Below are 60948 nucleotides of genomic sequence, written 5' to 3'. Positions count from 1 at the left end.
GGTGACAGCGGAGGAAGCCGTTCGACGGGGAACCGGGCGGAGGCGGCTCCCGATTATGGAAGTGCACGGGCGCGGTGCGCGTCCAACAGACCGGCGGCGTCGGGGGCGGGTGCGCCGTGTGTCCGACGCGTGTGGTTTCTTTTCCTCTGCGGTCCCGGCGGCCAGCTGCGTGTGGCAGCACACGTACGCGCGGCTCGGCCATACCTCGAATAAATTACATTAGGCGGGCGATTAGCGCCCTACTGTTTATACAATTCAATATAAGTAAAAATCAAAGATAATAAATATGCAATTAAATAAGTATAAATTGAAGGTAATGAAATGTTACAAATGACATACTTGGTATAGGATAAATTCAACACAAAATTACAGCATATAGGAATAGATACATCATTAATACGCTAGCATTGAGCACTGTGCGATTGTGGGTACACTATCGTCATAGGTGTCTCATATCCGGCTTGCTGGCCGGTGCTCGTTGCTGTGCTTGAGCTTGAGGTCGTGCTGGAGCTCGAGCTCGACCCGGAATATGTTGCTAGTACCTGATAACCTTAAATGTGTAATCGGCAACATTTTCATCCATCAAAATTTGAAGTGAGTGTTAAATTTCATATTATAATACATACATGAAATTAGCAATAATAATTGTATCATATCAAAAGTAATATCACCCAAACAAAAAGGTTTTATTCATACCTTGTCCTGACCACTCACATCCCAAACACTGAAGCTAATGTTCTTAATCTTTGGAGGTGGATCTGCCCGTGAAGCTTCCGAGTCACCAGGTCAAATTCTTTAACACTCAAACTTAAGATCACAAACTCATCATTATCTGTGACATGTAACAGCATATGAGGATACATTTTCTAGTAAAAAACTAACATTCAGTCTTAAGACAAAAATAAATTGATTAACAGTTTGCTGCTATTGTCTAAAATGTGATAAAACAGGATGAGTAAGGCACAAACATACACTACGAAAACAAATAATTACTCATAGTTGGATGAGAACCTGATATTGACAAAATATTTTGCAATGATTCAAACTCAGAAGCAACTCTAGAGCACATGTGACACATGTACTCACAACTTGGATGAGACATAACATTCAACCTTAGAGTAAGCCCCTTGCCTAGGTAGCCAACTACTATATAAACAGCAGGACATGTAGAAAGGCCAGGAGCACCCAAATCAGAAATCTTTTTGCAAGGCTAACTTAACTAATGCACATGCAGAACAAATACTTGAGGCGCAATAATTCAAGAGTTAGTGAAAGGGCAATCTGAAACGACCGCTGCAAACAGTCAAACACAACCCACCCAATCCAAACTTGCAGCTTCAGAGCACAAGGAAGAAATGGACATACATCAGTTAACATTATTACCTCTATAGTATGCCCATCAACACAACAGCCTCCATGATAAGTGTTTTATTCAATCTGCAAAGCACAGAAACCATAAGTTAGCTCATGAAGATATGGGATCATTTTTTAGAGTTTTAGGAGATGAAACACCACGTCTTAATGCAAAGCAAAAGACTGTCATCGTTTACAGCAAATGAATGGACAAGCCATTCTACAGCTTGTAGACAGGGCCAAACAAAACAAGAAAGTTCTACCCAAACAGAATGACACCCTCGGGACAAGATCAATTTCTCCTTTATTACTGATTCTTTAAAGAATTATTGACGATTTGAATTCTTTCCCATATGTTCCTTCTATTTTAAGCAAAGCACCATCAGCGGTCAAGAAAATAATTCAGGTTTAGATTGAGGAGCCCTGCTTGCTAGTATGGCTTTGAGCCTACAAAAATAGCAATTCTGTTTTTCTTTACAATGGTGGATAAGCCACCATCAAGAGAATCCTTTGTGGAAGTTGAGTATTTAGCAATTTTCACAACAGCAGAGCATCATAATACTTGGATCACACATTTGCTTCAAATTCATCAAATCAAAACAAAATAAAAAATGATATGTTTGGTGACCATGCATCCTTACAGTGATAAGTTGCTCATCATGCCAAAAAACGATGAGGATCAATACAAGATGATTATCAAGTAGTCATGACATATCTCATTTGTTCTTCATAATGTTTAGTGAATCATGACCTGCATAATTAGAAAATGCACCCTGCTAATAATAAACCATAATCCTAAACCAGATGTTTCTGAATATAATGGCCTGGCTATACTATTCTTCTCAGATGAAATGTATCTACGCCTTATTAGCCTCGCATAATTTTTTGCTGCACTGTCGTCGATTGTTTTTTATGTTTAGAATGCATTAGCCATTATATGGATCTTAATTATGTCAGATAGACTATATGGGTCATGGTAAGGTCTTGTTAGCGGCTAAAATTCCAACTTTGCATGACACAGGCCCTGGCCGATGATGTTTCAAAGAAAAAACACAAAGTTCATATTCCTAATGTAAAGATCCACACAAGAAAAATTATCATCTGTGTTCGAGAAAAAGAAAAATTATCATCTAGAACTGTCTTACTCTGTTTCATATATTTTGTCAGCCTCTATATGTTAGCAGAACCAAAAAGAACAGTTGATTAATGAACCATTTCAACCAAATTTAGCGAGCAAACAGACAATATGTTATAAGCAAGCTCACCTCTTCTAGCATGAGTGGACACAAACCAGCCATCTTCCTAGACACTGAATCAACTGTTAGCCGTTCCTTTACCGTTCCCCGTTTGATCATCTGATTCCTTCTAGACTAAATAAGCTCTGTTTGAATATCCTAGAAACGATCAAAATTAACCAGTCAAAGGAAGTCCAACATATAGATGCTGGAAGCAAGGCTATCCAGATTCCATATTGAACACAAGAATTCTAAGCAGTAGTCTCCAAAAGGTTGCAGTATTACTTCAAAAGAAAAGGTTGTAGTATGATATGAAATCCAATATTTATCTATGATAGGAATGCTTATTCAGATTGTATTACCATCCTACTTTATTAGTATTCCCCCCCCCCCTTTGATCAGAGGCAAGCCAGCTCTCGCAAATCAGGACAGGCATATGGAAGTAGCTGGCACTACCAAATGATGCTGTGTTTGACTTGTATGTTACCTCAGTTGATGACAAACCGAAGTACCTACATATGCATCCATGTCAAGATGAGAATTTTGCTAATCTGCTAAAAGAACATACTGCTGCATCAGTAAGTCAGGCGTGAATGCCTTACTTATCCCTCGTAGCAGCAGCCTTCTCCCTGACTTGGAACTGCATCAGTAAGTTTCTCCCACCCACAATGGCAAGAACTGTTTCAGACTTCTTTCGCACGCTGAGCCCAACATCTTTTCCATTACACTCCACATACTCGAAACTCGAAAATTTCTTTCCCAGAAAAAAAAGCAGATATCAGACGAGGTCGGTTTAGATAATAATCAACGAAATTTCAAAGAAAGCAAGCTAATGGCACATACCGCAATCTGTGAGCTATTGCCAGGAACACGCGGCAGGTGGCGGCGAAGGTGAGCACGGCGTGGCGATCAGCCGTTGTTCTGGAAGTTTTTCATATAAACAGACGAAAAGAAGTAAAAATTAGTTCATTAGTCAAAGCTTTCAAACATCTTGCATGCTAATGAACTTGCAGGTGATTTCTTCTTTGCATTAGCCGGCGTGGCTTTCACTGTGGCATTCATCTGTTGTTCAGGGCTTTCATTGTCTAATATTTACTTCTTTTCGTCTGTTTATATGGTAGGGCGCGCAAGTTCATTAGCATGCAAGATGTTTGAAAGCTTTGACTGCCCATATACTCCTCCAAATCTACCTGGAGACCACGAGGTTTGGATATCAATAGTCAATAAATTCATTTCTTGCAAACTAATGCTTCGGCTCATTAAGATTATCTATGCCTAGTTTGGGTGTTGAACTTATTATCAAGCATACTAAATTCAAGCTCATCAGGAAAGTATACCCCCTTTTAATGGAAGAGAATTACCAAGCACAGACCAAAAGGCAGCAACAATATTACCATGGGAAATTACACAGCTTTATTGGATTAAAAAAAAGGAAGCGCATGCAAGCAGTAGATGGCCTGCTGGGTAAAGAAATTACACTAAGGCTAATATACACAATGAATAAAAATTCAGATGACATTATGACAAAAGAAACATTTCACACCAATAAAAGAAAAATAACCGGCGCACAGGAAGGCTGGCAGCCATTTCTTTTAAACACGTGACTAACCCATTTCGACAACAAATAAGTTTTCAGTGGCCTATCCAAAATTAAGAAACTTTTTATATGATAGAACTTCAGAGGAAAAAGAGGAGGCTGAGCAAGCAAGCAGTGGAGAGCTGTTTTCCCAGATCACGTCGTCATGATAACTTGCTGCTGATTTCTGAACGCAAATATGACATAGCCTCACAGGATGGTGATAGAAATAATGAATATTGGATCCGGTTGTTTATATTGGTAATGAATCAGAGGGGTGGAAGTCTCACTCACCAATTCTGTACCTCTCGCTCTGAGGATTCGCTGAATTATCCGGAGATTTTGGGGCACCGGGTGTTCTCCTCCACAAAACGCAAGGGGTGTTCTCCTGCACAAAACATTTTCTACTACAGTTAAAACCTTGTTTTATTTCTATTGATGATTGATGATTCAGTAAGAAAAAAAGGGCAATTGCACATACATCTGGTCTTACGTCTAGAACTGGTGCAGAGTGTTTTAATTCTTTAGATGATTGATGATTCAGTAAGAAAAAAAAAGGCAATTGCACATACCTCTGGTCTTACCTCTAGAACTGGTGCAGAGTGTTTTAATTCTATAGATGATTGATGATTCAGTAAGAAAAAAAAGGGCAATTGCACATACCTCTGGTCTTACCTCTAGAACTGGTGCAGAGTCTAATACATCCTCCTATTATCTCAGTATAGACACAACAATAGTTCAGGTTAGCAAAACAACCCAAATAGAAAATCTCCCTGCTAAATGTATGGAGAACCTTGGAACATTTTGTACTAACAGTAGCTTATTTTAATTCTATACACAATTGATGAGCAAGAGAAAAAGGACAGGTTCACAAACCTACTGGTGCAATGTACGAAGCTAAAGGAAGGAGGAAGGGGAGCACTACCTTAATTCACGCAAGGATATGGCTAAGCTGATTGGCACGAGCAGTTCTTCCTTCTTCAGCATAGCAGCGTGTCCATCCTTCCTATCCAGATCAGCGAGGAGCCGAGGAGGCGTGGAGGTTAGAACCATCAAATCTGGAGGGGAGAGGCTGGCAGGCCGCTGCCCCGCCGCTGCACCAGCGCCAGCGGAGGAGGGGGTGAGGGAGAGAAGGGGCACCTGCACCGGAAGGAAAGGTGGGGGTGCCACGCCGGCCCTGCAGCCGCGGCCCCCGCTGCCCGCCCAGCCGCGGCTCTCGCCGGATCCGGAGGGGAGGAGCCGCCGCTCCACGAGGCAGCCCGGCCGGCACCGCCGGTGCTGCGAGCCGCGCCCTCGCCGGACCCCGGAGGGGAGGAGACGCCGCTCCACGAGGCAGCCCGGCCGGCGCTGCCGGTGCTGCGAGCCTCGCCCTTGCCGGATCCCGGAGGGGAGGAGCGCCACGGTGAGGGGGGCGGGGAGGGGCGGCGCCCGCGGTGAGAGCGGGGCTGTCCTGCTCGCCCAAGCACCGGCATCGTCCGGCCAGCGCTGCCGGATCTGGACCCCCCCCCCCTTCCTCCAAGCCACACCCCACCGCCAGATCCGGAGCTTCCAGGAGCGGGCGGCGGCAGGGAGGGACGACGGAGGCAGGCGGAGAGGGAGAAGGGGAGGAGAGGCGGCGGCGTGGACGCAGAGAGGGAGAGAGAGAAGGCGGAGGTGGGGAGCAGGAGATGGGAGTCGGGAGGAGAGCGTGGAGGTTCAGCCGTTCGGGGCTGCGGGAGGGCGTTTTCGCAAAGGTGCATTGCGGGGATGTTTGTAAAATTAAAATTTTCAAGGAGGACCTATATGAACAATATTAGAACATGATTTCCGATCATTTTGAATGTGTTGCACTGAGTTGCGATTTATAAAAAATCAGAGGGTATTTTTGCAAAATAACCAGAACGCGCGCGGGTCGACACACGTCCAGATTCGCCCGTCGAATGCGGGGAGAAGAGTGCAGAGCAGTAGATTTTAACTATTCTGACTAGAACATTAGGCGCACAATGCGCGCCCAACCGTTTAAAAAATCAAATAGAAGTAAATCAAAGGTAATAAAAAGTACATTTAAACATAAGTAAACCAAAGGTAATGAATGTGCCAAATGGCATAGATCGATGCATAAGAAATCGAATAGATATAACTTTTAAAGGCATAGGGACTCCAGTCACAGTCAATGCTTTAAAATGAACACATAGATGCTGGTTACTGTAGTACGTGGTCCATTGTCCTCACACAAAGAAGTCAACAATAACTGGTTCAAAAAATTCAAATAATCACCCATAGAATATACATTTATTTACATATACTTCCGATGTCATAATCCTTTCCTGAGTTTTCTTTGAAATAAAATATCCTTAATCCTTTCCTGAGTTATCTTTGAAATAAAATATCCTTTCTTGAGTATCAATTGGAGATCCTTTTTGTCTCTGTAGATTTTAGCTTGTACCGAAGCTGCAGCTTTGTATGCAAGGTAAACCATCATCCCTGGAAGAAGCTGCATAAATTAAAGCCAATTATTTAAGGATTCAAGATGACCAACTCTTACTTTAATATTAAAATAGTCAACTGGAGAAGAGAGCACTGAAATACATGTCTATTCATGGGTTAAAGATAACTGTAACATAATTTGCCAGTAAAATAAGATCTAGTACAATAGCATAGTGGTGTTCACCTGAAAACTAAAAATATTGCTTTAGAAGTGAACTGAGAAAACCGATAGTCCAAAAATCACAACAGGAATCACACATACCTTGGGGATAAAAGGGCCACTCCAGCACCACCCAATGTCTTCTCTATTGTGTTCTTCAAATCTTCACTTGCCAAGCCAATTCTAGCATTAGAATGAATTGTAATAATTGCCAGAAAGGCAGAAACCATAATATGAGGAATAAAATAATAGTGTACAGAATGTAGTTGAGAACATCTTAGAATCCTGAAAACCTACTTCTTAACTTTCTTCTTTCAAAAAATATTTAAAAATCCTCCTTTAACATGTTACTGTGTGCCGATGTGAAGTTGGAGATACAGATTGCTAACCAACATAGATGTAGCTCATTTCAGAATAGTTGAAACACTTGTCACAGCCTTCTCAAATACTATGAGACAGCAGCAACAGCACTAAAACCTATCATGATCGTAGAAATAGAAATTGTGGTACTGCAACATGAGATATTTCTATACTTAATTCAACATTTTTCAGGTTGGGTACATATCAATTCCCAGAGCCGGGTACATTCAGCATACATAGATACAGGTCGAGATTGACTCATCTTGTGCAGGCTTCATGAGTGTTTTTTTTTTGAAAAGAACTTCATGAGTGTAATTTACTGGCTTCATAACATGCATGATTGTCAATGGGCATAATGCATCAACATTTGCTACAAAGAATAAGAGTAACATAAGAGTAATTCAAGTGCCACTTAGTTATAGATATTCAGAAGTTTAGTTTGCTTCTATGTAATAAGAAAATACTTATCATAAACCAAGTATACTGCAAATAATTATTGTTTGCTGTGGCTAGTTAAAGGCTTAGTAGATCTCAGCATAGATGAATCTGAGATCACACAAAACTAAATTTGACATGCTGCTTATTTCATTGAAACAGTTGCAGGCAAGGACTTCATTAACATCCTAAAACATGAGTGATCTGAATCATAAATGCAGGTTAGCAATTACCAATGATAGAAATAGTATTTATCTAAGCAGTGTATATATGAGGGTAGAAGGTTACATGTATTTTATCAGAGTAATGCTCTCTGATCAGAAAAGGTTCAGAATGCTTCTTTCCTGTAAAATAAGAGCATGTTGGAAATCAGAGTCTTTAAATGCTATCTGCTTCTTAAGGAGAAGAAAAATTATAATCAATCTTTGGCCACTGAATCATGGAACAGTCGAATTCTATTTCTACCCATGGAACAAAAAAGTTTTGACTGGCATAATTAATCTTGCCACTATTTTGAAACAAAGAACAGAAATCAAATTTAGTCAAAACTTATGAAGTTGATGTAACAGTCATGGAACAGTCGAATAATCAATCTTTGGCCACTGAATCATGGAACAGTCGAATTCTATTTCTACCCATGGAACAAAAAAGTTTTGACTGGCATAATTAATCTTGCCACTATTTTGAAACAAAGAACAGAAATCAAATTTAGTCAAAACTTATGAAGTTGACTCTAATGAATTATTGGGAACAATATGAAATGAGACATGATGAAATGAAATAGTAACCGAAACCAAATAAAGGAAAAATTTTAGAGAAGCCTTGTTGATTCCCCACGGTACAATGTACAACAAGTAGGAGTTTGCCTGCATAATCAAAGAATTCACAGTTACATAATCAGAGGCAAAACCAACTTTCAGTCCTCCCTGCCTTTGATATTTGTAGGCATCTAGCAGTACACGTACACGAGCGGCAATAGGAACACCGTTTCTTTCATCTGCAGAAACATGTGAGAAGCATATTACTGACTGAATAAGTATCTAGTCACAGTTGACAGCAGCACAAGAAACTGGAAAGTGGTATACGTTCCAAGAATTTGGTGTTGTGTAGTGAGAACTTACAGACAAAACCAACATGCCCATCATCCTGGTAGCTGACTGGCATCAGGTTCCATGTCCCAGGGTCCTTCATATAGTAAGAAGTGTAGTGGTTGATGCCAACGTAGTCTATGGAGCATTTCACCATCCTGGACTCTTCATCGCTGAACAATGGCAGCCTATCCTTGACAATCTCTTGCATCGAGTATGGGTACCGTCCATTTATAATGGGGTCAAGGAACCTGTAAGAAGATTTAATTAGTTTTCTCTTTAAAATGAGCTGTGTTAGCTTGCTTCCCTCCAAAAGAATGTAGCAACATTTTGTGGCTAGCTGCCAACACTGTAACAATGTCGCTGATACGATGAACTTCTACGGTGAGCAATGAGCCAATGATGTTTGATCCAGAATCGAGTACTTTTCAGGTTTTTACCAGCCGCGGTGGGAGTTCCTGGCTCGCTGTGCCGCAGCTCGATCTGCACTGCCGCCGCCGCCGCCATGAATATTGGCCACACGCCACGGATCTTGGAGCCGGCTTCCAGTTCCCTTCAACCTTGCGACGCACCCCTTGGAGCTTCCCGCGCCGGACGCCGCGGCTCCTGCACGCCTGCCACCGCTCCCCCGCGCCAGCCGCCGCGACTCCCGCAAGCTAGGCACGGGTCGCCGCCTCGCTCCTCCCAGCGCCGAGCATGGCGAGCCTCTTGAGGCGCGACAGGCGGATGTCTTCTATCATGAAATGGGAGTCGCGGATGCGCGGGTCCTCGAGCAGCGGCCACCAGGAGGCGGCGGCGGCGGCGGCTACAGGGAACGGCGCAGGGACGGGAGGGGCGGCCACTCGCGGATCTCTGCGGAGCCGAGGGATAGCTCCCACAGGAAGGCGGCGCCTGGCCCGACGACGGCCGGCGAGGACTGTAGGTAGATCCAAGACATGAGCGGCTCCTCGACCTCGTCGACACCGCTGAAGCCGGCTTCGATGCGTGGGCGGCGCTTGGGCGCAAGCACCGCGCGGAGGGACGCACGAATGCGGGGGCTGTAGAGGCGGATGTAGAGCACGGCGGTGGCCGCGGCGAGGGGCCGCGCGGCTCCCAAACTGCCAGGCCATCGCGGATCTCGCACAGACCGCCTCCTCTCCCTCCGACTGGGAGCGGGCGACGGCGGCGGAGAGCAGGAGGAGCACCGCCGGGGAGGGGCAACGGAGGCGAGCGGAGAGGGAGAAGGGGAGGGGAGGCGGCGGGGGGGAGGGAGAGAGCACAGAGGGGGAGGGTGGCGGCTCGGAGCAGGAGCGTGAGGGAGAGGCTGTCGGGGAGACGGGAAGGAGAGTGAGCGGGCTAGGGTTCGGGATTGCGGGAGGGAGTAAACGAAAAAGTGTCTCGAGGGGTTTTTTGAACACGATAATATTATCGATTTTTCTCTTCTTTGGATAGAAATAAATAATAGTTAGAAGGTTTGAGTGAAAAATTTACAAACATGAATACTGTGCAGTCTAGGCGGGCTGGGTTCAGCTGAGATTTTTAGTAAACCGAGGGACTTTTTTGTAAAATGTTCAAAGCAACGGCTGAGCGCCACGCGTCCACTTTTTGGCGTCGGATGCGGGCGTGTGAGCACCAGGCAGCAGCTGTTAACTATTCTGACTAGAACATTAGGCGCGCGATGCGCGCCCTACCCTTTAAACAATCAAATATAAGTAAAATGAAGGTATAAAGATGTGATAAATACATGCATGTTATAATGCTTTAGGATAAATCCAACACAAAATCACAGCTTATGGTAATAAATACATTGTTAATATGTTAAAATTTGAGCAACTTGGGTCCACTATCCGTCATAGGTGTCTACCCAGCATTGTAGTGGTTGTATCTTACCTTCAACATTATGCACTGCTTAACTCAAACACAAGTTTTACATATCACATCATGTTTTTTTGAGTGGCATATCACATCATGTTGAATTGCAGGAACCATCATGGGTTCCCGACTAAGTGCTGCGGAAGATGAATAGAAATCGTGCCATCACAATGTTTACTCTGTTTTTAGTCACTACCTAGTACTATTTGCTTCCATAAATGCAATACGATAGCACCACAAAAAGGTAACTATCACCCATATAGGATCAAAATGATGAACTGGGTAGCAGGTTCATGAGCATATCCGAGGGTGCCGGCTGGCAGTGACGGAGCTAGCATTGAAACCGGGGGGGGGGGGGGGGGGGGGGGGGGGGGTAGTGCTACAGTGATCATGGTAACGCTGGACTAATTGGAACACTTGCTGGACCATTGGTTGTAGTACGTGTAGATGTGTAATGTGATTTTGTGTCGGCCTCAGCCCTGTGAATGACAGGCCGTTGTGTTGTTGGGTCAGTGTCTACCAACTCCTCATTGTTTTTCCTGGACCAAGGGGGGGCCATGGCCCAGTTTCGCCTCCACAGCGCTCCGCCACTGCCGGCCGGCGCACGTCAATGTGCTTGAGCATGAGCTCAATCAGGAGCATGTTGTCGCGCCGCCCTCTTGCCACCAGCTGGGACCGACCCACGGCAACACATCCCCGTGGCCGCCACTCCAGGCTGCAGCGGCCCGTGCTGCGTTTGGGCTGGGCTGTCACGTCTGCCCAAGCACCGACTCTTTTTCTTCACACACACATGGATGTCACGTAGACCATTCAAATTTTGAAATGGCAGACAAATTGAGGGTAAAGGTGCTTGAATCCAATTCCTAAGTAGAATAAACAATACGAAAAATGGCAGGCACTCGCAAGAAAGGAGTTAATTCAACTACCTGTGAATATAATATAAGAAAAATAACAATGGCGCATGAATCCTCCTGCGCTGTTCGAGAAAAAAAACAATGGCGCATGAAAAAGACTGGCAAATGCAGGACAACAAAGAACCCAAGTACATGCTATCTACTATCAATTGAAGGGTACTTGGCCTATTTAAATCATTAGATGTAAGCAAGCTAGGATCCAGCACAATACATTAATAGATACTTGATTTCATCAATCTTTTATGCCATGTACAACTTAATATAATGCATATTGATGATAGAGGAAAGCAAAGAGCTAAGTAAAAGAAAATTAAAGAATCATGCATTTTTAGAACGTACACGGTGCTCAGAAAATTCAAATTTATCATACTGAAATGCATATACTATCAGTAACTCTGGTCACTGAACTTTCTATTTTGAAAATGTTACAGAGATAGTGTTTGGAGTGAAGAATACAGCTAACTCATTTCTCTATAAGTTCACTGTAAAGATATATAGTAAAAATCATTAGCAATGCTGGCAAAAAAAGAAACCATCTGTTCATCACCAAGTCAAGTGAATGGTTTTCAAATTGCTTGTTGTGCACACATATTTCCTCAAGAGTAAATCCACATTTTGAGAATAAGTCAATCAGATATTCATCTGAAAATAGATGCATCAAAGATTTTTTTAATGAATGTATGATTACCCAAGGGAAGGCATAGGTTACACGAAGGGGGAGAAAGAAAACCAAAATAAAAGAGGCAGGCTGCATATAACGGACACTTTGGTAGGATTATAGGAAATGGGGACATAGAATGAGAATTCAATTATAGGGGCATGGTTTTAAATAAAAAGTAAGCTAGCTCCTGTGTTTTAAGCATGTTAATAACAAGTCCATCTGAAAATAACATAGCAATAAGCAGGCTTATACTTTTGACTATTTCCAAACATTCTCCTTCAATACGTGATTCTGAATGCTATACAAATATACACAGCCAAGAGCAAAAGAAGAATAGGATTTTTCGAAGTCACAAAATTCTAATATCAAGATCTCAAGAAACACATAAGAGAATAAACCTGTGCAAGGTCCCCAAAGGCATAGTCCCGAAAGAGAACACAGCCACCATGCTGGCACAGAAGACAGCAGTTCAGTTCCCTCGATCAACGGCAACTTCTGAGAAATGAAAGGTTAAGACCTAAAAGTAAAAGTAGTACTTTTATGGTTCAACCTGCCCAAGCACCAGCGTCGGCCGGACCGCGCTGTAGCGGCATCCAAGCTCAAGGCGTGCACAACGCTCATCAACTTTTCCCAATCTACACAGGAACTACAGACGAATTTAGCGTAAGATAGATAATCTAGATCATCACAATATGCCTCTACATCAAGCTTTCTTATTATTACTGGATCATGTTACTCATCCTATTCAATCTAAAAGGATTAACTGAAAGCATACCAATCATTAAGAATAGTGAAGATCCATTACTTATAAAGGTACAGCTAAAAAAAGATACCTTGAAAACAATGGTGTGTGCATAAGCCATCATCAAGAGAATCCTTCTGTGGAAGTTACACCTGCAGGTGAAAGTGGTTGGAATATTTAGCAACTCACAACAGCAGAGCCTTATATCCCAAGTAAACGTAATTGTAAAATCAGGAACTGAAGATAGGGACAGAATTTAGCACTTCATCGAGAAAGGCATAACAACGAAAACTTTAGCCTTTTACTGAAAATAAACACATATTGACACTTCTTGGTTGAAGGTAATTCAGGTTATCTATCAAATTTATCCATATTTCATTCATTAATTAGATTGCTGCACTATGGTCAAAAGAAAAAAATGTCCAACACTAAGGAAAGCAGCCGACTTGGTTGAAGGTAATTCAGGTTATCTATCAACCGCAGTTCATGATGCCCATCCTAGTACTCTGCCCCTTCTCAAGCTTAAGTTCAAATGGGTCAGTTCAGTACATGGAAAATGAATGTCATCACTGCATATGGCAAAGTGAGTAAGAAAAGAGTAGAGAGATCATCACTGCATATGCAAAATGCCTCAGATCAGTAAAAAAACAGACGGATGGATTGTAGCTGCAGTGCAAAATAATAAAAAAGTGCAGAAAACCAGATATTATACATAATAAATGGATCAGAGGAGCACCATCATAAGTTCAGGGATAAAGAAATGTAGCATGGCACAGATCCAGACCTACAATGCACATTTGAGAAAGAAAAGTGAGATGGGCATAACTGCCCAGGGATGTCACGAGATCCTGTGGCAAAAAAAATGGAGAGAAGGATAGGGGTTATGTGGAATCATTTGTGGCGTGATAAGGGGTCGGGGATTTGCGGAAATCACTTGATTGTTTGCAAAAGCACATCTACAACCGAGTACCCTCTGAAAACCAATGATAAATCTCACGGATTTGGGGTTTAGGGGAAATTACTTGCCTGTTTCTTGCGCATTAAACCAGTCGATTACCATATGCGCAGATCCACATCCCATGGAGCCATGGACGTGGTGAGAAGCAAGGGGCCAAGGGCTGCGGCGGCGGCGAAAGGGAGGACGCGGAGGTTTGGGCAGCCGGTCCAGCTCGCCAGCCGCCAGCTCCGTCTCCGCGCGTGGCTCCCTCGTCTTCTTCTCCCGCTGCAGCGCGACCTTGAGGCCCTCGTCCCGCGCCGCCGCCCACGGCACCACCCGGGATTTCCACTTCTCCGCCGCTTCCCGGGCCCGCTCCTGCAGCTCGATTTGGAGGTGGAACAGGACGGCGGCATCGGCATCGTTACGAGCGGGGACGGGCGCGGCGGGTCGGAGAGCTCGAGGGAGCGGACGCGGCGGATAGGATGGCGCAGCGAGTGCGACTGCCGGGGACGCGGGCGGTGAGGGGATTGACGGCCGCCTTGCCGCCGGTGTTTCTTGCCGGTGCCGGCTTGGGGCTATGGTCGTGGGGCTTGTTGAGAGCAGCTGCCTCGTCGGAGATGGAGGCACCGCGGCGGCAGACTGGCTCCGCCCCAGCCGCGGGACCCCGCTACGCTCCGGCCGCATCGACCCGTGGCGACGGCCGCGGCGCCATTCCACCCCGGCTGTGTCGACCCGACGAGACGGCCCCGCTCCACCCCGGCAGCGTCAGCCCGCGGCGTCGGCCTGGCTCCGCCCTGGCGCGGCGGCCCAGCTCCAGATCTGCGAGAGAGAGAGCCGGAGGGGCGTGAGAAGGGGAGGGGAGGTGGCAGCGGGGGGAGAGAGAGAGGGCGGCGGGGAGGAGAGTTAGTGTTCGGGTTGGGGGAGGGGTCGGCTGGGTGGTGGGAGGGGGTGTTTGAAAAACAACTTCGGGTGGTTTCTGCAAAAATGATAGTATCGTCGATTTTTCTCTTTTTCATGTGGAAATAAATTTTAGTGTAAGGGTCTATTTGTAAAACATATGCACGCAGTTACTATACAGATTTGTCATGTTGGACTGGATTGTGATTCCAGCAAAATCAGAGGGCTTTTTTTGCAAAATATCCGAAGCCGTGGCTGATCGGCACGCGTCCAGTTTTGCCCGTGGAACGCGGGGAGAGAAGTGCAGAGCATGAGAGCAGGAGGTTTTAACCATTCCGATTCGAAAGCCATCGTTGCAAGGCCACATTTTGAAATTTAAAATTTGTCCTCTACTCCTCTACGACTCGCGATCGCCAAAGCCATGGCAACAGCCACATACACACGTGTCGGCCTTCCAAAAAGGAACGAGAAAGAAAAGGCAATACAGGGGCCAGTGAACTGAACAACAACACATGCGAGCAAGCTCGCGAGCTCCTCGCCCCCTCGCTCAGTCCGCCTTCTTGGCCTCCGCCGGCTTGCCGGCATCACCGTGCGGCTCCGGCGCCGGCTTGCCGGCATCACCGTGCGGCTCCGGCGCCGCCATGCCGGCGCCGCGCGCGCGCCTGTCCTCGGCCGTCTTGGCGCACACCTCGTCGCGCATGCGGAAGTACTTCTCGAAGGCCCGGGGCAGGAACCGCGGGATGAGGAAGACGAAGAGGTTGGCGGAGAAGTAGAGCAGGTTGGCGGCGGCCAGGTACCGCCCGAACCACAGCCACGCCGCCTCCCGCGCGGTGGCGGAGCGCGGGAGCGCCCGGCCCGCCCACACGTCGTAGACCCAGTCGACGATGACGAAGACGCGGCGCACCGTGTAGAGCAGCGGCACCAGCGCCCGCACCGGCGGCGAGAAGGCGCCGCCCAGCGACCCCACCACGTTCTCGGTCAGGATCTGGCACGACAGCAGGAACAGGTGCGGCGTCGCCGCCCGCACCGCCGCGTCGTCGCCGCGCGCGAACCCGCCCAGCACGTGCGCCAGCGGCAGGAACAGGCCCACCGTCGTGCCCACCACCACGTACGCCTGGAACAGCTTGCTGCCGCGGAAGATCTCCTGGGAGGCGGCGGGCGAGGCGGCGGCGGCGTCGAGCTTGGTCGAGTGCAGCGGCGGGAAGGCGAGGCGGGAGATGGCGAGGAGGTAGAGCGTGGTGGCGACGGGGAAGGCGAGGTCGATGAGCGGGACGAGACCCGACGCCGAGAACACCATGATGAAGGCCACCAGCTGCAGCTCGATCACGCGGAGGGAGCCCATCACGCCGCCCAGCATCGCCGTCGGCTGCCGCTCCGACGCGTGGTCCGGGTCCGATCGCGGCGCCACCGCCAGCGAGATCCCCGACATTGTCGCAGACCAACAAGCAAGGCGCCGGTGCTACTAGCTGCCTGCTAGCTTACTAGCTCGCGTAGCGTCGATGAGGTGAGGGGAACTGTGAATGAAGATGACAATACAGCAGCAGGAGATCGAGCGATCGAGGAGGATTTAGCATGCAGGAGGGGAGGGATAGATGATCGAGCGGGAGAAGACGGCCCGGCCCGCGTTATCTACTCGCGGGGATGGAAGAAGACGAGATGGGGTTGGGCTTGTTCGGGGTTGGGCAGCTGGCGCGTACGTGTCCCCGCATGCGGCGTGGCACGTATGGCCGGGGAGGCCACGTCGCCGGCGCCTGGATGCTTCTGCCGGTGGGAAATGGGAAAAGAACGGCAGCGCTTCAGGGTTCGAGGATGAGATGGCACGGCAGCTGATCAGCTAGCTTTCGGTCGCATTGGAACGGAACACCTGTTTAGTTATCCTAAACATCTCCTCCGGCCGGTCAGCAAAGCATCTCGTGTCCCAACTCCCAAGTCAACACCCGGTGTTTTAGCTGGATACCATGGCTCTCGACAAGTAATAAAGAGCTTTGGCTTGGATATTCATAGAATCTTATCTTATCTTAATTACAATACGATTTCTGTACCAAAAAGAGGGGAGAGGGCAGGGAGCATGCCACATCACATGCAATTCACGGCCGTCGGATCGGCCGGATGGATGATCCAGATCATGCATTATATTTTTCAATCATTTTGCAAAACACTCTCAGACTTTAGATAAATCAACTCGTGGTGAGCTTCACTCCTAGAATTTTCTTCAAAAAAACCCTTAACTTTTTGGAAATCAATCCACAAATCCAGCAGACCAGATTTAGGTAACATTGCAAGGAAAACCGAAGTTTTCATAAAATCAACCCACTATCTGAGTCTTATCTCTCAGAATTATTTTAAAAAAACCTCGAATATTAATTAAATCAAACCACAACTTGTTTAATCCGTTACTTCTACACGAGCAACATTATAAGTACAATTTGAAAAACCAAAATGTGTTGGAATCGAAAGTTTCTCAACATAGAATTTGATCAAAGATTCAAAAAAAATACAACTTTATTACTAACTAAATTTTAAAATTCAAAATGCTTTCTCAATTCATTTGCACAAACCTTACATACGGCCTGTTATACATATAACTTGGACACCAAAATGTCTTCAAATAAAAAAAATGATCAACACAAAAGTAGCTTAGAATTTCAAAATCTACCTTTTTTAATATCCAAAGTATTCAGATAACCTTTTTTTAATTTCAAGTCGAGGAAGATTATGGAGTTGACCAAAAGTTGAGTTTTTGAATCAATGGTCGGATTAACGATCAGAGACCACGGCCACGGCCCTTCACCCTATCGAGGGGATTTTCCACGCTGCCTCTTCCTCCTAGCGTCGCCGCTTCTTCCCATCTCCGTTGTGGTCTCCATGCCCTACCACCACGCCATCTCAATCTGCTGCATCGTGGGTGGTTCTTGCTGCTCACTATTGCCATAGGACTGTACTGGTAGGTGCACCCCTTGATGTATTGCGGCAGTTTGTGGTTGTGTGATTCTGGTGGTGCTAATCAGTTGCTGTTGAATCAAGAAAAGGGGGCAGAGAGAGAGATCGGTGCTGGTGGCTGTTGCTGACCCAAGACAAGGGACAGAGAACAAGGAGGAAGAAGGGTGAACGTGAATCAATAGGGAAAAAAGGTTAGGGTTCAGGGATTTCCCCAAATTTTCAGAAACACGTCATTTAAACTCTTGGTTAGCATTCATATTGTCCTATATGTAGGTGGAATTAGCTTCTAATGTTTGGGTTTGACGACAGAAACCTTAGATTATGAATAAATCCTTGTGCAGTGACATGGTTTTTAAAAACTAACCATTCGTGTTGCAAAGTCTGATCACATGGTAGTAAGAAAGTTTGTAGATTTCGTTGATATCTTTCCAATGGCATTAGTTTCACTCAATTCCAATTAGTCGTTTAGGTGATATCATCAAAATCGTGTTGTTGTTCCATGTAGAAAATCTGTGCATAGAAACTATTTATATACTTTGAACTTATTTAAAGGCCGAATTTCCCCTGGGTGCTGTAACGAAAGTTATAGGAAATTTTCTATAGATATTCAAGATGTATTTATTTGCTGCATTTTGTTAAGAGAATCAAAAGATATGGGCCAAACAGCGAGTAATTAAGAGAATTAGTCGAATTTTCAGAAATTGTGAGAGTTAACAGTTTAGGCTTTTTGCTTCGTATTTCTTCGAGTTTATAGGTTTTCTAGTTGATATGAATTAGTTTCTAAGAGTGATTTATTGCACAGGTTTAATAAATTCTAGTGGCGAGCGTATGACGCCAGATTCTCGACTAGGTTAAGGCAAGTGCAATGACGAACCTCTTGATGTGTGAATATGTTTGTGGCTTTCTTGCTGCGCTTGGGCGATGTTTATTCTATATATTTATCTCATATGATGATTCATTTAAGCATCATGTCATGATTTTCTGGTTCTATCAAATGTTCTAGATCCGTGTGTTGCCTTTCATATCATTCAGGTGCTAGGGGTTTGTATAAACACTGGTTGTACAGCTTGGTTTTTATGTTCAGGTTCCTATAAATAAGTGCTGGCCTCACTTATTCGGCTTTACCGGTAAATGCTAAGGAAGTTTCAGGTGACATCCGTTTCAGATGGAAGCTACTGTTTCATTGTTGTTCTATGATTATGGATTCCCGTTGTTCATGTACTTGTAGTCATTCTACCGGTTTCGAATTGTGCTTGCTAAGTATCCCTACTCATTTTTGTGTTTATTTGATTTTTAGGTACCCGTGGATGAAGCATGCATGGGATGGGAGTAGCCACTTCAATATGAGCATGCACACATCTTTGCCATTCATCAAAACAAATCTCTAGGCTGAATAATTCTTTTGACATTGCGGATTGTCGCATGATCGTTTGGTTGTCGCTTAAGATTTATTTATTCAGTTGTGTTGGTTGATAAGAAAGTCTATTTACTGTCTTTATATCCACTATTATAATTATATGACTTGCCTGCTGCGAAGTTAGAATTTACTAGAATTTTTATACTTAGTGTAATTTAATGTCTTTAGTAGTAACCTCTAGGTAGGTCGTTACTTGGGATGCTACAATGGTGCAACCCAAATTTAATTTGGATGCTCAGTTTAATACTTATAATTTTCATCAGTTTTGAATTTGTATACATATGAGTAACGTGACATCATTGTTCTTTTGTATGCACAGAATCATTCTCCACTTCAGTAATGTTGATGTGCGGAAACGGTCCATCCTAACATGGACTTAATAACACATTATGCCGGTGCCCACAGTCTTTCTGCTTCAGGTGATGATTTGGGAAATCATCACCCGAAGCGACCTATAGCCATGCTCAGACTTCAATACGAGGAATAAGATTTTGAGGAGTTCTTTTTACTACTACCTCAATTTTACTAAATGAAGTTAGGAAGTCGTAACGTGAAATGCACCCTGTTAAATAGTTTGGGATGAAATAGATTTTATGGGTTGGGTTTCAATGTGGAGTGTGTTTGGGTGGGTTCAAATGAGTTGTAATATGTAATAGGGTGGGGCAATGTCGTTTAAATGCGGGTTGGGATAGGTTAGGGTGTGTTGAAGTTGGTACTTTGTGCAAAACTGTGATTATATATAAATGTCTGTCCCGCGTTAAGAGCTGGACCCTAAAATTTAAAAACTTGCGTTCACACTATAAAATCATCAAAATTGATTGAAATTTATTGGAGATGACTCAGTATGACTGGCAGCTACTCTGTGCAAAGTAGTATGGCTAGAACTATATGTGAATCCCACGACAAGAGCCGGACTCTAGAAATAAAATCTCATGTTCACACTATAAAATTTCATCGAAATTGGTTGAAATTTGTTAGAGATGACTCAGTATAACTAGCAGCTACTATGTGCAAAGCAGTGTGGCTAGAACTATACGTGGGCCTCACATTAAGAGCTGGACCCTAAAATAAAACCTCACGTTTGTACTATATAATTTTATCGAAATTGACTGAAATTTTTTGGAGATGCCTCGTAATGATTGTTAGCTACTCTTTGTAGATTGGTATGTATGGATTTATATATGGACCCTATATATCGGAAGAAATATATTAAAACAAGTTGGAAAGGATTTAACCTAACATTCGGTTGAAGATTTGACCTAGTAATTTAGTTTGGTTTTGGTTTGGTTTCCAAACGATTAGCAGGCTACGTGAAAATACCTGCGAGTTATAGTTAGGGATGGCAACAGATCTAAATTCATCGGGTTTTGCCGTCCCAAACTAAAACCTATGAAAAATATTTGAACCCATAAAAAAATTCATACTGGTGACGGGTTTAGAATTTTGCCTAAACCCAAACCCATCGGGTTAGCGGGTACCCTCGGATCACCTGTGGGTCTACACTTTACTATACAATTTTTTCTCATGATCATTAAGTTTAATATAGTAAATATCATTGTAGCGTATTATGAGTAAGAAATCTATGTTCACTAAAAATTACAAAAGAAAATAAAAATATAAATAGCAAGCTCTATATTTACATGATCATAACACCATACAAAGTCACAAATCCATCATATGCATATACAAACACGACAACTACAAAGCGACAACACCCATAACCACCACTTAAGGGTTGACCAAAATAAAAATTGAAGAAAAAGAATGTTAAATTTGTTATAAACTCACAAAATAAAATGACAATTGCTCTATGTTGGATCGGGTTTAAAAAATCTATGGCTTCACCGGTTCAGGTATTGTTGGAACAAATCCTTGTCCATAAATCCAACAAGTATGACTTTGTGCCCATTAATAAACCCACGTGTGACAGCAAGATCCGCAACGTTATTCTGATTAAGAAATCGTGCTTAAAAAAATGTAAAATGGTGATTGGCATCACTCGCTGCCGCTAGTTGCCCTGTTAGGTGGGCCTTCAATTTCTCCAGACCCTTACGATCTAAGCCTGACCAAACTAGTACATGAACCAAACCCGTTTTTTATTTTTATATTTTTCAAAATTATTTTTTATAGAAATATATTTTCGGTTTCATAATTTACAGTTTTGTACCCCTACCGTCCGGCTGCGGGGCGGCCGCCCTCCTGCCGGACGGTAGGGACCTGAATGTAAATAAAATTTATTTTTATTCGCATTTTGATCCCTGGGGGAGCATGCCGCCCGGCAGCCGGCGGCAGGTACCCGCCGCTCGGTGGCGGGGCGGTAGGCCTACCCGCCGCCCGGCCCCTCCCGCAGGTTCAACCTTGACCGTCAGTGCGGCATTAGATGTGGTTTTAAATATTTTAGATAAAAATAAAAACCGTTAGTAAAGTAGATGAATATGGAAAGTATAACTTAGCAATCCATACACATACGCAACTGAGAACGGAATAGGTGATGCATGAGAACGAAATAAGTATAACATGACGACATGTTCATAACAAAAATACAGAAACAACTAGAAGCACCTCCTAACCACCCCGTCCATGTCGACCTCTTTTACGCCGTGCGTGGACGTGGTCTGTAGGGTATGTGTGTCGGTCTGGAGGCCCTACGTTTCTACCTGGACGTTCGGTGGCCACATGTGTCTGGAAGGTAGGATCGGCCTGCTGGTTAGGTGTAGAAAATAACCGACTCCAGTCTTCGAAGTTCGCCTCCAAGGTATCTTGTGTGGCCCCTATACAGTAGCAATTAAGATATCTTAATCATCGTCTTATAAGTCATCTATTTGGGTACATATTCATTATACGTACCTGTTGGTGGTGGATACGTAGAAGGACCCATATCAGGAAGCTGGTGGTGCGATCCTGTAAACCGTTCAAATTATTTAAAATATTCATAGAAATAAGAAGAACATGATAAATTCGGGTTACGGATTAGGTATTTACCTTGTATTCCTTCTGCTGTCGCCATAGGGTAATACGAAGAAGGTCCCGCATCATATAAGTGTTGTGATCCTATATGTAAATGCAAAAGGAATTAGACTTCATACCAAAATTAATTAAAATTAAGATATGGACTATATGTTTACCGAAATGTCATGGTGGTGCCTGTGTTGGTTGAAATGACATCCCTGCAGCTGGTGCCATGGTACTAAACTGGGTCCCTCCGTGAGGTTGATAAGGTGGGTGTCCATCACCTGTATGGACTGAGAATTAATTGTTGTGCTTATTTTGCACCGATGCTTTGCAGAGGCCATGGTACGTGGCTGCAAGTACCGCTGAACCCCAACAGTATTGAGGCATTTCCTCCACAGCTGCCTCTGCGATCTCCTATACGTAAGGCACAAGCACCCTATCTACATAGGCCTCGTGTGAGTTGTTGAACATTATGTATCCAAAAAACCACAACAGGTATGCCTGAAGGGATCGAGTGACGCTATCCTCATCAGCATCATGTGCCAAATTGTCGGACTGCATAGAAAAGATGAACATTTATGAGTACAAGATCAATTATAAAATAAAACCATAACTGTACTAGTCAAAAGCATAACTCTAACATTACTCATAACAAAACGAGGTATGTACCTGGAACTGCAGAATCCATGACTTGGCAGGCCCTGTTGCTTTTGGGTGCTCCTCTACATCAATCGCGATGTCAATATTTGCAAAACGCTCTTCTAGATCGTCCAACCACGTAGACGGGACAACGCGAGTCCCTACGGCATTCCCACTGATAGGAAGACCCAGCAGCATCACAACGTCATGTAGGGTCGGTGACATCTCCCCACAAGGGAGGTGGAAGTTGTGTGTCTCAGGCCTCCATCTATCAACCAGAGCCGTCAGTAGGGACCTGTCCAGCTTTGCCAAACCACTCTCAGCAAGACGGCCTATAGTAAGAAGACCAGCCTCACTCAACCTGAAAAGTAGAATGATCAAAAGTAAGTACATTATGTAGGAAACGTATACGAAACAAACGTATACGAAACAAACGTATTCTCAGAAACATAATCCGACGGCATATCACCTAGGCACCCATCGTGGGTCAACAGGAATCAACTCCGCTGGTGGACGTGGACGCAGCACGTTAAGTTTCACGCACTGAACCACTGCAAGGAAGGACCGGTGCGACGAGTCTATGACTCGGTCAAGTAGAGCTGGCGTATCTTCGGCCATACCTAACACAAAAATATAAGTTTTCTGCATTTTCTACAATTTATTTGAAATTTTCATAAACTTTTCTAGCATTTTCTACAATTTTTGAATAATAAATTTTTATAAGTAAAATTTTCTAACATTTTCTACAATTTTTCTGCATTTTCTTCAATTTATCCGAAGTTTTCATATACTTTTCTAGTATTTTCTACAATTTCTGAGCATTTTTTAAATTTTTTCATGCATTAAACAACTAATCAATACCAAAAAAAGGTTGGTAAACCTAAATGGTTTTTCTAAAAACTAATCCTAATTCTACATAAATTATACTAAAAACAGTATTAAAATATCATTACTGCTGCATACACTAATTATAGAATTAAACATACAAAAAATTTAGAATAAAAAAGTTGAGAAATATTTATTACTTGCGGTTCGGATCCAAAATCCGGCAGGGCTTCGCCGCTGCAACTCCCTCCCTCACCCCTCCTCTCTCCCTCCCCCTCTCTGGATGTTGTGGGAAGCAAATGAAGGGGGAGGAGGGAGCTCAGCCTTTTATGTAGAGGGGGGCTGCCGCCCCCCTGCCGCGCGGCGGGTAGGCCTACCGCCCCACCACCGGGCGGCGGTACCTGCCGCCCGGCTGCCGGGCGGCAGGCTCCCCAGGGACCAAAATGTGAATAAAAATAAATTTTATTTACATTCAGGTCCCTACCGCCCCGCAAGTGGGCGGCAGGGGGCCGGCTGCCCCGCAGCCCGGCGGTAGGGGTACAAAACTGTAAATTATGAAATCGAAAATATATTTCTGTAAAAAACGATTTTAAAAATATAAAAATAAAAAAACGCTGAACCAAACAAACCCTTAGCGTTTCTGGCCCGGCAGAAGCGAAACGGGCTGGCCGGGCTCGAATCTGAGCTTAGGCCTACCTTACCGAGCTCAGCGTAAAAAGCCTCCACCGTACCAAAAAAAACAAAAATGTCACGAGATTTGGCCATTTTGGGTGCACGTCGAGTCACAAGATGACAATATCAGAAAAGAAAAAAAGGCACAAGATGACAAGATCCTTGACTGCCACGTTGACTCGTCTCCCAGCCACGCCAAGTCAGTCGCCACCACGCCAGCCACCGCAAGTCAGTCACACTCCCCCTCTCCCCATCCCATCCCTCTCCACCCTCCGCCAATCCCAGCAAGCAGGATGGCCGCGCGCTGCCCCTACTTCGCCGCCGAGGAGTCCGCCCGCGGCATCCGCCCGGGGGAGTCCCCGGCCGCGGCGCTCCGCCGGATCCTCGCCACGCCCGGCGCGCACCAGGCGCCCTGCTGCTTCGACGCGCTCGGCGCGCGCCTCGTCGAGCGCGCGGGGTTCCCCATCGGCTTCATGGGCGGTGCGTGCGCTCCCCTACCCCGGATCCCCCGAGCCGGCCCCTCCCGCGCGGGGCTTGCTGCCTGTTTGGCGGCGCGCTCGCGTCTGTTTCTGTGCGATGTACTGATGCTGGTCTTCGTAGAACCCGGGTTTACCTCGTTTGTTTGAGAACTCGAGATGCTATTCGGTTGTCTTCGCGCCGTATAATCCCAATCGGAACAGATTTACCACATCACCAATTCATTTCGTGTGCTTCTATACTGAATTACGTACTGGCAGAGTCACATAACCTGTAGGGAGGAATCACTGTCCTTCACTGCAAACTATCAGTTCCGTGACGAGGATTCATGAAACTACCTGCATACTTGGAACTAAATGATAAGTCCATCTCAAGAAGATGTGAATCACATAGGTAGCCATCCTTTCTCGGGCTGGTGTGTTCTGGTGGTTATTTTTCTGACTACATGCTGCAATGCTGGTTCAGATTTAAGATGTAAAATGGGTTAGGGGCTTTTTGCTTCAAAGGTGGAGTGTAGTTGAGGAATCCAGCAGTTCTTTGATCAGAGCGTGTATTTATTCTGTGGGAGGGGCTAATATCGGAATTCCTTTATCGTAGCTTGTAGGCCTTGGAAATAAAGATTTGCATACTCTGTTTGTCTGGAAGAACATTTCGTGGATATTCTAGCCAGGCTATCTCATACGTTGCATTGCTTTTGTTTTCTACAGGTTTCTGTGTTTCTGCAGCACGGCTTGGCTTGCCTGATGTTGGCCTCATCTCCTATGGAGAAATGGTAGACCAAGGGCGTCTAATCAATGAAGCTGTGTCGATCCCAGTGATTGGTGACGGAGACAATGGCTATGGAAACTCTATGAACATCAAGAGAACCATCAAAGGATATATTAATGCTGGTTTTGCTGGAATCATGCTTGAAGACCAGGTGCGCTCTTTTAGGAATACTAATCAATCCTTCCATAGGTTGGCACCTTAGTTAATATATAGTACCACATATGTTCTTTGTCATGTTTAACTCCCACTGACTGAATAATGAGTTTAACATGTTTTGATCTCTCTGTTACCTTTAGATAACAAACACTGGCAGTCTGGCACTGCCCCAAAGAGGAAAGCTGTAGCCAGCAGACTTTTTAAATTCCACGTTTGCCACATGCTTGTCTATTTCCTTTTAGATTTGTGTACTTAGGTTATATCAGGACGTGGGGAGAAGACTTTCAGTTTCATAATTGATCGCTCTGTTTTATTTATCCAAGAAGTTGACATGAAGCAATTTTAAGGTGGCACCTAAAGCATGCGGACATACTGAAGGAAGGAAAGTCATCTCAAGGGAGGAAGCCATCATGCACATAAAAGCTGCTGTTGATGCTAGGAAGGAGAGTGGCTCTGACATTGTTATTGTGGCAAGATCAGATTCCCGTCAAGCCATTTCTCTTGATGAAGCATTATGGAGAGTAAAAGCTTTTGCTGATGCCGGCGCTGATGTTCTGTTTATTGATGCCCTTGCTTCAGTGGAAGAGATGAAGGCATTTTGCGCAGTTGCACCAGAAGTTCCAAAGATGGTAAGATGTATTCTATGTTTTCGATGCTTTTCCAGTTACATCTGAATTGTGGGTTTATGCTTGTTTCTGCACCTCATTATCCTTTTGTGTTTGTGTTGCCTCTAAGTCCTTTCTTCCAGTGAGTTTGACAAGGGGTGTTGAAAGGATACACCCAAAAGACAAATATGTTCCATAAAGTAAAATTGAGGCCACACTTTGATCTGAAGTTGTCTTTTAGTTTATATGCATTGTCATACCCATTCATGCTGGTTCAGGTTTGGAGTTCCGCTGCAGATTCTGGATATTTTAGTATTCCATAGAACTTCATGCTATGTTCTCGATGCATAATCTAATGTTCGTGTAGGTGTGTTGTGTCATTCAGATCTGTACATGATATAGTGATGAAATGGGGCTGATCGGTGCCTCCATTTGGACCCAGCTTTATTGTAGGTATTAGATACATATGATGAACTGATTCACCTACACCATCACCATTTTCTCATATTTCCAGTCTGAATCGAAAAGAATACCTGTACAAGTTACTTTTACTGCTCATGTTTTGTTGTCAACTATGACTGGGTCCATGTGTCCTTTTTATTATTTGCTTGAAGTTCTTCCTTCCTCTAGCAGTTATACGACCCATGAGTACGTTTACACTTTTTTCTGCAGGCAAACATGTTAGAAGGTGGTGGTAAAACTCCAATATTGAGCCCTGCAGAACTTGAGAAAATTGGCTTCAGCCTTGTGGTCTATCCTTTATCCTTAGTAGGCGTGTCAATGCGTGCAATGCAGGTTTGTATTCTTATGTGTATGCAGCATGTGACCTTATTTTTTATATCCAAGTTATCAAGGATGGGGCTGTGTATGTTAGACTGCAGATAGAAATCATGTACTCCCTCCGTCCCTAAATAACTGTCGCTCGGGAAGCGTATTTGTCAGGCAAACACGTTTCCCAAGCGACAGTTTTTTAGGGACAGAGGGAGTACACATTTAGTTTGTTTGAACACAAGCAGAAGGTAGTCTTCGTTCTTGTTGACCCTTTTTTCTGCATACTTATTGAATTACATTTTCTTTGTACCTCTGTATTCTTATCTTTCATTTAGCTGGCTAAACATTATCTCCCTTATACTAAACGTAACCTGTGTTATGGTTTGTCAGTAGTGATGCAAGTTGGCCTATTAGCGAATCTTCTTTTTCAGCAACTATTTGATATTACTGTTAGTGATCTACTACTGTTGCGTAACCTGGCAATTGCAACACATTCCTCATTTCATTTCTGTTCTCAATACAAGCATCTCTGACATGCAGGATGCTTTAATTGCAATAAAAGATGGCAGTGTACCTTCCCCTAGCGTGTTGCCATCTTTTCAGGAGATCAAGGATACTCTAGGGTTCAACCGCCACTACAAAGAAGAGAAACAATACCAATTGGTTAGCTATGATGTTCATTTCTTTTACTCTGTTTATAATGAACATTATGTTAACATGCAATTTCCTAATCACTTGTTACCTTTGGTAGGACAAGTGAAAGATGCCACAACTCTAGAGCCACAAATCGACAGTAATCTATCATAGTTTGACGGTTGTGGACTCTGCTGGATATGCTATCAAGGTGCCCATGGCTTAAGTACCACCAGACATTTATGGGAGACTTAATATTTGGGTGGCTTGTAGTCTTTTCTACCCTGTTATGGTCTCAATAATTCTGAATTTGTGGTTCTAATTACAATAAAACAGGCCTACTGGGGATGCGGATACAGCCCATTGAAAATAGCGCAAGCGCGCCGCTATGGTTTGCAGCGAACGGTGACCGGGTTTGGGTTGGGGGAGGGTGGGGGTGGAAGCGGTGGGTGGTACGGGCGGCGGAGTGGTGCGGCGGCGAGGTGCCGCCGCGCCGTAGGAGGTGGTCGAGGCTGGCGGTGGCGGGGCAGTGGGGATTTTTTTTTTGAGAGGAGGTAGTGGGGATTAGGGTTATGGATTTTGGTTGATGGAGTTTGGGCCTCCAATCACCGGCGGGGTTAGAGGGATGGTCGCCGGCGGCGGCATATGCCCGGCGGTGGTGGCAGGTTGTGGGCGGCGAGGTTGGCGGCGATGGCGCCGCCGGCTGGGTGGTGGAGGATCCCTGGTGGACGGTGCCGGCGGCGGGGCGAGCACCGGTAACGGGAAGGGCGGGGAGGAGGGGCAGGGGTGGGGGTGGGTGGCGAGTGGAGCGGTGTGGTGGCGAGTCGCCGCCAGCCACGGGTGGCGGTGGTGGTCGGCGATGGGTGTGGCTGTTGTGTGAAGAAGAAAGAAGAAAGAGGAAAGATAAAAGGAAGAGGCAACCAAAGAAAGAAGAACAGTGGCCGGTCCCTCTTCAGTCGCTGCCGCTATCTGTACCAGCGCTCACGCGCCAGCTAGTGGCCCCCAAAATTTTGAGACCTGATCCTTAGCATCTGAATTCCATGAATAATGTTTGCCAAAATTCTGGTATACCGTATACCTCTGTACGGGACATGACATATCACATACTGCGCAACTGCTAATCCAACAGCATGTTCGCCAAACTTACAGCCATGCTGCCGTTTCGTTGGATAATAACTACTCACTATTCTGAATACCTATCTGGTGCCCATCAGATTGGGTGGCAAAATTCTTGTTTTCTACATCTGACTTTTGTTAAATTTATAATAGAACACACTACCTTGACTTTTGTTGAAATTATAATAAAGCGCACGCTAAAATTAATTTAAGAAAAAAGATTTGTACAGGACAATCACATCCATAGGGCAGATGACGACAACTGCCATGGCTTTTTCTCTCGGAGCAGGCCTGACGACGTCCACTGACTATTCAGGAACACTCCAACATACTGCTATGCATAGAGATTGCCTGATGTCATATCATAATATGAAACATCAATGACATAAAACAATAATATACATCATTTTACTATGAAACACCTATAACATAAAACAGTAAAAGTACATAATTGAACATAATGCAAGTCAAGCCATGCATATAGTAGCTAAAATGATGTGTTGGATTGATATATCTCTTGGCTCGTGATGTGCAGACTGTTGACAGCTGTTAACTCCTATAATTTTTCATAACATTTCTTCATCAAACTTAGTTGTAGGCCTTATATCTAATCTAGTTCCACGAGTTTTGGTGAATTGTGATATGCAAGCACTCACAGTTGAATTGCAAGAAAAACACAAGAGAACACAGGGGAAATGCACATAATATCCTATACATGTGTTTCACTTACATGAAGGGCTCACAAATCAGAACAAACGAGGGCGCCAAGGAAGATGCACCTCAGAATCAGGGTAAGGGCCCTCATGTCAGTGTCCAGGAGGAAGACAAACCCGGGGGAGGGCCACCTGGGGTCGGCCGAACCTAGTCTGAAACACGACCAGGTGCAGCTTGATGTAGCGTGTCCCCCTACTACTCCTGATCCCGGGAAGATATGGTTTCCATATTTATTTTGGCGGGAGTCGACCTCCTTGGGCTATAAAAGGAGCCACCCCTCACCCAATTCAAGACAACACATTTGAAGAACAAGAGTAGAGGGGCTCCACCCACTTGTATCCTTAGCTTAGGGAGTGTGTGAGGAGGAAGTGCGGAGAAGAGCCTTACTTGTCGGCATCTCTTCAGTCTTGTACCTTGACGGATATGATTCACTTGGAGTAAGTATCCGAGTTCATCTATCAGTGAGTTATAGTAAAATTACTCCCTTATTCATTCGTTTACAGCTAATCGTCTGTTTTTGTAGCGGATACTCTAGTAGAGGTCCCCTGATAAAGACGGGTAAATCCTGATCGCCGCTAGAGTAGTAATCAATGGCATAAACGTGGTGTTTGGGCCTTAGATTACCTTTGTTTGCTTAGAACCTAACAATTTGACTGGGGTAGATGACAGGTGGTGACAGCCCTGTCCGTCCGCCGTAACAGCTGTGTTGCAATTAACGCACTCCCCGACTTGCGGATTCGGTTAGTAGAGTTTGATACCAGAATCGCTTGGCAGATCAAGTGAGTGCCGGTGCCCGAAGTAAACAAGTGAGAGCCTGAGTTTATCTTTCCTCTGACCTACCCTTTAGATCAGAACCACACTACCCTAAGGCCACTCTATATCTTATCTTTCATATGGTAACCTAGATAGAATACTGTTACACCTCTGATCCTCGTGGAAATACGATACCCTTAATATTCACAGGTGAAGTGTTACAACAGTATAATATTTTCGTGGGCTTGCGGACTTCTCTGTAAAAGTTAAAAAATACCAACAAGCATTTCTAGCACCGTTCCTGGGGATGGGCCTAACTACCCTTGTTTCTAGTGATGACGCTAAGAAATGTTAACACAGACGTAGAATTCGATGTGACGGTTGACGGTACGTGCTGAAGATCAAGCGAAAGGTTCATGCTGATGGACCAAGGGCGGTGAAGGATGAATGCGAGTAGGCTTGGACTGAGGGACCCGAGGAGTCCGGACGGAGTCATGTGCGATCCACGTGGTGCACGGAAGAGCAAGAGTACATGGACGTGATGAATTAGTGTCAATCGAGTCAAGAGGGATGGGATGCGAGTCGAGTAGGCGTCTCGGGAGCGGGAGCAAAAGACTTGGAGGCGTCGAAGGCTTGGCGGAGGCAGGATACGTGTCACATTGATTAGTCACGTTGTTGGGTGTGCAAGAGGGTTTGACATCAAATCTGGGTATGAGTCACACCAGGAGGGTGTGCAATAGGGTCTGACTGGTTTAGCCTCAAAACTTGGATAGTTTTACCCTTGAGGGGTATTTGGGTTGTGTGTATCATGTAAGGGCTGCTGGATAGCAATCTCTTTTGGTGGAGGTTCTCTCATTTGTTTGTGTTGGGTTCTAAACTGCGAAGCCCAAACAAAATAGGAGAAGGTTTCTGAGCACGAACGGAATGGGAGTAAAAATGCACTATATTCTCCAAAAAAGCAACCTTGCATGGGAGGGTGTATTTATACGGGACCTTCGTTTTATGATCCCGGAAAATCTCCTACCGATTCATAATAGGATATTCCAGGCTAATGGACATTTCCAGGGCTTTGAGTGTATAAATTGATTACCCTTAGGAGATCACGCTTCTCATGTGACCGCTAAAGGTAACCTCTAGCTTCGGGCTCACGTTCTTCATGCATCATTATCTCTAGGCAGTCTTAAGGAGCTCCCAGCATCTTCGGATGTTGCAGAACAATTCTCATGCCCTTCGATGACCACCCGAGGACCCCCGATCATGTACAGGAGATCTCCACTCTCTGTCGAGCCCCTTATTCGGGTTCGGAGGTCCAGGAAGTCATCTGAGCCCTTTGCGGAGCTCGCCAATAGCCTTCACTTTTCCATGTGCTTCACCAACTGTAGGTGTTTTACCGTCAGTCTACCTAAAGATACCATAAGGTAGGAGATTGTTTGGTGTGGGATCGCTGGATCTAGAACTGAAAGATAAATGCGAGGATACAAGACACAACTTTAGATAGGTTCGAGCCGCCAGAGTAGTATAATATCCAACGTCCTGTTTGGGGTTTTGTATATTGCACCCGGCGCTTGGGTGTTGTGTTGCCTGTTGACTCTGTGTTGGTTCGCTTGCTGATCTAGGTACCCCGCGCTCCTTTATATACTATAGAGGGTGGGATACTAGTCGGTTACAAGGTATGAATCCTACTAGGATTATACAGAAGAGTCCAAATAGAATTATATAGGAATCCTAATAGGAGTCTCACTTCTTTCTCCCTTGCGGCTATTGAGAGATCTATCTCTAACAACCCTGCAGCGGAAAATAAGGAAAGAAACCATCTCCATCTTCATGGAGATTACAACAACAATAAGAGCTTATTGTCACGATCTTTGATGTACTCATGAGTCCTCTGTTAGCACAGAGATGGAATCGGGGTAGGAGAAGAAGGGAATTGGGGATCGGCAAGCAAGAGTAGGACGGGATGAGGACTGATTAATCGGGGAAGGGTTTCTGTTCATACATCAATGTCTCCTCTCTCTCTCTCTTGTATATATACAACTAGGTATTACTTCACCCATTCTGGGCTGGTTACACGCTAGTTGGGCTTCCTCCTTCTCGGGCTGGGCTCCTGGATGTCCACTGGCCTGCTAACACCCTCCCCTCCTTGAGAATCGACTTGACCCCAAGTCGGTGCCCTCGGAAAACGCTGACGAAGCGCCTCCAAGTTCTCCCAGGTCGCAAGCGAAGCAGGCATGCCGGACCACTTGATCAACCCTTGCAAGGAAGGACGATCACCTGTCGTCACGCGACGCTGTAGCACCTGCTTAGGAACTGCAAAGGAAGCATCAGGTGTAGGAAGCGAAGGAGAGACAATGCGATTACCCACTGCCTCCTTCAACTGGGAGACGTGAAACACCGGATGGATGGCGGCCGTAGCAGGTAGAGCAAGTTTATAGGCGACTGCTCCAATGCGCTCCAGGATGCGATACGGGCTGAAGTACTTGAATGCGAGCTTTTGATTAGCTCTGGGAGCCAACGAAGTTTGCACGTATGGTTGTATCTTGAGGTACACTTGATCTCCCACTTGAAAAGAGCGTTCTGACCGTCCCTTATCTGCCTGTCGCTTCATGCGGTCCTGTGCTCTCAATAAGTGCTGGCGGATCAGATTATGCATGACCTCCCTTTCACGGAGCCACACTGACAGCTCAGGAACAGCGCCAACGGAAGCTGGATCAATACCAAAGTGACGAGGGGCACGGCCGTATAATACCTCAAATGGAGATCGACCCAAAGCCGAGTGAGAACTGGTGTTGTACCAGAATTCTGCTAAGGAAAGCCAGGAAGACCACTTGGTGGGGCAGGCATGAACAAAGCAACGAAGATATGTCTCCATACATTGATTCACGCGTTCGGTTTGTCCGTCCGTCTGCGGGTGGTATGCTGAACTCATGCGCAACTGCACTCCAGCCAGCCCAAACAATTCCTTCCAAAAGTTGCTAGTGAACACGCGGTCGCGATCAAAAATCAGAGATGATGGCATCCCGTGAAGCTTATAAACCTGATCCATATAAGCCTTGGCCACCGAGAGGGCCGTGTATGGGTGACGCAGTGGGATAAAGTGTGCAAACTTTGAATATTTGTCGACCACCACCAAGATACAGTCAACCTGACCAGAACGAGGCAGTCCTTCCACAAAATCTAGAGAGACCATTTCCCAGGCAGAAGATGGCACTGGTAATGGTTGTAGCAGGCCGGGATAACGAGACCTGTCTAGCTTGGCTTGTTGACAAATTGTGCAAGATCGAACAAATTCCTTGACCGCCAATTTCATACCAGGCCAAGAAAAATATTGCTTGAGACGGCTGTAAGTAACAGGTGTGCATGAATGTCCTCCTAAGGCAGAACTGTGCATAGCAGCAATGACCTGAGCATGCAAGTCCTTGTCATGGCCCAACCAGACCCGGCCCTTGTATCTTATCACACCTCCAGACAACGTGAAGTGAGGAACAACATTAGCCTTAAGTGATAGTTTGGTAATCAATTCTGTTGCCATAGAATCTCGAGCATAAGATGCAACAACAGCTTCAAGCCACTACGGGGTGCATGCTGAGATAGCCATAGCAGACTCTACAGAAGATCTTCATGACAAGGCATCAGCAACCCGATTCTGAGAACCTTGCTTGTAGATGATCTTATATTGCAGGCCAAGCAGTTTAGTGAACACCTTTTGTTGCCATGGCATGTGCAAACACTTCTCATTCAAGTGGATCAGACTGCGTTGGTCTGTGAATATGAGAAACTCTCCAAACTGCAAGTAGTGGCGCCACTGATCGACAGCAACCAAGATGGCAAGATACTCCTTCTCATAAGTTGAGAGTCCCATGGTACGAGGGCCTAAGGACTTGCTGATAAAAGCCAACGGGTGGTCCTTCTGCAACAGTACCACACCCACACCATTCAGACAAGCATCGGTCTCAATAGCAAATGGCACCGAGAAATCGGGAAGGGCTAAAACTGGCGCCGTGGATAGAGCTGTTTTTAGTGTTGTTAATGCAGTGTCGTGCTCACTGGTCCACACAAAGATAGAATTCTTCTTTAGAAAGTTGGTAAGCGGCCGAGAAATGATACCAAAATGCTTCACAAACTTACGGTAATATCCAGCGAGGCCGAGAAAACTGCGCAAATCCTTGACCGATGACGGAGTCGGCCAATCCACCACTACCTGAACCTTAGCTGGGTCGGTAGACACCCCTTGCTCACTGATAATGTGGCCCAAGTATGTGATCGAACGCTGGGCAAACTTGCACTTGGAGAACTTCAATTTCCAGTGATCTGTAGATAACCAATCAAATACTTGCTGCAAATGAGAAAGGTTCTCTTCATATGATCGACTGAATACCAGGATGTCATAAAAGAAAACGATAACAAACTTCCGCAACCCAGGAGCTAAGGTAACATTCATCGCCCCTTGGAAGGACCCTGGTGCACCAGTCAGCCCAAACGGCATGACACGAAACTCGTATGGACCGAAATGTGTCTGGAAGGCTGTTTTGAACTCTTCGCCTGGCTTGAGACGAATCTGATGGAACCCCGAGCACAAATCCAGATTGGAAAACCAGGATGCATGAGCCAGTTCATCAACTAATTGATCAAAAACGGGCACAGGAAACTTAGACTTCAATGTCATAGCATTCAAATGACGGAAATCGACACAGAACCGGTAAGAGCCATCTTTCTTCTTAACTAAGAGAACCGGGGAAGAGAACAAACTAGAGCTCGGCTGGATCAGCCCTTGTTGAAGCATATCTGCAACTTGTTTCTTTATTTCATCACGAAGAGCTGGCGGGTAGTGGTAGGGCCTGATGTTCACTGGATTTGCACCTGAAATCAGTGGTATCTCGTGGTCACAGGCACGAGATGGAGGTAACTGACTGGGCTTCTAAAAAATAGTAGCATACTGATCAATGAGATCTTGGACTTCACGAGGCAATAAGGAAACATCAGAGTGCCGATCACCACCAGGTGTCAACAGACAAAGCTGAACCAAGACTTGTTCTGGATAGTCAGACCGGGCTCCCTGCAGCACCACTTGCTGGTCACCATAAGGAATCCGTAACCATTTCTGCTGCCAATGTACTGTTATCGGACTAAACTTCTCAAGCCAATCCATACCAATAATCATATCATAAGCTGTGAGAGGAAGAACTTTCAGATCAGAGTGAAATACCAAATCTCCAATAAACCACAGAGCCTGGGGCAAAAATGAATCACAAGACAGCGTTCCCCCACCCGCAACTTGCACAGAATCCGGCCGCTGAAGTGGACAGAGACCCGACAACTTGGCAGCCAACTGAGTGCTCAGAAATGAAGAACTGCCAGAATCGACCAACAGTGTGACGGGGACATGCTGAATGGATCCAGAGAACTTAACTATGCGAGGAGCGTCAGCACCGTGGATAGCGGCCTTCGAAATTGCCTGGAACAACTCCTCTGCAGCGTCCGGGCTTGTTACATGATATTCCGTGGCTTCATCCTCTAGTTGGAACAGCTCCCACAATTCCTGAACGACATGGAGTTGAACCATGGCAGAGCATGTATGATCACGGCTCCACTTCTCGCCGCACTTGTAACACAGGCCCATGGCGCGACGCTGAGTACGGAGCGCCGCTGCCTTGGCTTCAGGGGACGACAAGGCACGGGCTGCATCCACGCCCCTGCGGTCAGAGGCCTGCGCTGGAGAAGACGGCGCCGTACGGGGAGGCGGAGGAGGCAGAGGCAGCGCAGCTCTGGGCGGCGGCTTGGACATAAACGGCAGCTCCGGCTGTTTGTACTCTCGACGCCGAGATTGATCACCCACCTCCTCCTGCAATTCAGCCAACACACAAGTAGTATCGAGGTCGTTTGGCCGCTGAACCAGAACAACAGATAGTGAGAGAGATTTGTTAGGATTTTTTTTGGGAACAGAGCTTTTCATTAATCACTAGCAGGATTACAATCTTTCGCTGCAAGATCACGCAGCCACTCTGGTATAGACTCAACCCAGAAAGAAATGCGATCAAGAGCAGTAGCTCGAGTTGCACACACATGAGCCACTGAATTAGCTCCCCGACAAACCCACTCAACTCTAAACTCATCAAACTCCCTACCAAGCTCTGTGATGTCGAAACATGGCCCTCCGATAACTGATCTTCTACTGGAAGGATCCCTGAGCAGCGACCACAAGCTTTGGCAGTCGCTCTTCGTACCACTCGCTGGTAGCCAAGCTCCGCAGCAAGCTCCAGGCCTTCTTTCGTCGCTAACGCCTCGGCTGTTAACGCGTCTGGCACGTCATCGAGCCACCTCGCCACCGCCACAAGCACTACACCATCATGATCACGGATGACAATTTCGGCACTGCCAGTGCAGTCCCCCGAGCAAAAGCTAGCGTACGAGTTCACTTTAACCTAGCCAAGGTCAGGCCTCTTCCATCCCGTCATCCTTCTCGGGCGTGCTAGCTGTGTCATAGCCTTAAGTCCAGCGAGCTCCTCAAGCAGCGTAGCAATGAATCTCGCTGCTACTCCAGGCTCCCAAACCTTCCTGCCATGTCGTCGGTTATTCCTTCCCGTCCATAGCGCCCACGCCCCACATGCTATCAGATCAGCCGTCGATGCCGAGCACACCTCGGGCCGGAAGATGTCCGTTGCCCATGCAGCTTCTTAACTTCCATCCAGAACCTCCTCGCCATTGTGAATGAGAAAATAATATGATATAATGTTTCATCTGGATCACCACACATCTCACAATGGCTCTCCTTTGCAACGTGTCGTCTCTTCATCTCCGCCTTTGATGGCAACGAATTACGCATTATACACCACCATAATACGCGCACCTTTGGGGGCACCCGGAGCTTCCAAACTGCTTGCCAAGCTCACTCCGTTCCAGATGACATTGCTTCCCCATTGGCAGCCATAGCCTTAGCAGTTTGATCTTCCTTCAAAATTCTATAAGCCGACCACACTGAGTATGTTCCATGTTTCTCAAACGCCCGGGCCAGTACATCCTCCGCTGCCCTCTCACTCGGCTTGACCTTCAACACTTCCATCCCATCCAGCGCCAAAAAAAATCCATCACAAGCTGTGTGTTCCAGACTCGAGTGCCTAGGACAAAGAGATCACACACCTTCTCAACATAAGGGCTTGGTAGGCGAAATGCCGGCTTCAATGACCGCAAGCCAGGTATCCAATTATCTTGCCAAATGTTGATATCACCCGGACCCACTCTTCTAATCAGAACGCGCTTCAGGACATCCCTTCCATGGAGGATCGCCCTCCAGGTTGCCAACGATCGCTTCTTCTTGGCCGCTGAAAGGAAATCACAAGATGGGTAATACTTCCCTTTCAGGACCTTGGCACATAGCGATTCCGGCCGCGTCATCAATCTCCACCCTTGTTTCCCTAGCATTGCTTGATTGAACAAGGGAAAATCCCTAAACCCTATACCACCTTGGCATTTTGGTCTTGTTAGCTTCTCCCAGCTCAACCAATGAATATTATGATTGTCAAGGGAGCAGCCCCACCAGTAGTTTGAAACAGCCGACATCAACTTCTTACAAGCAGCCGGTGGAAGTTTGAAACATGCCATTGGGTAAGTAGGATCCGATTGAGAATTTGCCTTCAGCAGTACCTCCCGCACCGCACAGCTCAGGTTCTTTTCAGCCCATCCACCGACAAAACCCCTCACCCTACTCGACACGTAGTTGAAAGCATCAACCGCCCCACCTTGAACCGCTGTAGGCAAACCCAAGTAGCGCTCAGCAAGGGCTTCATTTGGGATTTGTAGACTCTCGTGCACCTCCGCCTGGCAATCATGCTGGCAGTTTGGACTGAAAAAAACCGCTGATTTATTCTTGTTCACCAACTGCCTAGACCCTTTGTTATACGTTTCGAGGATTTCGGCAACACGATCAGCACCTCTCTTCGAAGCTTGTGTAAAAATCAGGCAGTCGTCCGCGAACAATAGATGGGAAATCCAGGGATAGTGCCTACTCACCCGCACTCCCCTCGAAACATATAGCGGACCGATGCTCTTAAGCATACATGAGAGGCCTTCCAACAAAGCAAAAATAAATAAGGCGAAATAGGGTCACCTTGTTGAATTCCTCCTGAAGGAGTAAAACTGTCAGAGAAAACCCCATTAACTCTCACAGAGAAAGACACCGACGAGACACACTGCATGATCAGCTGTACCTAAGAATCCAGGAAACCCAAGGCCTGCATAATTGACTGAAGATACCTCCATTCGACGTGATCATAAGCCTTGGCCATATCAAGCTTGATAGCGCGGTTGCCGGTCTTCCCTTTCTTATTTCTCAAGTAATGAATACTCTCATATGCGATAAGGACGTTATCTGTAATCAGACGCCCCGGCACATAAGCACTTTGCTCCTCTGAAATGATATCATCCAGGACCAGCCGCAGTCTGTTTGCCATCGTCTTCGAGCATAGCTTGTATAACACATTACAGAGGGAAATCGGTCTGTACTGCGTGAGCTCCTGCGGATTATTCACCTTTGGTATAAGAAACAGCAAAGTTTTATTCACATCATCCGGCAGGGCCCCTCCATTTAGGAGCTACACATGCCTCTGCAATGAACGTGGGAGTATTGTCCACAAGGTACATAGTGAAATCATCACCAAAGGATTTCGCAATCCTTTGTTTCTTACTCCTTCTAGGAGCTTCACTGTCATCCTTCTCTAGGACGTGCTCATGCTCATCGGATTATTCAGAAGACTCGATAGGTGCAGCTGGTTGAGGAGTTATCTCTGTCGAAAATCTAGAATTGTTATTCATATCTTTCAAAGGAAAATTATTCTCAAAAAATATTGCATCACGAGATTCCATAATATTATCAACATGCACATCTAGAACCTCAGATTTAACCATTAAAAATCTATAAGCGATGCACTGTCTTAGGCCCCAACTTGCGCTTCTTTGGAATAGGCACATCAACTTTCGCTAAGCACCCCCAAGTGCGAAGATAAGAAAGTTCTCTCATTCCATATCTCATATGGAGTTTGATCTTGATTCTTGTTCAGAACTTTATTCAGGACATGACATGAAGTCAATATAGCCTCCCCCCACCATGCCTTAGAAAGGCCAGCCATGTTTAACATGGAGTTAATCAAGTCAGTCACCGTGCGGTTTTTCCTCTTGGCAATCCCGTTTGATTCGGGAGAATAGGGAGGCGTCCTCTTATGAATAATTCCATGCTCCTCACAAAATTCATCAAATATTTTGGGAAAATACTCTCCACCACGATCTAACCTTAGACGCTTGATCTTTCTCTCAAGTTGATTCTCAACTTCAGCTTTATAGATTTTAAAGTAGTCTAACGCTTCATCCTTATTTCGCAACAAATAAACATAGCAAAATCTAGTTGCATTGTCAATCAAAATCATGAAGTATCTCTTTCCACCTTTTGTCAACATTCATCTCACATAGATCAGAATGTATGAGTTCTAGAGGTGCCAAGCGTCTCTCCTCTGCAGCCTTGTGAGGCTTCCGAGGTTGCTTTGATTGCACACAGCTATGGCACTTAGAACCTTTGGCAATGGTGAATTTTAGAATTAAACACATGCTAGAAAGCCAAGACATCAAACCAAAATTAACATGACACAAACGTGAATGCCAAACACTCGCATCATCGCTAACGTTACCACAAATATGGTTACCCAACTTATTATAGAATTCAGCAAGAGAGAAGCTTAACAAGCCTCCGCAATCATAGCCTTTACCAACAAATTTTCCATGTTTCGATACGACAAATTTATTGGACTCTAACACTACCTCAAACCCGTCCTTGCATACGACTGACCTGCTGACCAGATTCTTGTTGATAGTGGGCACATGCTGCACGTTCCTCAGCTGCACGATTTTTTGCGAAGTAAACTTTAGATCTACCATGCCAACACCATGAATAGAAGCATGTGACCCGTTCCCCATCAGCACGGAGGAGCCCCGGACGGTCTGGTGAGAAGAAAACATGGAGATGTCAGCACACACATGAACATTAGCACCTGTATCAAGCCACCAACTCATGGATTGAAAAACTGAAAGAAATGTAGGTAAATTACTGTAACCATCTCCAGTGTTGCCCATGGTCATCATGTTGACATCTTTGGACTCATTTGTTTTCTTAGCCCTGCGGTTTGCTCGATCTGGGCACTCCTTAGAGAAGTGTCCAAGCTTACCACAAGCATAACATTTTTCCAAAGCCTTATTCTTTTTCTTCTTGAAGGTAGTGGTCTTGTTAGGCTTGTTGTTGTTCCCTTTGTTCTTGCCATGTGGGAACTTCTGGACCATGTTGGCGCTGGACTGGCCTTGATCTCCTTTCTCAGGTGCGTCCTTCTTCTGAGCCTTCTCCTCAACATCAAGAGTTGCTATAAGGTTCTCAACTGATATCTCCTGTCTCTTGTGTTTCAGAGTTGTGGCGAAGTTCCTCCACGTAGAAGGCAATTTTGCAATGATGCAACCAGCCACAAACTTGTTGGGAATAGGATACTTAAGGAGCTCAAGATCCTTCACAATGCACTGCACCTCATGCGCATGTTCCACCACAGAATGATTGTTCACCATCCTGTAGTCATGGAAACTCTCCATGAGGTACAAATCATTGCCTGCATCTGTTGCATCATACTTAGCAACTAGAGACTGCTAATGGTACATCCCATAAAGAGATTATTGGCCTCATCGTACTTCTTCTGCTCTTCAGCAGGAAGTACGCCCACAGGCTTGCCAAGTCTCATGCCCCGGATGTGCATAGCAGTAAACCAGAAGCGAACCTTTAATTTCCAGATCTTAAAGTTCATACCAGTAAATTTTTCTGGCCTCAGTGACTCAGCAAAACCAGCCATTTTTAAATAAACAGATTGCCTATGATCAGGGTTTTGGATTGTTGGAAAAATGGACAACTATAAGTTTAAATTCCGAACTAGATTTAACACGACGAGAATTAAACCTAGCACGCAGGACTCTAACATACTAGACAGTACGAACATCATAAACATGATCTCAGAAAGCATGATTATGAACTGGATCTGATCACGAAATACGTACTGAGCGGGAGCCGCTGGGAAGACGAACGGCGCATACGGGACGAAGAAGATCATTCGAACGGAGTGCAACAACCGGTGTGGCAGACGACGGTACGCCGCAACTCTCGACTTGGACGGAGGACGAGCCATGGCGAAGAAGACGAGCAGTCGCGCTTGGCACTTCCCAAAAACCTGATTCACCCTCTCCCAGTGTAGGATCACAAGAGCGAATGGTTCCGGAGACCTGCTCTCCCGTTTGTCGGTGCACGTCGGTGCTCGGGATGGAGCAAACTATGAAGGCGGCGCAGCAGCGAGGAGAGGCAAAACCCTAACTCGACCTCACGTCATGATCGGTTCCGAAAAATTAGGAAACCGATTAGGATTCCATATGTTGGTAGACTTAAAGGCCAAGTAACCAAAAAACAAAAACAGCAAACGGAAGTAGCGCCCCCGCAAGGCGAGGGGTTTTTGGCGGACCATTCACGCGGATGTCACGCGCCTGTGTATTTCGCCTCGCCCCAGCGAGGCGAGGTGAGTGAGCGCACGCGTGTGGAGCTCCCCTTCTCTCCCACACATAGCTTGGAGAGGTGAATACAACCTGTCAGACCCGGGGCAACGGGACTGCTTATAGGCATAGAATGTTCTAGAGTAAGGGATAGTTCATGAATATACCTTACCTCTTTTGTAACTATTCGAATAGGTGTAGAACTAGCTACAGTACAACAAAAACTACCCGAGTGTGTTGTAGTAGGACTCCAACTGTACTCGGCTAGGACTTTCCATGTAACCATGTCTCCCCGGATATATAAGGGCGGGCAGGGACCCCCTCCAAATGATCATCAACACCTAAGGCAATACAAACCACACAGGACGTAGGGTATTACGCAAACTCGCGGCCCAAACCTATCTAAATCTTTGTGTTCCTTGTACCATCGAGTTCTAGAGCAGTCGATCCCTACCTACAAACTCTACTGCTAAGGGTATCCCTGAGCAGGCTTGGCGGTAAACACCGACAGCTGGAGCGCCAGGTAGGTGATTCGGCGAGTTCATCGATGAATTCGATGGCCGGATCAAGCGACACCAACAACGTGCTGCAAGGCATAACCTTCATTTTCGATTCTTGGGCATACACGGCTAATGGAACGGGAGGCTTCTCTAGCCACTTTGTCATGCCTAACTCACCTAAATCGAAAACCAGCTCCCAAGTCGCCGACACCCGCAAGTCTGCAGATCTCCATAGAAAAAGAGTTCTACTCGAACTTGACTCGGACAACCCAGGAAACGTGTCAACTCCGACCCGAACTCTCGGTTCAGTCGAGTTCGACACAAACTCTGATCCCGAAAAACCTCACTTTTCCAAAACCATTGGAAAATACTTGACTCATCTCAAGACGATCAAACACCCTAAGATCAAAAACTCTGGATTACTCGGTGGAGTAGATCAAGTTTCACGATCAATTGAGGGCTGCATCAAACTTGCAGAAACTACTCTCAGTTCATCTATGTCACAGCACAACCCCGAAGCATTGAACCCACCACAGACAAGGTCAGGAGACATGCTCTCAGGGATCGATCGGGTGAATTCAAAGCTCATCGACAGCATCAAGATAGCTGAAAACACTCTGCAAAACAAAGAGCAGAAAACGGGAGGAGGAATCTGTGGGGGATCTGGTGAGACAAATCCCCAGCTTGTTCGGTTGGGACCGTCTATCTCCAGGATACCTCAGAACCCTTCACCGAAACCTGCCCACACTCGGACTCTGGAACTAGTCAAGTCCTCATTCGATCAGGACTTTGATCGTTTCATGAACGGTCTCGAGAACTTTGAACCATTCGATGATCTCGAGGACTGGTCTGACAACATCAAGCTGTTCATGGACACCACGGCCAATTCACCCAAACACGTTGACACTCTTTGGAAATTGGCCAAGCCTAAGAAGGAAAAAGCCAAAGCTCCAGAACAATCCAGAGATTCAATCTTTAATAAACCCTGGATCAAGGAGCTTGAGGGGCTGACTCCTACTCAATCATGGCTACACTGGATGAACGAGAACACCCTCCGTATAGAGATGGGCATCCCGCTTCTCGCTCACCCAAAGTATACATACTCTAAAATCGGTGGGCTAACAGACTCCGAATCCGAGTACTCTTCCGATTTGGAGGACCGGCTGGACGAGCTAATCCAGTACAGCAAGCAAGTCGAATCCAACTCGGCTAAGAATCCCAAGTCCAATCAGGACTCCCTCCCTAACTTGATTATATATGCAACCCTGCAAGGACGGGTGGTGCACCTAAGGAAGACTCAAGATCCCAACTTCCCTGGCTCACAGCCAGTGGATCTGCCCTACCAGCAGAGCACCCCGCTGGACCCGTCCCCAAGCAAACAAGGCCAAGAAATTAAAGACCTTTGCCATGAAATCCTCATGGTTCGCATCTCCAAAGGACCCACGGGTGACCCCACGGAGCGTCTCAACCTTGACGACTACAATCCTGATGACTTCGACGAGTACCTCTCCGACAACATGGAAACTACTCCTCCCGTAATCACTAAAGTCCAAGCTACTACCAAGGAGGATTCACCCTCTCCTCCGCCAGTGGTGACCGTCACCGTCTAACTGGATGAGCAGTATCCAACAGAAGATCTCTACGAACGTCATCGCCAGCTCAACCAGAAGAGGGCATTTAGGCATCAACGCCTCGCTAACAGCCTAAAGGAACAGCAAGGCGACAAATATGACTACACCAACTGCGACCTTCGTAGTGTGATCAACATTGGGCGTGATGCGCGCAACATCATCATCTCAAGGAGAAAGTAATGTGAGGAAGTTGCGGCTTACAACCCTTCTTCCAACTATCGCATTCCGTCAAAGGCTTCCGCATCCTTCAAAAAGCACAAGCCAGTAACTACTAGTACCCGTCCTCGGGGTAAACCGCGCACCCCGGACCAGGGTGAAACATCCTAGGGTGGAAATAGGATCAACAAAGTGTTGCTACGCAAGTGCTTCATCCACCCAAAGAGCTCTCACATGATCTTCCAGTGTGACTCACTCCGCAAGGCCCTTGGGGCACCTCTCCTAAAGGATACCCTCCCACAAATCTAGGCAACCCTCATATCGACTAGTTTTTATCTCCAAATAAGTTTTATCCTGTCATGTAAACCATTGCTCATGTTCAATGAGCAAGGGGTAGGTCTTAAGAGTCAGAGTCTCTCACTTTACAGCTATCGTAATTTCGACAAATCCAAATAAAGTTGATTTTTTTGACTACTTGGCTCTCACTCACACGAACCAATACCCCATCTCGAAAGCCACGCTCAGCATTAGAGCAGCTATCGAGTAGTTTTATGAGTTTTACCCGGGTACTTCTCTGACATTTACGTCTTGGGCAACCCGACGGGGTTCGTACCTAACAGTTCTGTCTTAAGGATTACTCTAGTCCTTGGTTAAAAGGACACCCTACTCGCCGGCTCGAGTAGGTCTTGGATACTCTTTCGGCACCTTCGTCTTGGGCAACTTGACAGGGTTAGTACCTAACAGACTTGCTCAAGAGTTACTCCAATCCTTGGTTAAAAGGACACCTTACTCGCTTCGCTCGAGTAAGCTTTGGATATCTTTCTAACATTTACGTCTTGGGCAACCCGACAGGCTTCGTACCTAACAGTTCTGTCTTAAGGATTACTCCAGTCCTTCGTTAAAAAGACACCTTATTCGCCTCACTCGAGTAAGTTTTGGATATCTTTCTGACATTTACGTCTTGGGCAACCCGACGGGGTTTGTACCTAACAGTTCTGTCTTAAAGATTACTCCAGCCATTGGTTAAAAGGACACCCTACTTACCGACTCGAGTAGGTCTTGGATACTCTTTTGGCACCTTCGTCTTGGGCAACTCGACGGGGTTAGCACCTAACAGACTTGCCTCAGAGTTACTCCAATCCTCAGGTAGAACACCTTACTCGCCCAGCTCGAGTAAGTTTGGGATATTTCTAGAATATTCACGTCTTGGTTAACTCGACGGAGTTCAATCCTAACAGTTCTATTCTAGAAATCAATCCAGTCTGTGCATAGGACATACTACTCGATCCGATTGAGTAGACTGGGATATTTTTACGCTATCTGGCTGACCAAAGACGAATTCTTGATACTCTAAAATAAGTTGACACAAGTTTCCCGCTTGCTCAATTTTCTATGGGAATCTTCGTTGCAGAATCTTTTTGCCTCGAGTACTTGACGGGAATCTTGCTTGAGACACAAAAAAGTTCTGATTTCCTTTAGCACTCTGAGTAGTTGTCGAGAACTGCCTGTCTTCTTATCTATCAAGAAACTTCTTATACTTCCTAAAAAGCTCGATAAGAGTTCTTCCCCTAATGGGACAACAAAGTCCATATTAGCTTCGTGCTAATAAAACACTTCCTTCAAAAAGGAAACTCATACTAAGCCACGGCCTTTTACACCTCTATAGTGCTACTTCCACTTGGTTAATCCTGAGGGATTCAATCCTAACCGGTTAGCACCATGGTTTCAAATCAGAACCATACAAACTCGATCTTATTCGAGAACGCTTTGCCTCTCAAGGCACCAATGGATTGTACACTAGGTCACTTCCTCGTGCACTACATGGGCCTTTGAGATTTATTTGGAATTTCTGAAATTTCTCATGGGCCAAGCCCAAATTCCACAATATTCTGCTATAAAAATTGAAATGGTTTCTTGCTGGATAGTCTGACGGTGATGAACTTCCTTAACGCAGCAGCAATAGTAAGAATTTAAGGAGTTGAGATCTCCAGCACAAGTTAGCAAGAAACTTGAGCTGCTAACTTCTTCCTTTTTCCCTTCTTTTATCTTATTTTGAGATGACCATGAACTTATGTGTCACACTACCTCTATCCATTATTTATCTTATCCTTGTTTATGCAATTGGATACCCAATTAAGATTAGTTTATCAACTTGCCTACACACATCAACCGCCGCCTTCCCTACGGAAATATAAATGACACCCCGAAATACTTCTAGGTAAAATGCTATAGCGGTATTCCGTGCGTTTACGGATTTATTCGTTGTTTATGAAATACCTGCACCCCTCGTGGCGTCTGCGGGCGTTGCCGCCTAGGAACACCCAACCTAGAGGTGATGCTGGTAGACGCCAACACCGAGTTTGGTAATTTTGCTCCAAAATTTGGCTAGATACAATTCAGTGTAATGCATGATTTTTGCAAGAACTATGGAGAATAGTTAGGGTAACAAATAAGTTATAAGAACAAATGGAAATTCCTATTTATTTGTCGACAGATTTAGAGAGAGAGGGGGTTGAATTTTTTGAACTTTTTAGATTATGGGGGTGAATTTTATGATGTTGTACATGTTCGTTTTCCATTGATGTAGGCATTATGCTCTCGTATTGCATATGGCTCGAATGTGGAGTACTATGCCCCGATGGTTTTTGTTGCAAGTTTTGGAAACCTCACCATGTAGGTAGGTGCTTCTGAAATTTTGAATTGACAATATTTTGTTCCTTTTTTTGCAGGAGAGGTTATTGCACCATCCTCGACTCGTTCACTCCGCCGCACGTAGTTGTCAAGCTGTGACGTGATCCGTCTGCACCAACACACGTATCACGCCTTGCCTGCAGTCGAGCCCCTAGGTGAGCACATGCAAAAGAACCCTCTTTCCATATCCTGTTCGTAGATCATGCATAACCTAGTTAGGCGTCTTCCATTCGAAAGAGATATGGTTGGAGATATGCAGATCTTTGCATATCTATACCCGTAGCTGTTTCGAATTGTCCATGTTTTTTGGACAGCCTGAGGATGCATAGATGGGGTTAGTTTCCATGGTCTACTCCGATCCGCGACACTTGTTCTCGAGTAGCCACTCTTCAGCATCCAACCCCCTTGTTTCTTGTTGGTATAGGGAATTTCATCTTCAATTCTGGCGTGAATCAAGGGAACCTACCCCGTAGAAAGATGAGACCCTTCTTAGAAAGGCTGCGGGAAATGGAATGCCCGATTTTATTTCTTGGTTCAAACAAAAGGTACTGTCCAATTTAGCTTGTCCTTAGTTTGACATTACAAGTTGCTGTTGGGTGTGCCTATAGGGTCAGGTCTTTTACCGGTTATGTCATGAACGGATATCGCTTTCACACAACAAGCTACGTGCAGAGTCAGCAAAATTGAAGAGCCACAAATACAGGAGTTTTTACGCATGGTCTTGATGGAAAAATTGAAGAAATATATGAACTCATGTTTTATGGTTGCAAACCTCTTAATCTTATCATTTTCAAATGCTATTGGTTTGATCTGCAAGTAGTGAGATGGACCCCTAATCTTGAGCTAGTCAAAATTCGAGATGATGTCTATATTGTAGCTCAACAGGCCACGCAAGTTTACTATCTCTCATACCCTTGCCAAACCGACGACTGTCTCAAGGGGTGGGATATGTACAAGGTATCACCACATGGTAAACTACCTGTCCCAAACAATGAAGTTTACAACATAGACCCAAACACATACGACGAAGAGTTCTTTCAAGAAGATAGGCTAGAAAGGAGTTTTGAGATAGACAACCAAAACGATCGGAATGGAAGTAGACAATGAAAGGGTTGTTGATGAGAATGCTAGAGATGAGGTTCAAAATGTGAAGGACTTAGAATTACTTGAGTGGTTATAGTTAGGCAATGACAATGATGATGACATTCCTCCTTCGGTGCACGGGCATGATTATGTCGACATGCATCATAGTGATGATAAGACTGTTGACACCGTTTTTTGACACGTGTCAAGGAAGGTGATTTCGGTGAAGGAAAGGTGGCCGATTCAAAAGAAGCCAAAAGATGCACAAAGTTGGGATCGGCCGATGGGAGTTCATCCGATGGACCAGGCGAATATTTTGTAAAGATATTGATTAGTCCGCTCTGGTACTCGGCCGATGGAGAGTTGCCGATGAAGTCAAGGAAGGAGGAGAGGATCCAGACTCTACGAGGATCTTGATGATTCGGTTGTAGTATTTAAAGTAGTTTATCTTTTAGATAGTCTTTTCTTTAGGGTTAAGTAATGTTTGCCGTAATTGGCTAGGACTTGATAGCGCTAGGCTATACATATCCGTTGTAAGGGACCGGAAAAACTTGAAACACATCCAATACAACAAACTTTACAATTCCTTTGCACTTTTTCGGTGACTTCGCCTTTTCTCTTCTTTTTCGATGAGTTCTTTCAAGTTGATCAAGGACGCCTCACATTCGAGCGACTTGATTTGCTGGTGAGTTTTCGTTTTACCGAGTATATTTGAGCTTTAGCTACCGGGCGCATCGCTGTGGCTTCGCTCAAATCTATTCAAAAGTTATCAAGTTTATCTAGGCTTTGACTTCCAGGCGTATCACTGTCGTCTCGTCTAGATTTATTCACCAATTATCGATATCAGCTAGATTTGTAGGTTCTCCTATGCTTTTTGGTCATTATCACATCTAAAAACATACTAGATCGGCTTTAGGTTTTGGAGTGACACTTTTGTTATCTCAAGAGCCGGTTTAGATCTATTTTTAGCTTCACATCATCTAAGTTACACATTCGTAGCTTAGATCTTGTCATACATACATGATCGGCTATTTGAAGCCGGTTTTGTCGTTTAGTGTATTGGCTGATCCTGCCGATGCGCTCTTTACTACGCGCTTGTATTTAATATCCTTTTATCGTCTATAGTATCGACAGAGCTTGCCGATACGCCTATCTGAGAGATATTCGGAATCCCAACGATACGCTCTCAAATTTGACTTTGTTTTCTCCCTTGTCAATTTCAGGTCAAATTGACTGGCATGCTTGGTTGACTTTTTATGACTTGGCGAACACTTACCCTCGGATTCCAGTGTGTTGATTTTTGCATTAACACATCTTTTGGCATGCTCGGTGGGACCCGAAAGCTTCAACATGGTGGAACTCACAGATAAATCTGTAGTTAGTGAAGAAAACCAGATTCCTGTTCCTGAAGACAAGCTCAAAGAAGAACAAAAGAAGAAATATGAAGAACTGGTGGAGAAATTCAAACGTGAATGCCTCAAGTCGTACAACGTCAATAGATCTGGTGAGGTGATCAAGAAGTTTAATCTTCCATCTTTCTAGCCATTGACAGAGGCTCAACGTGAAAGCAAGATGATAGACCCAGTTGGCCAAGCTGTGGCACAAGCCTTCATCAAGAGTGCAACAGTTATGGGCAACACGGTGCACAATGCAGTGGTCAAGACTTTTGCTGAAGGCACGTTGCCATGGTGCATGGGTCCTTGCTATATACAACCAGATCAGATGCAATATACTCTCTTGGAGGTGTCTATGGCAGCAGCCCTGTCAGCTCAAAATAGCCAGGCAGGAATAAGCAACAGTCAAACTCCACCCCAGATGACTACTGCAGCATCAGAGGGTACAACAGATCCTATCTACTCAACCACGCTGCCGATTGCTACAACTGTGCAAGATGGATCTGCGTCTGTATTTCCTAAAGGGTGGAATCCTGCTACTGTGTATGGTATGCATCCGGATTTCTTTTCTACGCCACCCAAGATGTAGTTTAATGCGTCGGCTTCTCAGCCGATAGCCTCTCAGCCTGATCCATTGGCCGTTCAGCCGATGGGTGCACAGCAGGATGCATTGGCAACACAGCTGAATGCACAAAGCGCATGGAGTCCACAACAGATGGCACAAGCTAATGCATCGGCGCCACCGCCGATGACCCCACAGCAGCATCTTGCTATCATGCTCCAACCCCAGTCTCCTTCAGAAGTGTTATTATCGCAATCTCTGCATCAGAAGAGAATCAACTGGGTATTCCACAATCAAGCAACTGGACAGATACGGTATGTCAATGTGCCGTACGTGGATATTACTGGTCAACAATTGGCCAACTCATCAGCTACACAGCCGATGATGAATCAGCAAACACCCAATCGGGTAGCACAGCAAACACATCAGATGCAATCGGCTGGACAGCCGATGAACCATGTAGCTCAACAACTTGCGATGATGACCAATGTAGTGAATACGGTTTCCACTCAACAAATGCTAATAGTTGAGCCGCAAGTTGATTGGAGCACAAAGATAGCTGAAGTGATGAGGGAGCAGTTTGGTTTGAGGCCAAAACAACAATCCGTTATGTACAAGACTCCCTATCCTCCGGCTTATGATCAGATTCATCTCCCACACAAGTACAAGATGCCTGACTTCACGAAGTTCTCAGGGGCAGGGAGAAGTTTCTACAATGGAACATGTTAATAGGTTCCTTCTACAGTTGGGAGAAGCGGGCAACCAGGATGCACTCAGAGTCCGTTTGTTCTCCTTGTTGTTGTTTGGATCGGCCTTTGCTTGGTTCACCACTTTGCCAGCAAACTCCATACTATATTGGGCCTATCTAGAGAGATAATTTCATCAGTTCTTCTTCTCTGGGATTACTGAGTTAAAGTTGACCGATTTGACTGGTTTGAGACAAAGAAACGATGAATCGGTTGCTGCTTTTATCCAAAGGTTTAGAGATGTCAAGAATCGATGTTACAATTTGGTTTTGTCTGATCAGCAGTTGGCCGATGCAGCATTCAATGCGCTCTTGCCGCACATTAAAGATAAATATGCATCACAGGAGTTTGAAAGTATTAGCTAGATCGCGAGTCGGATGACAGAAGAGACTCGATCCTACGAGTCCAAGAAGCCTTTCCAGAAGAAGATCAACTATGTGGAGTATTCTACCAATGACGAGTCTGAAGAGGAGCAAGAAACGATCGCATCGGCTGAGTGGATACAGAACAGCAAAAAGCCAGTGACGTGTCCATTTGGGAAGAAAGAGCCTGAGTCGTATGGGTTTGACATCACCAAAGCCGACAAGATCTTTGACTTATTATTGTCGGAAGGGTTGATCAAGTTGAGCCACATCACAAAATTCCATCGGAGGACGAGCTCAAAAATATAAAGTACTGCAAGTGGCACAACGTCACGTCGCATGACACAAATGAGTGCAAGGTCTTCCGACAGCAGATTTAGATGGCTTTCGAACAAGGGAGATTGAAATTTGAGGCTCCCAAGAAGATGATGAAGATCGACGGACATCCTTTCGCCACGAACATAGTTGATGTGGCCAGAGATGAAGGTTCTTCTCAATCTAAGATTCTGATGTCATCATCGGCCAGGAAATCTGGAGCTGTTGATCCTAAAGCACAGATAGCGGCCGATGAGGTCAAAGGAAAGGGTCCGATGTGGGATGCTGAACGTTCATCGGCACCACGTAGATGTGTAACGTCTAAAAAGCTGTTTAACAAGTTTCAGCGTGATCGTGAAAGGTGGCAACATAGAGAAGAAGAGGAGCGATGCGAGCAATATCATTGGAGGTGTCCTTTCTTTGTCTACTGTTGGGAGAAAGGGTTGACATTGCCATCGGCATATGATTGTTCCGAATGCAATGGTCAAGGCAGCCGATCATATGAAAGGTCACGTCATGAGCCCTATCGGCATGAGCGTACTCCTGTGCATAACCGGCTAGGAAAAAGGGTATCGGTGCATGATCGACTGGGGGGCAGGACAATGCTACGTGATCCTGCTGGGAGAATAGTGCCTATACACGATCGGCTAGAACAGATGGCCGATGATAGAGTACAAGATGATCAGCCGATGCGGAGAGATCCAGAACGTGAGCCTGATCGCACGGATCAATCTCAATGGTGCCCAGGAGGTTTGACCAGGTCTCAGAAACGACATGTTCAGAGGTTACGCCAGCTGGAAATCATTGAGGAAGAACGAGAACAGACTCTGAACAAGAAAGGAGTCAAATCACAAGTCTGGCGTGTCAAGGCTAAGGCCGATGGTGAATCGGCCAGTAATAGTTCCACACCGATCCAAGCAGTCGGTTCTTCATAAAGTTCCTAATGGATGAGTTCCTAGAGGTAGAAGGGAAGTTGGGGCATGGGTTTACGTCGGCCAGTTTACTAGAGGAAATTGACATCGGAGATGGTGATAGACCGAGGCCGACGTTTATTAGCGCCAACTTGGATCCCAAATACAAGCAGGAATTGAAAAGTTTATTAAGAGAGTATAAAGATTGTTTTGCTTGGGAATATTATGAGATGCCTGGCTTGGATAGATCTATTGTGGAACATCGTTTGCCTATAAAACCGGGATATCGGCCATATCAATAAGGAGCGAGGCGATGTAATCCTAAGATTTTGCCAGATATAAAGTCCGAAATTACACAGTTAATTGAAGCTAATTTTATTCGGCAGTGTCGTTATGCCGAATGGATTTCTAATGTGGTTCCTGTTTACAAGAAGAATGGCAAACTACGAGTGTGCATTGATTTTAGGGATCTCAACAAAGCTACGCCGATGGATGGTTACCCTATGCCAATAGCTGATATGTTGGTAGATGCTGCTGCTGGGCACAGAGTGATCAGTTTTATGGATGGCAATGCTGAATACAATCAGATTTTTATGGCAGAAGAAGACATCCATAAGACTGCGTTCAGATGTCCAGGACATCTCGGTTTATTCGAGTCGGTAGTCATGACCTTCGGATTAAAAAATACCGGTACTACGTACCAGAGAGCCATGAATTATATCTTTCATGAACTTATCGGCAAAATTGTGGAGATATACTTTGATGACGTGGTTGTGAAGTCAAAGGGGCACCAAGAACATTTGGCCGATCTGCGTAGAGCTCTGGAATGCACCAGAAGGCATGGTTTGAAGATGAATCCAAACAAGTGTGCTTTTGGTGTATCAGCTGGCCAATTCTTGGGTTTTATGGTACATGAATGAGGAATTGAAATTAGTCAGAAGATTATATCAGCTATCGATAAAGTTGAAGCCCCTACGACGAAAGTTGAACTTCAGTCATTGATCGGCAAGATTAATTTTATTCGAAGATTTATATCTAATCTGTGGGGAAAAATTCAGCCGTTCAGTTCTTTACTGAAGTTGAAGGCCGATCAGGAATTTGTTTGGAGAGAGGAACATCAGAAGGCATTGGATGAAATCAAACGTTATCTGGTAAATCCTCCGGTGTTGGTTCCTCCCCAAAAGCACAAGCCGTTTAAATTATATTTATCGGCTGATGAGCGTGCTATCGGATCGGCCCATATTCAAGAATTTGAAGGAAAAGAAAGAGCTATTTATTTTGTGAGCAGAAGGTTGCTGGATGCTGAAACCAGGTATTGTCCTGTCGAGAGATTGTGTCCTTGCTTATACTTCTCCTGTACCAAGCTTTGACATTATTTATTATCGGCTGAATGTGTTGTTGTGAGCAAAGATGACGTTATTAGATGTATGCTCTCATTGCCGATTTTGAAAGGGAGAATAGGGAAATGGATTTTGGCATTGTCAGAATTTGATTTGAGATATGAATCGGCTAAAGCAGTTAAGGGTCCAGCCGTAGCCGATTTTATTGTGCAACATTGTGGACTAGAGCTAAACATGGTAGATTTTGTTCCTTGGACTTTATTCTTTGATGGATCTTCATATGGGAATGGTTCTGGAATTGGTGTGGTGCTGATTTCCCTTCGGGGGGCAAATTTTGAGTTCTCATTTCCGATTGAAGCTTCTGCAACCAATAATCAAGCTGGGTATCGTGCTATTCTCAAGGGAATTCAATTACTTCGAGAGATCAAAGCCGATGCTGTTGAGATTTTTGGAGATTCTATGCTGGTGATTAAACAGTTGGTTGGGGAGTATGAATGCAAAGATAATATTTTACAATTATATCATGAAGAGTGTCTCCTGCTGCTGAAAGAATTCAAGAAGGTAACCATCGAGCATGTTCCCAAATTTCATAACAGTGATGCAAATCGACTGGCTCAGCATGCATCAGGATATCGGCCGATGGAAAGAATAATGGCCTCGGAGTTAACAGCCGATGATTGGAGAAAATAAATTATTGATTATTTGAAAGATCCATCTAAAAAAGTGAACAGAAAAATCAGATTCCAGGCAATCAAGTATGTATTGTTGGAGGAAGATTTATATTATCAGACGATTGATGGAGTTTTTCTCAATGCATCGATAAAGAAGCTAAGGTATTAATGGGTGAAATTCATGAAGGGTTCTGTGGATCCCATCAATCGGCCTATAAGTTGAAATGGGTGATTAGAAGGAACGGATATTTTTGGCCGACGATACTGGAAGATTGCTTCACATATTACAGAGGTTGCCAAGAATGTCAGAAGTTTGGGAGCGTGCAAAGAGTTCCTGCGTCAGCCATGAATCCCATAATCAAGCCGTGGCCATTTAGAGGATGGGGAATTGACTTGATCGGCCAGATATATCCTCCATCCAGTAAAAATCATAAGTTTATCTTGGTGGCTACTGATTATTTCATCAAGTGGGTTGAAGCAATTCCTCTGAAAAAGTTTACATCAAAAGAGATGATTGAATTCATCAAAGAACATATTATCTATCGGTTTGGTATTCCGCAGACCATTACGACCGATCATGGTACTATGTTTACGTTAGATAAATTTGAGGAATTTGCTACTGGAATGGGGATTAAATTGCTGAATTCTTCTCCATATTATGCCCAAGCTAACGGTCAGGCAGAAGCATCTAATAAAGGGGTCATCAAATTGATCAAGAGAAAGATTGATGAATATCCTAGAAAGTGGCATACTGTGCTTCATGAAGCTTTATGGGCATACAGAATGGCTTGTCATGGTGCTAAAAAGGTGTCTCCATATCATTTAGTGTACGGACATGAAGCTGTTCTCCCATGGGAGTTGAAACTTGATTCACGGCGTGTCATGTTTCAGAATCAATTGTCGGCTGATGAATATTCTGCTCTGATGATATCGGCTGATCCTGCCGATGCGCTCTTTACTATGCGCTTGTATTTAATATCCTTTTATCGTCTATAGTATCGGCAGAGCTTACCGATACGCCTATCTGAGAGATATTCGGAATCCCAGCCGATACGCTCTCGAATTTGACTTTGTTTTCTCCCTTGTCAATTTCAGGTCAAATTGACTGGCACGCTTGGTTGACTTTTCGTGACTCGGCGAACACTTGCCCTCGGATTTCAGTGTGTTGATTTTTGCATCAATAGAGACTTATGATCCAGCTAATCCCCATCTAGATGATTATTTCTAATACATGTATGATCCATACTAATTAATTTACAATTTGTAATACTATGTTATTTTTGTAATTTTGTTTTTTTATTTTGCATCTCTTTCAAAGTACCTCTTGTTTATCTGTGCTGATTGGTTTACTTTTTTTTAATTGCAGGTGATTGAACAAAAATGGTGGCGGCTGTGTGATGAGATCCATCTCAGTGCTGTACCAAGGAGGATTAGTTGAGGAGTCCGACAGAGGTCGAGAGAGACGTGGAGGCATGAGGGTCGAGGGAGAGGTGGAGGTAGGGGTCGAGGGAAGGGTAGAGTGAGGTCACTGTTGCTTGTAGACTCATCTTCGTCAGAGGACGACATACCTCCCGCGCACACCTCTGGCGATGAGGAGCAGCAGGTGCAGGAGGTGGTGGTGGAGGAGCAGGAGGAGGGAGGAGGTAGAGGGTTATGCTTCCACTACTTCGTCAGGTGTCTGGTTGAGGGGTCCCTCGACCCTCCCAAGGCGACCGATACCACTTGGGAGTCACCCGATGATTCGGCCCACTTGGTCTAGGTAAGTAACTTTAGATGTTATCGGTACTTTTTCATTTGATATGTTGAAAATCACAATCTAAACTAATAATTTTTCTTTATCACTTGTGCAGGGGTTGGGTGAAGGTCTCTCCAGCTGTTCACAACCTCCATGTCAATGGCATCATGGGCCTTTCGCAGGCTACACTTCTGCAGCCTAGTTCAGTTTGGCGGAGCAGAAGAGCTGGCCTACACGTAGGACCACTACGTCGCCTTCCCCGATTTACCAGATCGGGATGGCAGAATGTTCACCAACAAGGTGGAGCGGGTGCTGTGTTCCTCACATAACATTGCTAATAATTCTCAATCATTGGATATTTTTGAAAATGACAGAATATGTTGTGTCTATATACATGACTTCTTCAGATGCACTAAGGGATATGAGGCCAAGGCAGCTCAAGTGGCTCACAAAGCCTGTTACAAGCTCGTGAAGGACATGCACTACAAGGCGCGCGTCTAGGGCTTTGTGTCATAAACTCCTACCTACCTTAACACGAAGGTAGACAAGGCTGATGCAAGAAACATGAGGCTGACACGGGAACAATACATGCAGGTGACTTTAGAATATTAATACCGATTTTCTGAGATTAAGTATGCTTAAAATGATCTTCTTATATGTCATATACTTGATGACATGTAGGTGCCTCTGTATTGATGTGCCCCGAATCTCCAGTGTTGGTCAGTGATGGTGGACAAGTGGTGCGACCCCGAGTGCGAGAGACGCACAACGCTTGCCGAGAGCGGCGATTGATGATGCCAGGCGCACCACACCATCAAGGAAACCTTACCCTTGATTAATACGCTGCTAGATGGGTACGGGAATTTATTTCTTTATTCTAACACTCAACTCTACATGATTTCTAATCATCTTGCTATTTTTTTTGCAATCGTGGGCTATGCTCCCAGTTCAAGGCATGGGATATGGCCCACAAGGGCAAGACAATTTTCGACGTCGACTTCAACCGGAGAACCAGCCCTCGGCGTACAGCAATGCGGCAATCCACAGTCGCATCAATGAGTACACATTGATGAAAAGGGAGGTCTATGGACCACAGTATGATCCGAGCACCCGGCCCCTTGATGGAGAAGTCATCATGAGGGTGGGAGGAGGCAAGAAGCATGGGCGGTACTGGATTGGCAACAACACACTTGATAAGGCCGCACTCCCACTCTCTCATAGATTCAAGCGAGGAGCACGAACTCAAGCTTGGCCATACGCCCTTGGCCGGACACTGCATAGTCCTGGGTGGAGGCACTCTAGGTTATTTTAGTTTTATCCATTATTCATTGATTGTTACATACGTTTGCTTTGCATTGTAAAATTAGGGTGGAATATTGTAGGCCCAGCATGAAGAAGAGAGGAGGCTATAGGAGCAGATGGAATAGAGGCTGGAGGCCGAGCGACAGAGGTCCGAAGCCGAACGGTAAGCTGAGCGGCAAAGGATGGAGTATATGTTTCAATGGATGCAAAGTCTTGGCGAGAGGGTGGGTTTGCTTATGCCATCGATGCTATTCCCTGCTCCACCTCCTCCTACTGGCACTCTTGTAAGTACAAATGATTTAGTTTGTATATTCTGACCTTAAATATTGTCTCAAACATGCAATCCCTTCTCCTTTGCGCAGAATCAATCGGCGGCATCGAATGATGGGCCTCATGACCCAGAGTTGTCGTCGTGGCCACATCAGTGAGTTATGAGTATTTGTATGGACATATTCTTATAGACTTGCTTTCTATGGAATATGGTTGTGGATGAACAATACTAAAGTTTATTTGGACTTGTGCTTATAGACTTGCTTTGTATGGACTTTGTATGGACATGTGCATTGGACTTGTGGCTTTGTGTATTACTTGTGACTATATGAACTGCCTGTGATGTATATATGTGCCTGTGATGCATATTTGAGTGGGGTACCATATAACCAAACAACAAAAACATGAAAAAAATAAGCAAGTCTGCCGTGTGCAGCACTCGGCAAAGAGATCCTTTGCTAAGTGTATTTACCATAACACTTGGCAAATGGCCTTTCTAGTGCTGTCTGGTAAAGCATGGGTGTTTGCCGATTGTCAAGGCCAAGGCACTCGGCAAAGAGGGATGACTTTGCCAGTGTCTTGCCACCGTGGCACTTGGAAAAATCGCCGTCACCGTCACTTGGCCGTCTTTCTTCTTTTTTCTTTGGCGAGAGCCTTTAAGACACTCGGCAAAGTCTTTGCCGAGTGCCCGACAAAAGATACTTGGCAAAGAGCTGTTTGCCATCGAATGCTTTGCCGAGTGAGCTATGCCGAGGGTGGCATGCCGAGTATCTTTTGTGGGCCACAAGCCTTTGCCATGTGTTTTTGGACTTTGCCGAGTGCTGGGCCACTCGGCAAACTACCTGTTTCTCGTAGTGTATGAAATTTAATAGTTGTTGAACTCTCCATTAAGATTGGTCTAAGAGCATCTCCAGCAGTCCCCCAATTCCCAATCCAACTACTATATTGGGAGAGTAAATAAGAAAATAGTGCTCCAATAACCTCCCAAAATCTTTCCCTTTTCCCAATATTTATTGGGACAACGAATAATTCACCCCAACACTCCCTAAATAAAGGGGAAGTTGTGACTCTCCCAATAAGGTAGTTGCATTAGGAGAGTTATTGGGAATGCAAAAGCAACTCCCTCAATAATTCTAAAATTTCTTTTAAAATATCTCCCCATACTAGTTGTTTTTTTATCAAAGACTGTGGGGGAGATCCCCACAGTAAAAGTTCTTACATACAAAAATTAACTGAAAGCATCAAGCCAAAAGCAAAAGGTTGACCGCAGGTCAGCCTTGAATCTAAGAGATTGGGAGAGATCCTGCTTCTTGAAATTACATATCCATTTGGGCAAACTAGGATTTCCTCTATTAAAATTTTTATCATTTCGCATCTTCTAGAGCTCCCATGCTGCGATCATCATTGCTTCTGTCAAAAAATCTTGCTGTTGTCTATTCTGCCATGATACAACCTATCTTCAATATGAATAGAATTGTACCAAGTAAAGTTCAGAGTCCTCCAGCAATGGCTTGCAAATGGGCAGACAAAGAATAAGTGATCAATTGTTTCTGTGGCTCCTGTCACACATGACACAAAGTCATCATTCTATAGACAGGGTGTGTTTCCAACAAGTTGTAAATGAGTGAGTAGAACTTGTTGGAAGTGAAAATAGGTCCCCAGGATGGAAGCCAAGTATCTCAACCTTTCTCGTCATAAGACACGTTCTGAATAATTCCTTGAATATGTTCCAATTCATTTAGGGCCTGCTGTGAGAGGGGCAAGAAGAAGATATCATCCAAAGTATTGGCTTGCATGACTTCCATGACTGAAATTGAATCTTACTTTGCAAAGGATGCTAATCTGGGGTGACTAGCTGCCATAATATCTTCTGTCCATTTGTCTTCCCAAAAGCAGACAGTAGAGCCATTGCCAACAATACAGTGGGACACTGATCTGTAGATAGTATTGAGTCTTAAGATGTCTTTCCACCAGAAAAAACCTATTTCTCTCGAGGCATGTGGGACTCTGTCTTGATAGTATTTGAACCAGACCAACTGCACCCATGGGATGTCTGCTTGATTATAGAACTTGTGCAAGTGTTTAAGAAGAAGAGCATCATTTTGCAATCTTATGTTTACTATCCCCAAACCTCCTTGCTTTTTGGGCTTTTGAACTGTTTCCCAGGCAACAAGATTACCTCCTCTCCTCTTTTCTGTATTTCCTTTCCACAGGCATTGCTTTTGAATTCGATCTATGTTTTCAATTACCCCTCTTGGCAGCTTAATGGTGCACGTTGTGTAAGTCACAATTGGGGAGATAGCTGAATTGATCATATGTAATCTTCCTGAATAGGAGAGCCAAGTGTTGCATCCAGAAAGTGATCTTTCAACTCTATCCATCATCAGGGTTAGATCTTCCATCTTTGGCTTAGTGGTCCCCAAGGGTAAGCCAAGATAAGTGAATGGCAAGGTGCCAATGGAACAACCAAAAGTTTGTGACAGAATCTTCATTTTCTCAGCAGAAACATTAATTGGTAGCATTTGGGATTTTCTATACTTCACTTTTAGGCCTGTGGATTCTGCAAAAGAGTTGAGCAGTGCTTTAAGGAAGAACAGTTGTCTAGCATCAGTCTGCATGATTAAGAGGGTGTCTTTTGCATACTGGACTATAGGAAAGTCCTCACTTGGCTGTGGAATAGGAGCCTTCAGCAGATTGAGGGCAGCAGCTTTGTTAATCAACACCTGAAGCAGTTCAACAGCCAAGACAAAAAGAAGGGGGGATAGGGGATCCCCCTGTCTGACTCCTCTCTTGCATTTAAAGGTTTTACCAAGAACCCCATTGAGTAACACTGCCGAGGAACTAGAGTTTAGAATGTTTCTAATCCAGCCTATCCACTTGCTGGGAAAGCCCAAGTGAATCATGATGTCTAGGATTGCTTGGTGTTCCACTGTGTCGAAGGCTTTTTCAAAGTCTAGTTTGAGAATTATTATCTCTCTTCTGGAATGATGGCATTGGTGAATATATTCAAAGCTCCATGCCAAGTAGTCTTGTATAGTTCTTGTTTTGATGAAGCCATACTGATTTCTGTGAATCAGCCTGATAATTACCATCTGTAATCTGTCTGCAAGAATCTTGGTCTGAAGTTTAAGACTAATGTTCATCAGAGAGATTGGTCTGTAATCATTAACTAACTCTGGATTTGCCTTTTTAGGTATGAGAATTATGAAGGAGCTGTTGATGCCCTCCAAATTGACATTATCTAAAAAGAACTCATTGCACAAGACATAAAACTCATCTTTTATTAGTTGCCAGCATTTTTTCATGAATTGCCCATTAAATCCATCAGGCCCAGGAGCTTTATCATTTGGCATTCTTTTAATGATACTGTCTATTTCTTCCTGCAGGAAGGGCTCCACCAAGAGGTCCAGGTCATCTCTCCTGATGAGAAGATTGTTCAGGTCAAATAGCATAAATATACCAGAGCTTACTCTCATCTTGTTCTTGAAGGAGCACCATAGAAGATTGGCTTTCCCTTCATGATCCTGAACCCAGGCTCCATTATCATTTAGCAACTGTGTTATACTATTTCTTCTGTAAGAAATGGTTGCCATTGCATGAAAGAATTTTGTAC

The 60948-nt window shown here is 45.1% G+C and overlaps 5 protein-coding genes and 1 long non-coding RNA gene across 29 annotated transcripts; 2 read left to right on the top strand and 4 right to left on the bottom strand.

The window, feature by feature from the left end:
* Positions 1-265: 265 nt before the first annotated feature.
* On the bottom strand, positions 266-5841 carry LOC120682397 (myosin IC heavy chain-like). Of its 13 annotated transcripts, none has more exons than XR_005678418.1 (9): positions 5305-5799; positions 4459-5170; positions 3432-3509; positions 3191-3342; positions 3076-3100; positions 2619-2747; positions 1384-1437; positions 697-832; positions 266-542 (listed from the first exon to the last, which is right to left on the bottom strand). XR_005678418.1 is itself a non-coding variant. In XM_039964278.1 (3 exons), exons 1-3 carry the CDS (start codon positions 5634-5636, stop codon positions 4860-4862), a joined length of 426 nt encoding a protein of 141 aa, XP_039820212.1. In that variant the 5' UTR covers positions 5637-5841; the 3' UTR covers positions 4358-4859. The 13 variants fall into 13 exon arrangements, 1 of the variants encoding a protein (XP_039820212.1); XR_005678414.1 differs by having other exon boundaries at positions 266-550; positions 5305-5797; XR_005678413.1 differs by adding an exon at positions 3983-4045 and having other exon boundaries at positions 272-832; positions 5305-5802.
* A 479-nt stretch (positions 5842-6320) lies between these two features.
* LOC120680631 (beta-glucosidase 26-like) lies at positions 6321-13074 on the bottom strand. Of its 9 annotated transcripts, none has more exons than XR_005677742.1 (8): positions 12933-13074; positions 12650-12745; positions 12498-12548; positions 8707-8924; positions 8500-8582; positions 7874-7929; positions 6893-6973; positions 6321-6637 (listed from the first exon to the last, which is right to left on the bottom strand). XR_005677742.1 is itself a non-coding variant. In XM_039962131.1 (7 exons), exons 1-6 carry the CDS (start codon positions 12953-12955, stop codon positions 7903-7905), a joined length of 498 nt encoding a protein of 165 aa, XP_039818065.1. In that variant the 5' UTR covers positions 12956-13074; the 3' UTR covers positions 7420-7520; positions 7874-7902. The 9 variants fall into 9 exon arrangements, 4 of the variants coding, with proteins under 4 accessions (XP_039818065.1, XP_039818067.1, XP_039818064.1 ...); XR_005677743.1 differs by having other exon boundaries at positions 6893-6953; XR_005677744.1 differs by having other exon boundaries at positions 8516-8582.
* On the bottom strand, positions 12752-14685 carry LOC120680630 (chloroplastic group IIA intron splicing facilitator CRS1, chloroplastic-like). Of its 3 annotated transcripts, XM_039962128.1 has the most exons (3): positions 13868-14685; positions 13578-13625; positions 12933-12993 (listed from the first exon to the last, which is right to left on the bottom strand). In XM_039962128.1, the coding sequence occupies exons 1-2, from the start codon at positions 14460-14462 to the stop codon at positions 13588-13590; spliced, it is 633 nt and encodes a 210-aa protein (XP_039818062.1). In that variant the 5' UTR covers positions 14463-14685; the 3' UTR covers positions 12933-12993; positions 13578-13587. The 3 variants fall into 3 exon arrangements, with proteins under 3 accessions (XP_039818063.1, XP_039818062.1, XP_039818061.1); XM_039962129.1 differs by lacking the exon at positions 13578-13625 and having other exon boundaries at positions 12752-12993; XM_039962127.1 differs by lacking the exon at positions 12933-12993 and having other exon boundaries at positions 13293-13625.
* A 324-nt stretch (positions 14686-15009) lies between these two features.
* On the bottom strand, positions 15010-16333 carry LOC120680798. The gene has a single exon (XM_039962343.1). It carries the CDS (start codon positions 16102-16104, stop codon positions 15223-15225), a length of 882 nt encoding a protein of 293 aa, XP_039818277.1. The 5' UTR covers positions 16105-16333; the 3' UTR covers positions 15010-15222.
* An 8016-nt stretch (positions 16334-24349) lies between these two features.
* LOC120682114 (2,3-dimethylmalate lyase-like) lies at positions 24350-27894 on the top strand. 2 transcript variants are annotated; one of them, XM_039963867.1, is made up of 6 exons: positions 24350-24600; positions 25305-25516; positions 25869-26150; positions 26799-26921; positions 27438-27560; positions 27649-27894. In XM_039963867.1, the coding sequence occupies exons 1-6, from the start codon at positions 24414-24416 to the stop codon at positions 27655-27657; spliced, it is 936 nt and encodes a 311-aa protein (XP_039819801.1). In that variant the 5' UTR covers positions 24350-24413; the 3' UTR covers positions 27658-27894. The 2 variants fall into 2 exon arrangements, with proteins under 2 accessions (XP_039819801.1, XP_039819802.1); XM_039963868.1 differs by lacking the exon at positions 24350-24600 and adding an exon at positions 24939-24990.
* A 28281-nt stretch (positions 27895-56175) lies between these two features.
* LOC120683829 lies at positions 56176-57635 on the top strand. Its single transcript, XR_005678949.1, has 3 exons — positions 56176-56617; positions 56711-57349; positions 57428-57635. It is a non-coding gene; the product is annotated as an uncharacterized LOC120683829 (long non-coding RNA).
* Positions 57636-60948: the final 3313 nt, after the last annotated feature.

Source organism: Panicum virgatum, chromosome 7N, assembly GCF_016808335.1.
Source record: "Panicum virgatum strain AP13 chromosome 7N, P.virgatum_v5, whole genome shotgun sequence".
NCBI lineage: Eukaryota > Viridiplantae > Streptophyta > Magnoliopsida > Poales > Poaceae > Panicum > Panicum virgatum.
This window is presented reverse-complemented; position numbering and strand designations above follow the sequence as displayed.

Coding starts and splice junctions, on each gene's coding strand:
- LOC120680630 (XM_039962128.1), bottom strand. CDS start 14,462: ATGCGGCCGGAGCGTAGCGGGGTCCCGCGGCTGGGGCGGAGCCAGTCT. Junction 13,626..13,867: donor GTTTAATGCGCAAGAAACAG/GCAAGTAATTTC, acceptor TGTGCATTGTAG/GTCTGGATCTGTGCCATGCT.
- LOC120682114 (XM_039963867.1), top strand. CDS start 24,414: ATGGCCGCGCGCTGCCCCTACTTCGCCGCCGAGGAGTCCGCCCGCGGC. Junction 24,601..25,304: donor CCCCATCGGCTTCATGGGCG/GTGCGTGCGCTC, acceptor TGTTTTCTACAG/GTTTCTGTGTTTCTGCAGCA. Junction 26,922..27,437: donor TGTCAATGCGTGCAATGCAG/GTTTGTATTCTT, acceptor TCTGACATGCAG/GATGCTTTAATTGCAATAAA.
- LOC120682397 (XM_039964278.1), bottom strand. CDS start 5,636: ATGCCGGTGCTTGGGCGAGCAGGACAGCCCCGCTCTCACCGCGGGCGC. Junction 5,171..5,304: donor CACCTTTCCTTCCGGTGCAG/GTGCCCCTTCTC, acceptor TGATCTGGATAG/GAAGGATGGACACGCTGCTA.
- LOC120680798 (XM_039962343.1), bottom strand. CDS start 16,104: ATGTCGGGGATCTCGCTGGCGGTGGCGCCGCGATCGGACCCGGACCAC.
- LOC120680631 (XM_039962131.1), bottom strand. CDS start 12,955: ATGCACACACCATTGTTTTCAAG. Junction 12,746..12,932: donor CACACACCATTGTTTTCAAG/GTATCTTTTTTT, acceptor ATTCGTCTGTAG/TTCCTGTGTAGATTGGGAAA. Junction 8,583..8,706: donor TGGGCATGTTGGTTTTGTCT/GTAAGTTCTCAC, acceptor ATGTTTCTGCAG/ATGAAAGAAACGGTGTTCCT.